Genomic DNA, 72,089 nt, shown 5'->3' with positions numbered 1-72,089 from the left:
TGTTTCCACTGCAACCAGAGGGGCCACAAGAAGGCCAATTGCCCCCAGTTGACAGTTTCAATGCCTGTAAAGGCGCCAGCTCCAGCAACCCTGCGGATCACGGATGGCCGGCAGGGCAAGGCAGAGGCTCCAGTGGTGAGGAGCTGGGCATTTCAGCTGACCGCCGAGGAGGCACGCGCTGCACCCGATGTGGTGACGGGTATGATTCTTTCCCTCTCATTATATATATATATATATATATATATATATATATATATATATATGAAGTTATGATATTGATATGTGCTCCATGTGTATATATATATATATGTGTGTGTGTATGTGTGTGTGTGTGTTAGGATCGTTCCATGTGAACGGTATCCCAGTTCAGGTGTTATTCGACTCGGGTGCGTCCCGATCATTTGTGTCCCTTGCGCTTAGCAAGAAGTTTCCTGAGTCTTCGGGCATGTTGGATTGCCCTTTGGAGGTAGAGATTGTTGATGATCGATCGGTGCGAGCATCGATGGTGTTTCGGGATTGCGTATTGCGTCTATTTGAGGAGCGCTACTTAGTAGACCTGGTTCCTATTCCACTGCGTGGGAACAAGGTGATTATAGGCATGGATTGGTTGAGCCCTAATGGGGTGGTGATAGATTGCGCGCAACAGCTAGTGCGAGTCTGGACCCCAGGTGGGGGAGAGTTAGTGATTCATGGCAAGAGGCCATAGTGTGGACCCTCAGTCTGTTCAACAGCGAGGGCTAGACGGTACCTTCAGCAGGGATGCGCAGGATATGTCGCATACGTGATGGATACCCGGGAGGCGGGTAAGGCGACAGTGAGCGAGGTTCCGGTGGTACGAGATTTCGCAGATGTTTTCCCAGAGGAGCTTCCTGGGATACCTCCAGAGCGACAGGTGGAGTTCAGGATCGACCTCGTTCCTGGTGCGGCTCCGATAGCCAAGGCACCGTATCGGTTGGCTCCTCCCGAGATGCAGGAGTTGTCTACGCAGCTGCAGGAGCTGCTAGACAAGGGATTTATTCGTCTGAGTAGTTCACCCTGGGGAGCCCCGATCCTGTTTGTGAAGAAGAAGGATGGGTCGCACCGGATATGCATAGACTATCGGGAGCTGAATAAGGTAACGGTGAAGAACCGTTACCCACTCCCGAGGTTGATATCTCTTTGACCAGCTTCAGGGAGCGTCTTGGTTTTCCAAGATCGATTTGCGTTCGGGATACCATCAGATGAGGGTCAGGGAGGAGGATACGCAGAAGACCGCGTTTCGGACGCGCTATGGCCACTATGAGTTTGTGGTGATGCCGTTTGGGCTCACCAATGCTCCCGCCGCGTTCATGGACCTCATGAACCGCGTATGCAGACCGATGCTGGATCGGTCTGTGATAGTCTTTATCGATGACATCTTGGTTTATTCCAAGACTCAGGAGGAGCATGAGGAGCATATGAGAGAGGTGTTGGAGACCCTGAGGAGGGAGAGCTTGTATGCCAAGTTCTCCAAGTGTGAGTTTTGGTTGCGCGAGGTGCAATTTCTCGGACACCTTGTCAACCAGAACGGGATTCTGGGCGATCCGGCCAAGGTCGAGGCCGTGATGAGATGGGAGGTTCTGAAGTCTCCATCTGAGATTCGGAGTTTCCTGGGATTAGCAGACTACTATTGGAGATTTATTCAGGATTTCTCCAAGATAGTCGTACCCCTGACGCGGCTGACGAAGAAAGCCATGGTCTTTCGGTGAGGACCCGAGCAGCAGGCTACATTTGAGACACTAAGACAGAGATTGTGCGAGGCGCCGATCTTAGCCCTGCCAGAGGGCGTAGAGGGTTTTGTGGTTTATTTTGACGCGTCCATTTCAGGGTTAGGCGCGGTACTGATGCAGAGGGGGCATGTCTTTGCCTACGCTTCGAGGCAGCTCAAGCCTCACGAGGCGAACTACCCGACGCATGATTTAGAGTTGGGGGCGGTGGTTTTTGCCCTCAAGATTTGGCGGCATTACCTCTACGGGGTTCGATGTACCATTTACACGGACCACAAGAGTTTGAGGTACCTCATGGATCAGCCGAATCTGAACATGAGGCAGCGTCGGTGGTTGGATGTGGTAAAGGATTATGATTGCGAGATCCTCTACCACCCAGGGAAGGCCAATGTGGTGACCGATGCGCTTAGCCGCAAGGCGGCGTCGATCAGGGACGTTTGCATGAGGATGACCGTGGTGACTCCCCTGTTGGAGCGAATTCGGGAGGCTCAACAGGAGGCTATCAAGGAGGAGCATCGGAAGAGCGAGCGTGTGGTGGGTCAGGTTTCCTCCTTTGATTATGATAGCCGAGGACTATTGACACTACAACGTAGGGTGTGGGTGCCGTATCACGGAGGCGTGCGCCAGATTTTGATGGAGGAGGCGCACAAGTCCCGGTTCTCTATTCATCCCGGGGCGACGAAGATGTATAGGGATCTTCGTCTAGATTATTGGTGGCCCTGCACGAAGCGGGATGTGGCATGGTACGTTGAGCGGTGCTTGACCTACAGGAAGGTCAAGGCCGAACATCAGAGACCACATGGCAAGATGCAGCCGTTGGATATTCCACTGTGGAAATGGGAAGATATCACGATGGATTTTATCACGAAGCTTCCCAGGATCGCGCGTGGAGTGGATTCGATTTGGGTCATCGTGGATCGATTGACCAAGAGTGCTCACTTTATCCCGATCCAGGAGAGCATATCGGCCGAGAAATTGGCCGACATCTATATTAGGGAGATCGTGGCGCGACACGGGGTACCAGTATCGGTTATCTCAGACAGGGATGTGCGTTTTACTTCCAAATTTTGGAAGAGATTTCATGACGAGTTGGGCACTCGTTTGCATTTTAGCACCGTCTTTCACCCGCAGACGGATGGTCAGAGCGAGCGGACCATCCAGACCTTGGAAGATATGTTGCGGGCGTGCGTGTTAGACTTCGGTGGTAGCTGGGATACCTATCTTCCTTTGGCTGAGTTCTCGTACAACAACAGCTACCACGCGAGTATCGACCGCCCTCCATTCGAGATGTTGTACGGACGGAGGTGCAGGACCCCGATATGCTGGGATGAAGTTGGCCAGAGAGTCATGGGGAGCACCGAAGTGGTGCTCAAGATGACCGAGAGGATCCAGCAGGTTCGGAGCAGGCTTCAGACTGCTCAGAGTCGACAGAAGAGTCACGCCGACAAGCGTCGATCCTACTTGGAGTTCCAAGTCGGGGATATGGTTCTCCTGAAGGTGTCGCCCCGGAAGGGCGTCATTCGATTCAAGAAGCGGGGCAAGTTGGGCCCTAGGTATATTGGACCGTTCAGGGTTGTAGCCCGGGTGGGCAAGGTGGCGTATAGGCTAGATCTGCTAGCCGAGCTTAGCCAGATCCACAACACTTTCCATGTTTCTCAGCTACGGAAGTGTCTAGTGGATGATTCAGCGGTAGTGCCGTTAGAGGATATACAGGTTGATGACAGCCTGAATTACATTGAGCGCCCAGTCGCAATCCTCGACAGGAAGTCGAAGGATTTGAGGAACAAGAAGGTGGAGCTAGTGAAGGTGCAATGGCAGCACCGCAAGGGTTCGGAGTGGACTTGGGAGCCGGTGGAGGAGATGATGGAGCATTATCCTGAGCTGTTCCAGGATCGAGTAGCAGACTTCGAGGACGAAGTCTAAAATAAGTGGGGGAGATTTGTAGCCCCTGGTTCCTGGTACGTAAGTCTCAGTTGAGTATTATCCTTTTTTTAGCCTTGGACTCGGCGAGTCATAGGTCCGACTCGCCGAGTAAGGACGGGACCCGGGACATGTTTAAGTTGGCGACTCGGCGAGTCCATATCCTGTACTCGACGAGTCACCGTTGTTGGATGAAACCCTAAGTTTCAGGGGTTTGCACCCTATTTAAACCTCATGTCCGCCCCAAACCAGCCCCCATTCACCTCAGAGCCCCTAAACCCTCGTTCCAAAGCTTATTTCCTTGAGAGTTTGAAGCATTTTGTGTGTTCTTGAAGGATTTGAGAAGGAAGTGGAAGTAGATCAAGAGGAAGGGAAGGAAGCCAAGCATCTTAGTGTTCTCTCATTGATTTCTTTGAGGTATAACCCGTTTTCCCTCTGTTTTTATGCTTATTGCTCCATTAAGTCTTTCTTGAGCCCTTCCCCAAGCTTGTATGTGCAATATAAGTCGTAATCAGTTGATTGGCCTTTAGATCTAGGCAAGATTGAGCTCCAGGAGCTCAGATCCGTTACCTTTATAGACCCATGTTGCTTGTTCACCCTAGATCTACCCTTTTGAGGCATTTTGAGCCCTAAATCCCTCATTGGTGAGTATCTACATGTAAAGTTGGAAACTTTACGTGTCATTCATGTTCTAGGAACCCAGATATGTGAATGGCATAGACTGGAATCGAGCAAAATCGTGTATATAGTGATTGCATGGCGACGACTCGGCGAGTCTGCTCGCGAGTCTCCGAGTTGTCCCCTTTTCGTTGTGTCGAGTGCGAGTAGTGAGTCACGGGGTGTGACTCAGTGAGTTGGAAGCCAAACTCATCCATGGAGGAACTCGGTGAGTCCATGCCCTGACTCGGCGAGTGCAAGGCAATCTCCTTAGACCAAGAACAGACTCGGCGAGTTGTTCATACAACTCAGCGAGTCACAGCATAAAGTGTTCTTCGGATGAAGATGAACTCGGCGAGTTGTTCATACAACTCGGCGAGTAGGATGAAGGACTTGAACCTCAGTTTAGAAGAAGAACTCGTCGAGTTAACGCCTAACTCGACGAGTAGGGACGGGATCCAGGACAATCGATTGGATAGGGACTCGGCGAGTTGGAGAGCCAACTCGGCGAGTCGGGTCAACTGAAAGTTGACTCTGACTTTGACTTATGACATGATTAGGGGTAAAATGGTCATTTTACCCAAAGAGCAGTTAGCAGTGTTTGATTGAGTATGTTGTGGGAATTACAGTCGGAGGATTTCCGGAGCAGCAGCAGCAGCAGTAGGTGATCAATTCCCACACAGACCAACAGTTATTTCGAGGTGAGTTTCCTTTCCAGTAGGAACGGGTCTAAGGCACCAAGGCCGACCCGTGTAGACGAGATGTTAGTACTAGAGTGTGGGCCGAGCCCGTATCTCTGGGTTTAGTCAAGTATGATATATGTGTCAATATGATAGAGTTGCTTATACTTGTTGTCTGTGTGATACTTGTATATTATGGGTTAGCGGTTAAGTGTGGGCAGGGTCCGTATCTCTCCGAGGTTGGAGTGTGGGCTAGGCCCGTATCTCCCAGATAGTAGAGTGTGGGCGAGGCCCATATCTCCCGGCTAGCGAAGTGTGGGCAGGGCCCGTATCTTCACAAGTGTAGGCGAGGCCTGTATCTCCTGGCTAGCGAAGTGTGGGCAGGGCCCGTATCTTCCCGAGTGTGGGCGAGGCCCGTAACTCCTAGCTGAATGTTGTTTGTTATATGCTTGCATGGTATGAGGTATTATGGGGGAACTCACTAAGCTTCGTGCTTACGGTTTTCAGTTTTGGTTTCAGGTACCTCCTCAGCTAGGGGAAAGGAGTCGGCACGGTAGTAGCATGTACACACTCTCTTGTTTCCACAGTTACGAGTTTATTCTGGGATTGATACTCTGATATTTTGATTGATCAAATGTTGTGGTTTTTAATTTGGTTTTCGATGTGAAGTGGTTCAACTAAACAATGTTTTAATTGTTAATGTTTTCTATGTAATGTCTTATAAACGAAATTTTTTGGACGTGAAATTTTGGGTCGTTACATATTGATATAGTTTTAAGATAAAATAAAAATTTTATGTTTTTATAGTTTCAACTTTCATTATTCAAAAGTGAATAAATACGAATCAAATTTTTACTACAGTACATTCGTTATTTATTTATGAATAAAAAATATAATTAATTCTTTTTATAGTTTAAGTATCATTCATACATGAATATAATGTTGGAATAGTGTCTAAGGCTGCAACTATATTAGGCAAGTATTTGACCCGGTTGTGCATGGTCCTTTTGGGTTGCCTTCACCATAGCAACTTGATAGGATGATTTATTAAGAGAGAGTAAATATTATTAATATATTATGGGAATAATATAAAGTTATTTGATTAATATAAGTCATAGAATTAATTGGAATTAATTTGGTGACTTAAAGAGGTTAATTAAATAAAGGGGTATAAACTGTCAATTATTTGATAGTTAAGCTTTAGACTATAAATCCTTATAGATATATAGTGGACGGATTCTAGAAGCTAGGATAGCTTCAAAATCGTCCATGACTTATCTAAGGAAAGGATTTGGATAGCCTTAAGAGAAGATTATCCAATTAGGGTTTAGGTTGTAACCCTTAAGGAGTCTACAAGTATAAATAGATCCCATGGGCAAGGGAAATCGACACCTCACCTAAAGTAAGAGAACCCTGGCCGATTTCCTCCCCTCTCCTCTCTCCTAAATCATCTTCTTTGCTATTGGTGTTTGTAAGCCATTAGAGGAGTGACAGTTGTGACTCTAGAAGCTCCAAGACAACAAGATCAACAAGGAATTCGAAGGTACGGTTTTAGATCTGTTTCAATGTTGTTATTTAATCTAATTAGCCATTAGAAGTCTTGGATTCAAAGCATGTTTAATTAGAAAGCCTAGATCCAAGTATTAGGGTTTTGCATGCGCACATTGGAAAGTTCTTATGGCTAAAACCCATTAGTGGTATCAGAGCCTAGCTTGGTTTTCATTAAATTGTTGCTTGATTAACTGAAACAAACCTGCAAAATTCGATTTTTGGTTTCTGAGTCATGAACTCGACGAGTCCCATGGTGGACTCGACGAGTTGGCCTGACTCGACGAGTCCAGTTGGGAACTCGACGAGTTCAAGCATCAGGAAAGGCCAGATTCGAGATTTTTTCATACTTATCTTATGGAAACTTACCTTTATCATATTAGATCAACCTAAATCCGATTTCTTGATATATATGACTATTATCTTGATCTAGTTAAAGATATTTTTCAACTAATAAAATATTTAATTTCCTTATATGATAATTAATTAATTATTTTGATTAATTTGGTAATTATCTTGCAAGAAATCTTGAATAAAATCAAATATAGATAATTAGGATATTAATTGTTAATTGGAATTATTTGTTATTTGATCCTCTATGTTTTAAATGTTTAAAACTTGCCCTCAAGTTTTGAAATTTATATTTGTGATTAAAAGTTTTAATTCAGACAACTTAAATTTCAAACCCTAGATTTTAAAAGGTTTAAAATACAACCCTATACTAATATGATATTACTAGAATAATATATATATATGTATAACTAAATGCTAGTCTTACCGTTAGTAGGCCTCATTCACGAAGCCGATCTATAAGGTGGGTATAAGGTTGCGGCCTATAAAATGGCGCTTAATGGCTGTACACTCACACCCACCGCTTGCTTGATTGGTGGAGGGTCGTTAGCCGAACGGGTAGGATAGGGCAACCTCATCCTCCCATTAAAAGTATAATAAGAAATACAAAGTAACTACACTTTTTTTAAAAATTTCCCAATCTTAGTTACTTTAGGAAAAGTGAATTGATGCAATCCCATGAAATTACACTTTGCACCCTTGCTAAGAAGTTAGTGGAGCGTGTGTGGTTTACCGGCACACTAATTGGTTCTAAGAAAAGGTGGAAAAGGGTGATTCATTGTTTATCATAGTTCGATGGAGCGTGTGTGGTTTACCGACACATCGAATAGGTGATCGTTACAATGAAGGCACCATGTAAATTTGCATGTTAATTCACACCCGCTTTGTGATCCTCGGTATCCCAGTCACAAACAAGAGGGGCATATCGAGATTTAAACATGCCATTGAATAGTTTCAATGAATCTCACTCGAACCTAGGAATTCTCAATACACTTAGGACTAATAGTTAAGTTTTGATGGAGAATTAGTGAATCGTCATTCACTTACCTTCAATTTATTTGCATGTTAGATTACGGCATCCCTTTTCTAGTATGTAAATGTTATTGTTGGATCCTAGCCCTAATTTTTCTTATTGGGTGATAATTAGGGATTCTTATTCTAATCTATCTTTGTCCTTTTTCTTTTGTAGATGTCGAACGCAAACAACGTTGCTAGTTCTTTCACGTTGATGAGCCTTTGCCAAAAGGTCACATTCGATGGAACGAACTTTAGCGAATGGATAAGATACATTCGCACCATTGCTCGCTATGAGGATAAGGAGTATGTCCTCGATGAGAAGCTCGAGAAAATCAACCCCGAAATCACTACTCCGGCCGAAATCACCGCTTTTGAGACTCATGAGCGAGATGCAACGAAGGTACATTGCATCATGATTGCTACCATGAACTCCGAATTCCAAAAGTCCTAGGAGGACATGTACCCATACGAGATGCACCAAGACTTATTGGAGAGGTACCACCAAAACGCGAGACAAGAGCGTTATCAGATTTTCACCAACATGATTTCCGCTAAGATGGGTCATGGAGAATCTCTTACCGTGCACTTGCAAAAGATGCAAAGGTATGTCGACCACCTTCGTAAGTTAAATGTTGACTTTGGAGAAGACTTGGCGATCGACATGGTGCTTCACTATTTGCCTCCAATGTACAACCAATTTAGGATGACCTACCACATGAACAAAGAGGAGGTCACCCTAAGCAAACTCCAAGGTCTCTTGAGGGTTGCTGAGAGCAACTTCAAAGACAAGTCTGTTACGCCAACTCCCAATCCGCCTGCTGCTCCTGTCTTGGCTATTGGTCAAGGAAAGGGAAAGAAGAGGAAGGCTTCATCGAAGAACTATCGTAAGGTCAAAGCCCGAGATGGTGCCTCTTCTAGTGGGACCAAAGTTGATCCCGCTAAGCCTTGTCCTAACCCGAAGGAGGCAGAGTGTCACCACTTCCATAAGATAGGACATTGGAAGAGAAGCTGCCCAGAGTACCTGCAAGCAATCAAAGAAGGAAAGATCAACCCATCTTTCGCAGGTATATACACAATTAAATCTAACGATTCTAATCATGCTATTTATTGGGTTCTTGATACCGGTTGTGGTTACCACATTTGTTCTAATGTGCAGGGACTAAGATGAAGTAGGGATGTGGAGCAAGGAAGGATAAATCTAATCATGGGGAACAGAAGATCGTCGCCTGTGACCAAGATTGGAGTATATTCTTTAGTGCTTAGGAATAGTTTGGTTTTAGATTTGAACAATTGTTGCTATTCGCCAGAAATGGCTAGAAACATCATTTCATTTCATGGTTTATATAGACAAGGATTTAGATTTTCTTTTAATAATGAGAATGGTTCTATTTTGGCTTATCTAAACGGTGTCTTTTACTTTGAAGCTATACCGTGTAATGGAATATATGAAACTGTTATGATTGTTGATAACTTAGGAAATGATGTTTTGAATATAGATTCTTCCACTAGTATGGATAAAGCATCCTTGTGGCATTGCCATCTTGGACATGTCAACAAGAAACGCATAGCCCAACTACAAAAGAATGGAGTGTTGGAGTCATTCGACCTTAGGGAAGATGACACATGTGAGTCTTGTTTACTTGGAAAGATGACTAAATCACCCTTCACGAGTACATGTGAAAGGGGTGATGGTCTATTGGACCTAATACATACCGATGTATGTGGACCGTTTAGATCAACCACGAAGGATGGGAACCGCTTCTATGTGACCTTTACCGATGATTATAGTAGATATGGGTATATCTACTTAATCAAGCAAAAGTCAGAAACTTTTGAAAAGTTCAAAGAGTTTAAGAATGAAGTGGAGAAACAATTGGGCAGGAAAATCAAGATGCTTCGATCCGATCGAGGAGGAGAGTACCTAAGTCTTGAATTCCACGATTATCTCAAGGAGTGTGGAATAGTTTCGCAATTGACGCCTCCTAGGACACCCCAGTTGAATGGTGTGGCAGAAAGGCGTAATCGAACCTTATTGGATATGGTTCGCTCTATGATGAGTCGTGCTTCACTACCTATCTCTTTTTGGGGGTATGCCTTAGAGACTACCGCCCATATCCTTAACCGAGTCCCTACTAAGAAGGTTGCCAAAACACCTCACGAGATGTGGACAGGGAAAGCTCCCTCGTTGGCACATATCAAGGTTTGGGGTTGCGAGGCTTTCGTAAGACGAGATACTCACGACAAGCTCGAACCTCGAAGTGAGCGATGTATTTTCATCGGCTACCCGCAGACATCCTTTGGATATCTCTTCTATAGACCGAAGGACAATGTTGTCTTCGTTGCGAGGAGAGGAGTTTTCCGAGAGCGAGAACTCATAAGCCAAGGAGACAGTGGGAGGCAAATCGAACTTGAAGAGATTCAAGAGTCGATAGATGAAGGAACCTCTACCGCTGGCACTTAACCCGAGGAGGAAACTCCGGTTGAACCGATTGACGAGTCCTTACCTCTTAGACGTTCCGATAGAGTCAGAGTTCATCCCTAGTTTTATGGTTTTCATATTACTACCGAAGGGGACACGTATATTAGTGATGGTACACTAATAAATCTTGATGAACCTAATAGCTATAAGGAAGCCATGGCAGGCCCGGAGTCTGCAAAGTGGAAAGAGGCAATGGATAGCGAGATCCAATCCATGTATGATAACCAAGTTTGGAATTTGGTTGATTATGTGCCTGAACGTAAGACCGTTGGGTGCAAATGGATCTTCAAGAAGAAGACCGACGTGGATGGAAAGGTACACACATATAAAGCACGATTGGTTGCGAAGGGCTTTACTCAAACTCCCGGAGTTGACTATGATGAGACCTTATCACCAGTTGCGAAGATTAAATCTATTAGAGTGATGCTAGCGATTGCCGCATTTCATGATTATGAGATTTGGCAAATGGATGTCAAGACCGCTTTCCTTAACGGAAAATTGGCTGAGGATGTTTACATGGCTCAACCAGAGGGGTTTGTGGATCCGAAGCATCCGAATAGAGTGTGTAAGCTTGAGAAGTCCATTTATGGACTTAAGCAAGCATCTCGCAGATGGAATCTTTGCTTCGATGAGAAAGTCAAAGAATTTAGATTTGTACGAAGCGAAGACGAATCTTGTGTATATGTCAAAGCCAGTGGGAGTATAGTAAGCTTCCTTGTTCTATATGTCGATGACATATTACTCATAGGAAACGACATCCCGACTCTGCAGGAGGTTAAGTCCTGGCTCGGGAAGTGCTTCGCTATGAAGGACCTCGGAGAGGCTTCTTACATTTTGGGAATAAGGATAGTAAGAGAAAGAAGTAAGAGACTAATTGGACTTAGTCAGAATACTTACTTGGATAAAGTACTAAAACGTTTTAGTATGGAAAACTCGAAGAAGGGAGAATTACCGATACAAAGTAATGCCAAGTTGAGTAAGACTCAAAGTCCGAGTACCGAAGCTGAGATAGCAGAAATGAGCCGAGTACCATACGCTTCCGCAGTTGGCTCAATCATGTACGCTATGACTTGTACTCGCCCTGATGTAGCCTTCGCTTTGAGCATGGTTAGCAGATATCAAGGGAATCCTGGCAGAGCACATTGGATTGCGGTTAAGAATATCCTTAAGTACCTTCGGAGGACAAAGGAATGGTTCTTAGTCCTCGGAGGGAGTGATGACTTGAAGGTGCAAGGGTATAGTGACGCCAGTTTTCAGACCGACAGGGACAACTACCGTTCGCAGTCGGGCTGGGTCTTTACCCTAAATGGAGGAGCTGTGACATGGAAGAGTTCCAAGCAGGAGACCGTAGCTGATTCAACGTGCGAATCAGAGTACATTGCAGCGAGCGAAGCGTCGAAGGAGGTAATATGGCTAAAGAACTTCATCGGTGATCTTGGAGTTGTACCTGCCATAAATGAGCCCATGGAGATTTTCTGTGATAACGAAGGAGCGGTTGCCTTGACCAAGGAACCGAGGGATCATGGTAGATCAAGACATATCGACAGAAAATATCATTTCATTAGACATCGTGTAGAAGAAGGACATCTCGTAGTGAAGAGGATATCATCAGAAGATAACCCAGCAGATCCGCTTACGAAGGGACTGAGTAGGGTTAAGCACTTGCAGCATGCTAGGAGTATTGGGCTGAAGGATGATATTGGCATAGATTAGATAGTATTAGAAACGTGTAATAGATAAATCTAATTAACATTTGATGATTAAATAAAGGAGTTTTATTTATGAGTAATGTTACTGTCTTATGTTAATTGTTTAGCTATTGTTTCACTTTGCATGTTTTGACCTCCAGAATAATTGAGCTTATTAAGAATAATCGAATTGTTCAAATTATCCACAATCGTTCATATGTTGGAAGTAGATATGAATGAATATTGTCATGAACTGGTGTGTAGATTGTCTAAATGGTTTTAGACATAGCAAAGGTTTGCTGCAACGTTCATGAGTGCTTATGAACTAGTTTTGAGCATTGGAACAAACCCGCGCTTGCTGGAATCACCTTATGGAATATGATATAAAAGGTGATCGCAAGACGATAATATTATATAGTCTTAAAACCTAGATATATGGTTTGTTATTTGTTAATTGATTGTACATTGATAATGCGAAAACGCATCAGTAACTCGGTGTTATAAAACGCATTGTTGTGTATAGTTGATTAATGAATAAGTAAATGCATATAAGTCGAAGTTTATGTGTGACTTTTATCTAAGAAGGTAAAAGTGATATCTCGGCCGCTCGATGATTTGATTTGACTTATGTGCCGGGCCCGGTCAGAACTGAATTGATGTGTTCGATTAAGTTCTATGTCGAATAAATCAGAGATCGAGAAACCTAAATGCTTGACTAACCATTCCATAGGATTGTCGGCATGATATCTAACAGAGGACTGTACGATCCCTTATCTAAAGGAAAAGATTGATTAGATCAGAGTTTGACAGCGTCTTTGAGAGCTACGATTGCAAACCGAATTGTACTTGTGCATATAGTTGCTAGACTTATCCTAGTGGGAGACTGTTGGAATAGTGTCTAAGGCTGCAACTATATTAGGCAAGTATTTGACCCGGTTGTGCATGGTCCTTTTGGGTTGCCTTCACCATAGCAACTTGATAGGATGATTTATTAAGAGAGAGTAAATATTATTAATATATTATGGGAATAATATAAAGTTATTTGATTAATATAAGTCGTAGAATTAATTGGAATTAATTTGGTGACTTAAAGAGGTTAATTAAATAAAGGGGTATAAACTGTCAGTTGTTTGATAGTTAAGCTTTAGACTATAAATCCTTATAGATATATAGTGGACGGATTCTAGAAGCTAGGATAGCTTCAAAATCGTCCATGACTTATCTAAGGAAAGGATTTGGATAGCCTTAAGAGAAGATTATCCAATTAGGGTTTAGGTTGTAACCCTTAAGGAGTCTACAAGTATAAATAGATCCCATGGGCAAGGGAAATCGGCACCTCACCTAAAGTAAGAGAACCCTGGCCGATTTCCTCCCCTCTCCTCTCTCCTAAATCATCTTCTTTGCTATTGGTGTTTGTAAGCCATTAGAGGAGTGACAGTTGTGACTCTAGAAGCTCCAAGACAACAAGATCAACAAGGAATTCGAAGGTATGGTTCTAGATCTGTTTCAATGTTGTTATTTAATCCAATTAGCCATTAGAAGTCTTGGATTCAAAGCATGTTTAATTAGAAAGCTTAGATCCAAGCATTAGGGTTTTGCATGCGCACATAGGAAAGTTCTTATGGCTAAAACCCATCCTATAACATATAATAAACATAGTATATATATATATATATATATATATATATATATATATATATATATATATATATATATATATATTCATATTTAAATATTAGAGGACGCATTCACTTGTGAATATTACATAGTATATTCACTAGTGAATATTAGATCGTATATTCACTTATGAATATTAGATAATATTTTCAAAAATGAATATTACATAGTATTACATGGTATATCACATGTGAATATTACATAGTATATATTCACTTGTGAATATTAGATCGTGTATTCACTTATGAATAATAGTTGATATATTTATATGTGAATATTGCACAGTATATTCATATGTGGATATTTACAAGGTGTTTTCACAAATATAGATAATTTTTATATGTTATTTACAAGGTGTAGACTTGCATATTTGTTTTGTGTTTTAATAATCATATACTGATTCAGATGAGAAAACATATTCATATGTGAATATAACGTGGTAATTTAGTTTATGCATTTCATCAAACAGTTGGAGTGAATACAAGTTAACTTTTTTAAAAATGTTAAAAATATGATACTTTGACTATTTAAATCTTACAAAATAGTAGATTGATAGAGAATTATATGAAAATTTTCAAACAAAAAATGATTTGATCTTTTTCTAACCTTAATTTCGATATTTTATTTGATGATCGATGTTGAATGAATGATATGAATTGATTTTTTTCTTGATTATCGATGATGTTGATCTAATGATGTTGGGAGTATATTTAATCGTTGATGTTGAATATATGCTCGTATTCAAGTTGAATTGAATGTTGGATTGAAAAAACAAAAAATGAATTTTTGTTGTCAACTGTTGAATGGTGTTGATAAACGTGTTATTGTCGAAGATCGATTATTGATTAACATATGATGACGTTGATCGATGATTTAATTGAAGAAATCTGGATGATTGTTGAAGGTTGGAGGAGAAATTTGGATGATGAACGATCTATTGGAATGAATTTCAACTGTTATCTAATTATCTACACTTACGTATTTGTGATTGAAGGCTATTATATCATATTTACAAGTTTGCCACCGTGTCCTTTATTTTTAGCGGCTAATTAAATAATTGACTGATAATGATTCCCTCATTCTCAACTTTTTTTTTTTCTCAATTGAACCCTCCTCTCTCTCTCTCTCTCTATATATATATATATATATATATTATTTTTATCCATTTTCAATAATAAAAGAAAACATTACTTTTATCCATTTCTTATGGAAGCTATACAATTAATACTATTATTGTTGGAAAATAAATTAATATTATTATTAATAATAATTAATATATTATAATAAAACTTAGTTAGATAAAATCATATAATGTTGAAAAAAATAGTATTTTATAATTATAATAATAAAATATGTTTATAGTGTTAATTTTTATTGTGTGGTTGGAATTGAAAAAGATTTTTGTGTGATTTTTACATAAAAATAGTGTGATTTTTAGTGTTAGCCTTGGAGTTGGTCTTAGCCTAAGCTTCACTGACACCCCTAATTCTTTTCTACCATCCGAGACTGCAACAATCAAAATAAAGGTTCATCTATCCCAGGCTGTAACAATCACCAATGATTTCAGGTCGATGCCCAAGTCGTGTAACCCTCATATTAGTTTTAGAAATTCAAATTATGAATCAAAGGAAATAAGACATGCAACAAGGGGCACACAACCACCTATTAATGATTAAGGGAGAAGAGAGCAACAATTTTGTGATTTTTAGAGGCTGTAATTTGGAGGGTTGTTTGCCATCAAATACAATTGTAACACTTGGTTCCTGGTACGTATTTGTAAGTAAAGTATTTTGCATTTTGGCCTGGGACTCGGCGAGTTGGTGGCCCAACTCATCAGTAGAAGCGCATTCGACACGGGAGTGAAGTTGATGACTCGACGAGTCAGGGACCGGACTCGACGTCCGTGCTGTCTGGACAAAAACCCTAATGTGAAGGTTTGCACCCTATATAAACACATTAACTCAGCCTCCCTTGTCGCTAACACTCTCCCAGAGCTGCATAACGAAACACTACTTGTTTGTGTGTGTGTGTGTTACGGCCATTTTGGTGCTTTTGTTGACTTATGAAGCTTGGAAGGAAGAAGAAGAGCTTGGGTATTCGACTTGGGGCTTGTAGATCAAGAAATATCATTCCATCTTCAGCTTAATCAAGGTAAAATGCCCCTGCTTTGGTCTTTCATTTGGTTGTTCATCTTTAGAATGTGGATCTTGGGTGCATTATGGCTTTTCAAGCCATTTTCGGATTTAAGGAGTGTTATGTGGACTTTAGCTTTAGATTTGGGCCTTAAGAGGGGTCTCATGGCATAAAGGTGCCAACTTTAGGGCCATGAGAGCCCCATGCACATTGTAAGTCACTTTGTATGGATTTTTGAGCTAAAAACCCCATGCATGTGCATCAAGTTTGGAACTTTACGTATAAAATAGACATTAGGAGGCCATATCTATGGTTTTGATGTGTTGGACCTCATTTAAATCGACTGTATGGAGTTGGTCAAGAGTGGACTCGGCGAGTCGTTCTTGGCACTCGACGAGTCGGTGACCATTGTGCACCAAACCCTTCCTGTGAATGGGTAAAGGTTAGGAGGAAAGTCCCTTGTGGGTTTAGCCGCGAAAAGGGGGACCTGGAAGTCATGGGACTCGGCGAGTGGCATGAGCAACTCGGCGAGTCCATAGTAATATGCCAATCCTTGAAGAGGGACTCGACGAGTTGTTCATACGACTCGGCGAGTCATAGACTGGACAAGTTTTTAAGTTGGAAATGAAATCGACGAGTTCAAGGAGGAACTCGACGAGTCGGATGAAGATGGTCCCGATGTTATGATTGAAGGGGAACCCGTCGAGTTATGCTAGGCTTGACGAGTGGAGACGGGGTTTGTATGGGATTAGAGGAGCATGGACTCGACGAGTTGGTAGGCTAACTCGGTGAGTCAGGTCAACTGAATGTTGACTTTGACTGAGTTTGGACCGACCCTGTTTAGGGTTGTATGTGATATGTGTTGACTTGAAGGTTGTCGTGTAGGGATCGAGGAGTCGTAAGGAGTCGACTTGTGTGCTGGGGATATTTCAGACACTACACGACATTGAGGTGAGTTACCTTCCAGTAGGGTGGGTCTAAGGCCACAATGTCGGCCCACCGAAAAGGGGTGTTTCTAAGATAATGGTCTTTGTGATAATTGTCTTGGACTGGTTATGTGATTTATCTGGATTATATGTTATGCATTTAGAGGTGATTAGTTCCCTAACAGTGGTCCGTAGGACCCAAGGGTAGGTCAGTACCCGGATATGCCTGACTGTATGCTTATGTCTGTTGATTGCATGTTAGTAGTAGGGGGTGAAATATTCCCCAGTTACCGGTTGAAAAATACCGATGTTGATTACCGGTTGAAAGTTACCGATGATGGTTACCGGTTGAAAGATACCGATGATGGTTATCGGTTGAAAGATACCGATGAAGGTTACCGGTTGAAAGATATCGACGATATTGTGTGGTATGTGGTATGATGGGGGAACTCACTAAGCTTTGTGCTTACAGTTTTTGTTTTTGGTTTCAGGTACCTCTTCGTCGAAGGGGAAAGAGCCGACGGCATAGCAGCGCATCACACACACACATGTTTCCACAAGAAGATTTGGGACTGTACTCTGATTTTCTATACTTTTGATGTTATGGTTTAAAAAAACAGCATTATGATTTTGCAATGAATGTTTATTGACAATGTGTTGGTAAAAATGTTTGCTAAACGCGTTAATTCAAAAACGAAATTTTTGGCCTTGAAATTTGGGTTGTTACAAGTTGGTATCAAAGCCCTGGTTTGAGGGATTCGGACACACCCTCGGGGGTGTCTGGACTCAAACCAAGGGACAAAAAGGTCTTTCAAAAAAATGGTTTACTAAAGTTTAAACTGAGAAGTTTTTAAGAAAGATGAAGTGTGTGATGCGTGCGACCGGTCGGGCTCAAGTAACTTTTTCCCCAAGATACCCATACTTGTTATGTTATGTTATATGGTTTTGATTCAGAAAACTGCATGCTAGAATAGGACTAAGGATCTAGGAGGATGCCTTGTGTGCCTGATATATGATTCTGAGAACTGCATTCTAGTTAGGGCTAAGGATCTAGGAAGGATGCCTTATGTGCCTGTTGTATGAGCTGTATGCTAGGACTGTTTAGTCAGCAGTAGGATGGCTTGTATAGGTTATGCCTGGTTTGATTACTCAAAGACTGAATGCTGCTTGCTTTGTGTTATGTGGGTTCTGACCAGCTTCAACTAACTAAGGAGTGGATATGTAACTGTATCTGTAAGCTAGTTAGGGGGAGGTGGTGGGGACTCCCAGTGCAGCTGATGGCGGAGAGTAGGTCAGAGAGTGCCCTAAGGAAGCCTAGGATGAGGTCAGTGGAAAGGGTATCGGTAAAAGGGACTTGGTGAAGTCGAAGCAATTCTTGAGGAAAGTACGGATTGATGTGGAAGGTAGTATGGGCCCGTACTACTGAAAGGAGAGGATCCGTACTCGAATCAAGGAGGGTCGAGATGGAACCGGGAAACTTGGTAAGTGTGTGAGATCTCCAAGAGAGTATATGTGACCCTGACATTTGTATGTTATTGTTTCAAAATGGTGGTCACGCGACATGGAGCAGGAGGTTCAGGTTCAGTATCTGGATCAGGATCGGGCTCGGGGGCAGGATCCGAGCATGTGGATGATGGGTTACGCGAGTTTATTGCGTCCAAGATCACGAGGGGTATCCTTGATGCGACGTCGGTTATCTTCGGGTCGATTAAGGAAGGGATCATTGAGCTGATGGAGGATCGCCTCAGGGCATTCCGGAGTGACATGGCAGCTAGCCAGTCAGGACCACGCACACTGTCCTTTAAGGACTTCAGGGGGAGTGGTGCGCCAGATTTCAACGGGGTGAAGGACCCCATTGCTTCCAGACGATGGATTGCGGACATTGAGTCTGCACAGCTGACCAGCTTCTGCCCCGAGGGGTCGAAGGTACGATTTGTAGTAGGGTGTTTGAGGGACCGGGCTAGGGACTGGTGGGAGTCGGTTGGTGACTCTTTGGGAGCCTCGACTGTTGAGGCTATGACATGGTCGGATTTTGTGACCCGGTTCAGAGCAGAGTTTGCGCTAGCTGTAGAGCTTCAGCAGCTGGCCAGGGAGTTCTTGGATATGAGACAGACGACGGAGACTGTGGCGGAGATCACCGCCAAGTTCCGAGAGAGGGATTTGTTGGTGCCCTAGTATGCGGGTGATGAGGACATGAAGAGAACCCGCTACCATGACATGTTACGGGCTGCCATCTGGAAGCATGTCAGTTTTTCAGCTTGCCCTACCCTGGACTCCATGATTGCCAGGGCTAGGGAGAGGGAGATTGATCTGGAGCACATCCGGAAGAGGAAGGCAGTGGAAGGGAAGACGGCGGGGGCTTCAGGGAAGAAGCCCAAGGTATCCGATGTTAGGCCGAAAGGCCAGTTTGGGCGAGACCACTGTGGAAAATGCGGTCGGTCACACGATGGAGCTTGTCGTACTAGACCGGGGTCAGGCTGCTATAAGTGCAACAAGATTGGGCATTTTGGTAGGGATTGTACTGCCCCTACTCCTGCGATTCAGATATCTGACATGATTTGCTTTCATTACAATCAGAAGGGACATAAAAAGGCTAATTGCCCTAGATTGATAGCAACAACAACAATGGCGCCGGTTGTGGAGCCGACTCCAGCGACAGCACGGGTGGTGGATGGCTGGAAGGCCAAGACGGAGGCACCAGTGGTTCAGAGCTGAGCATTTCAGCTGACAGCCGAGGAGGCACGCGCTGCACCCGATGTGGTGACGGGTATGATTTCTTATCCTTATGCTTTTATATTATGTCGATGTGATTTTGATATATCATGTGCCTCGTTTAGGATCGTTCCATGTGAATGGAATCCCAGTTCAGGTGTTGTTTGATTCGGGTGCCACCCGATCTTTTGTCTCTCTTACGCTTAGCCAGAAGTTTTCGGAGTCTTCGGGCATGTTGTATTCCCCAATAGAGGTCGAGATTGCGGACGATTGGTCGGTGCGAGCATCGGAGGTCTATCGAGACTGTGTTTTGAGGCTGTTCGGGGAGTGTTACCTGGTCGACCTGGTTCCTATTCCGTTGAGGGGGAACAAGGTGATTATAGGCATGGATTGTTTGAGCCCCAATGGGGCAGTGATAGATTGCGCACATCAGCTGGTTCGGATCAGAACCCCAAGTGGGGGAGAGTTGGTAGTTCAGGGCGAGAGGCCGCAGCGAGGAGCAGCGGTATGTTCAGCAGTGAGAGCTAGGCGTTACCTTCAGCAGGGTTGCGCAGGATATGTCGCCTATGTTATGGACACCCGGGAGACGAGTAAGGCGACGGTGGGCGAGGTGCCCGTGGTGTGTGAGTTTACGGACGTATTCCCCGAGGAGTTTCCTGGGATACCTCCGGAGAGGCAGGTGGAATTCAGGATCGACCTAGTCCCCGGTGCGGCTCCGATAGCCAAGGCACCGTATCGGCTGGCTCCACCTGAGATGCAAGAGTTGTCTGTATAGCTGCAGGAGCTGTTAGACAAAGGATTCATTAGACCGAGTAGTTCTCCCTGGGGAGCCCCGATCTCGTTTGTGAAGAAGAAGGACGGGTCGCATCGGATGTGTATAGATTATCGGGAGCTGAATAAGGTAACGGTGAAGAACCGTTACCCACTTCCGAGGATTAATGACCTCTTTGACCAGCTACAGGGAGCATCTTGGTTCTCCATGATTGATCTGCGTTCCGGATACCATCACATGAGGGTCAGAGAGGAGGATGTGCAAAAAACTGCATTTCGGACGCGCTATGGCCATTATGAGTTCGTGGTGATGCCTTTCGGGCTCACCAATTCTCCTGCCGCGTTCATGGACCTCATGAATCGCGTGTGTAGACTGATGTTACACCGGTCTGTGATAGTGTTTATTGATGACATCTTGGTTTACTCCAAGACGCAAGAGGAGCACGAGGAGCATCTGCGGGATGTTCTGGAGACTTTGAGGAATGAGAAATTGTATGCTAAGTTCTCCAAGTGTGAGTTCTGGTTACGCGAGGTGCAGTTCCTTAGGCATCTCGTCAACCAGGACGGGATTTCAGTGGACCCGGCCAAGGTGGAGGCCATGATGAGGTGGGAGGTTCTGAAGTCTCCATCTGAGATTCGGAGTTTCCTAGGATTAGCCGGCTACTATCAGAAATTCATCCAAGATTTCTCCAAGATAGTCGTACCCCTGACCAGGCTAATGAGGAAAGTCGTGGTCTTTCGTTGGGGGCCTGAGCAGCAGGCCGCATTCGAGACTTTGACACAGAGATTGTGCGAGGCGCCAATCTTAGCCCTGCCCGAGGGCATGGAGGATTTTGTGGTATATTGCGATGCGTCCATCTCAGGTTTGGGAACAATTCTGATGCAGAGAGGGCATGTCATCGCCTACGCGTCAAGGCAGCTGAAGCCTCACGAGGTGAATTACCCGACGCATGATTTGGAGCTAGGGGTTGTCATGTTCGCCCTCAAGATTTGACGTCATTACCTCTATGGGGTTTGTTGTACGATTTACACGGACCACAAGAGCCTGAGGTATCTCATGGACCAGCCGAATCTGAATATGAGGCAACGTCAGTGGCTTGATGTAGTAAAGGATTATGATTGCGAGATCCTTTACCATCCGGGAAAGGCCAATGTGGTGGCCGACGCGCTTAACCGCAAGGCAGTGCCGATCAAGGATATCTGTATGAGGATGATAGTGGTGACTCCGCTGTTGGATCGGATCCGGGAGGCCCAGCAGGAGGCCATGAAGGAGGAACATCGGAAGAGCGAGCGGATTGTGGGTCAGGTTTCCTCCTTTGACTATGACAGCCGAAGGTTGTTGACTCTACACCGTAGGGTGTGGGTCCTGTATTATGGGGGTGTGTGCCAGGTATTGATGGAGGAGGCGCACAAATCTCGATTCTCCATTCACCCCGGGGCGACGAAGATGTATAGGGATCTTTGTCTGGACTATTGGTGGCCTTCCATGAAGTGGGACGTAGCATGGTACGTAGAGCGGTGCTTGACCTGCAGGAAGGTCAAGGCCGAGCATCAGAGACCTCATGGCAAGATGCAGCCATTGTATATCCCGTTGTGGGAATGGGAAGACATCACGATGAGTTTTATCACAAATCTTCCCAGGACTGCGTGGGGAGCGGATTCGATCTGGGTCATTGTCGACCGACCGACCAAGAGCGCCCATTTTATCCCGATTCAGGAAAGTATTTCGGCTGAAAAGTTGGCCAACATTTATATCCGGGAGGTGGTGGCGTAGCACGGGGTGCCAGTTTCGGTGATTTCAGATAGAGACGTTCAGTTTACTTCCAGATTCTAGAAGAAGTTCCATGATGAGCTGGGAAATCGTCTGCATTTTTGCACCGCTTTTCACCCGCAAATAGATGGACAGAGTGAGCGGACCATCCGGACCTTGGAAGATATGTTGCGGGCGTGTGCCTTAGACTTCGGAGGTAGTTGGGATACTTACCTTCCTTTAGCTAAGTTCTCGTACAACAACAGTTATCACACGATTATTGACCGTCCTCCCTTCGAGATGTTGTACGGGAGGAAGTGCAGGACCCCGATATGTTGGGGTGAGGTTGGTCAGAGGGTTATGGGGAGTACCGAGATGGTACTCAAGAATACGGAGAGGATCCAGCAGGTGCGAAGCAGGCTTCAAACTGCTCAGAGTCGACAGAAAAGTTATGCCGACAAGCGCCGATCTGACTTGGAATTCCAGGTCGGGGATACGGTCCTCCTGAAGGTGTCGCCCCGGAAGGGCGTCATTCGATTCAAGAAGCGGGGCAAGTTAGGCCCTAGGTATATTGGACCTTTCAGGGTTGTAGCCCGGGTGGGCAAGGTGGCATATAGGCTGGATTTGCTAGCCGAACTCAGTCAGATTCATAGCACCTTTCACGTTTCCCAGTTGCGGAAATGTTTGGTGGACGATTCGGCAGTAGTGCCTTTAGAGGACGTTCAGGTTGATGACAACCTAAACTACATTGAGCGACCAGTGGAGATCCTTGACAGGAAGTCAAAGGATCTAAGGAACAAGAGAGTGGAGCTGGTAAAGGTGTAGTGGCAGCACCGAAGGGGTTCGGAGTGGACCTGGGAGCCGGTGGACGAGATGATGGAGCATTACCCTGAGCTGTTTCAACATCGGTCCGCAGACTTCGAGGACGAAGTCTAAAATAAGTGGGGGAGATTTGTAACACCTGGTTCATGGTACATATTTGTAATTAAAGTATTTTGCATTTTGGCCTTGGACTCGACGAGTTGGTGGCCCAACTCGTCGAGTAGAAGCGCATTCGACACGGGAGTGAAGTGGATGACTCGACGAGTCAGGGACCGGACCGGACTCGACGAGTCCGTGCTGTCTGGACAAAAACCCTAACGTGAGGGTTTGCACCCTATATAAACACATTAACTCAGCCTCCCTTGTCGCTAACACTCTCCCAGAGCTGCATAACGAAACACTACTTGTTTGTGTGTGTGTGTGTTACGGCCATTTTGGTGCTTTTGTTGACTTATGAAGCTTGGAAGGAAGAAGAAGAGCTTGGGTATTCGACTTGGGGCTTGTAGATCAAGAAATCTCATTCCATCTTCAGCTTAATCAAGGTAAAATGCCCCTGCTTTGGTCTTTCATTTGGTTGTTCATCTTTAGAATGTGGATCTTGGGTGCATTATGGCTTTTCAAGCCATTTTCGGATTTAAGGAGTGTTATGTGGACTTTAGCTTCAGATTTGGGCCTTAAGAGGGGTCTCATGGCATAAAGGTGCCAACTTTAGGGCCATGAGAGCCCCATGCACATTGTAAGTCACTTTGTATGGATTTTTGAGCTAAAAACCCCATGCATGTGCATCAAGTTTGGAACTTTATGTATAAAATAGACATTAGGAGGCCAGATCTATGGTTTTGATGTGTTGGACCTCATTTAAATCGACTGTATGGAGTTGGTCAAGAGTGGACTCGGCGAGTCGTTCTTGGCACTCGACGAGTCGGTGACCATTGTGCACCAAACCCTTCCTGTGAATGGGTAAAGGTTAGGAGGAAAGTCCCTTGTGGGTTTAGCCAGCGAAGGTTACCGGTTGAAAGATACCGATGAAGGTTACCGGTTGAAAGATACCGATGAATGTTACCGGTTGAAAGATACCGACGATATTGTGTGGTATGTGGTATGATGGGAGAACTCACTAAGCTTTGTGCTTACAGTTTTGGTTTTTTGTTTCAGGTACCTCTTCGTCGAAGGGGAAAGAGCCGGCGACGTAGCAGCGCATCACACACACTCATGTTTCCGCAAGAAGATTTGGGACTATACTTTGATTTTCTATACTTTTGATGTTATGGTTTAAAAAAAACAACATTATAATTTTGTAATGAATGTTTATTGACAATGTGTTGGTAAAAATGTTTGCTAAACGCGTTAATTGAAAAACAAAATTTTTGGCCTTGAAATTTGGGTTGTTACCATAATAGGAGCAGATACACAAAGAAATCCCCATTTCTAATTTTTAGCAGTCATGGAATCGAATAAGTGGTGAGGATGTTGTGGATTTTCTTAAGCCTTACCTGCAACTTGATTAGAGGGATAAAAGGAAAAACAGAAAGAGCTATGATTTTGCTTTTGCATCTGAATGACTAATTTCTAAACGTGTGCCACTTTCAAAACTTACTTCAAGTCCAAGCTTTTCATATTAGATTTCCCCCTTCTTAATTTAATTGTAGCCACAAGTGGAGTTGGAATCAAACGCGACGTTGATGCAGCAGTTTCCAGGGAAGCCCAAGATAAGCATTCGACCGAACTCATCCATTGCTTTCACCGCATTATCACCTAGCTCCTCCATTGTTGTCGTTCCTTCCTCGGTACGATTTGTTATCTTTTAATTACTGCATTTTTAGATCCAAAGAGACAACCTATCCTAGTGGATTTGAGCTTCAAAACCTAATAATAAATACATAAATCCATTAAGCCTTCGATTGAGAATCCTGTTGGTTCAATGGAAAAATTTTAGTTTTGGCCTAGAATCAAAATTGAAAGGGAAAATGACGCAGTGGTCCTATTATCTTTTCTGACTTTCCCATTAATTCCCTTAAGTTTTTTTTCTTGTCCTCTAAGGGAACAAAATTGTTTTTGTCGGGTCGAATAGGTCCTTTTTGCCAAAACGAAGGGGTAACCCAGTTACCTCTTATGCTAGCTCACTTAATTTGTATAATTATTTATTTGTTTATTATTAAAGAAATAAAACCACTCTCTCTCTCTCCAACATGTATATGGACATGTTTGTTCATATCCATTCTAGTTTAGCCATTCCAGATCAAACATAAGTAAGATCAAGATCAAAAATTAAGGTTTGTACAAATCTACCAATGTTTCCAGCTCTAAAATCAACACTTTCTAACCCTAACTTCAACATTTTCCATCCCTAATAGAATAAAACAAAATCAATTTGCAGACTTGTGTCCATCATGCTCATCTATAAACAATTGAACATATAACCGAAATTGATTTATTCAGATCTAGGAATCAAAACTCGGTGTATCAAGTTTTTGGTATGTACATGAGTGAATCTAGGAACTCGTCCGGCGAAGCTAATTCAGATGAATCCATCTTCTTCTGGTGAAGCTCCAATTTTGATGGATTTTTCTCTAGTAAATCCATCTTCATTCCAAGGAAGTTGATATATTTTAGCAATTTAAGAAAAGAAAAAAGAAACACGAAGAAACATACGAAAACTGATAACTAATCTCCATATTTGATAGCTTCATTTTATTTACTTCTTTTTATAGTTTATTTTAGCACATTTGATTCGCATTTTAGTTAATTTCCATGCATATTTTCCTTTTTGTTATTTTATGACCATTCCGGGTACTTTCTAGTTTGTAACGCCCGTAGATCCAGACTAGTCAATTTAGAGACGAGAAGCATCAAAAATAAATTTTTGATGGAAGATTATTTAGAAGGATTAATCTTAACCAAGTTTTATTATATGTCACAAGGTTTCCGTGCATATAAAGAATGCCGAAATCCGAGTTATAACGAATAAGTTATGACATGTCGAAGTTTCGCGACAGAACCGGCACGACACAACGCGACGTAAATAGTGAATTTACGTTAGAGCAATATTTGGCCTTAGTGATATAAATGAAAGTCATAGAATACATTAAACCGAGAGCGTGCATGAAAAGAACGCCCAAATCTGACTTCGTATGAGGAAGTTATGATTTTTCGAAGTTTCGGGTTAGCAGTGTACAGCCCGAAGTTCGAATATGAGATCGAGCGATATTTAGCCGAAACAATCTAAACAAGAATTGAAGATCTCGTTGATAGTATTCCAACGGTAAAAAGATGAAAACAGAAGTCGGATGAAGAAGTTATGAATTTATAACAGAGTTTTTCTGTCATGACATACTAAAAATAATATATTTATAATATATTAAAAATAAAATCAAAATTAGCCAACGGAGTCTAGACAAGAGTTGTAGAGCATAATCTGACCTACGTGTGGATATAAACAACATTGAAAAAGAGCTCATATGCCAAAGTTATGAATTTATGAAGTTCGGGGCGTAAACCCCAAGGTTGTGTCAGAGCTCATGAGGTGAACATATGTAGTTCACGAGATGAGCATTAGTAGCTCACGAGGTGAACAGATAATGGACGTCTTCCAGGGCAACTGGCCATGACGAACGCAATGATGTATCGAGCTCACGAGGTGAGCATATGTAGCTCACGAGGTGAATATTAGAAATTCACGAGGTAAACCTAGAAAATTCACCCTATAAATAGAAATCAAGGGCCAGCCGAGTTTGGTTGCTCAATCTCTTCTCTCCCACTCCCAATACGCTCTCTAAGCCCTATTTTAACACCCCCCCCCCCCCGAAGCCCTGGTATTATCCTGAGACCCGAAGCAAGTCCCGAAGCCCGAAGATCCTGAGAAGAAAAGAGTTTCCGAGCCGAAGCTCTGTTGGCTAGAAACCCGGTGTGTGAAGTGATCCCGGTTTCACCGAAGAGCTACTACTCTTAGAGCCGTAGTGCTATCCGATCATCTTCTGATCAAATGAGTGTATAGTCACTTTCATCTTACACATAGATATGAAGTATTTTATGAAATACGTGTTATGTTTATATATATATATATATATATATATATATATATATATATATAGTTGTTGTTGTTTATATGTGTGAGTGTATAGTCCCGTTCATAAACACGATAATAATATAAGTATTGTTTGAATGTATTAAGTATATTGTTGTTTATATGTGTGAGTGTGTAGTTACTTTCTTCTACAACATAGATATGAAGTATTTTCTATGAAATACGTGCTATGTGTTTATATGTTGTTGGTTTACTTGTGATGGTTGTTGAATGAATGTTTTATACAGGTTTTTAAATGATTTAAACTATATATGTAATTTATATCTACAAATATGTTGGGTAGAACATGGGTAGATGAAATAGTTGGTGTGTGATGAAAGATTAGTTTGAGGATGAGACGAAAGATGATATAGATCATGAGATGAGGGTGACAGGTTATAAATGAGTGAAACCTTTACCCAAACGATGGCCCCCATCATTCAGCAGAGTAGGGATGACAACCACAGACTATTCTAGACAGTCCTGTGGAACACTAGCAAGCTCGCAACTTGTAGGTGTTGTGGACTTGATGTTCACCGGTGTACTCTAAAAACCCTGGCAGCTATAGATTTAGTGCCTCATAATAAAACAATGGTAGCTATGGATTTAGTATAGTGTAGATGAACCTTGGTGACTATGGAGTTAGCGCCTCATAATAAAACAATGACAGCAATGGACTTCGTGCCAATTCCTTAGGTCAATCCTTAGGAACGAATGAATAAAGGATAGATGATTCTTAGGGTAAAACCTTAAGAAATAAAGAAGATAATGGGGATGGGTAATTGGGTTGATTGTTTGATGATTAAATATAATAATTATATTATTGTGGGTTGAAAACCCTATATGCTCACCAGGCTCCCAAGCCTGACCCACTCAGTTTTCTTTGCATTACAGGTAATGGCACAAGAGTATAAGTTGGTGGACTTGACGAGAGATTTTTGACTATAGATCAGTAGTTATAAATAATTGTTGTAAGGTCTATTTTATATTGTTTATGCTTTTGGTCTGTATCGGAACATGACATCCCAAGATTTTGTTATTTAATGAAAATACATTTCTTTAAAGAAATGCTTTGATAAATTCTTATCAGATTTTGTTTTGGGAGCAAATTCTGCAACCGTTTTCTTTAAATGATTACTCTGATTTATAAAACAAAGCATAAACAAATTCGTATTTTCTGGCCGTGAAATTGGGGATGTCACAGTTGGTATCAGAGTATGAGTAGGTGTGAATAGTAGTAGAGATCTATACTTAAGATGAGTATGAGTAGGTGTGAATAGTAGTAGAGATCTATACTACTGGAAGCACAGAACTCACGCTTGGATCAGGGAAAGTCACAAGGTTACCAAGAATCAAGTGATTGACCTCGTTTTATTCATGTATGTCATTACCATTGTTTCGGTAATGACTAGTAAGAGGGTTGTTGTTCTGACCCTAGCGGTCATGACAAATTGAGTCCGACTGCGATGAGTTTGTTACGTGGTTCCGAGAACCGATGTAGAATCCGACACAAGTCAGAAGATTGAAACCAAAGCGATCGATAGCATTACGCTCGTTGTTAAGGAAACATGTAGCTAGAAATGCTACATGTAAAAATGTGATTATATCACATTAGGATATGAAGGAAGGTATATTCCATTCTGGAATTTGACTCTAAGAGACTTGAGTCTAAAAGTTGCATCATACGATGAGAGGTCATTAGAACACGACCCATCGGTCTGTTACAATAGATAAAGGAAAGTACTTATCCTAAGAAGAAGAAGGAGTCCTAAATAAGGATTTATTTTGTAACTCGAAGGTTACGACTGCAAGTCCAACATAGTACGAAAAGCAGGTGCAAGATTGAGCATCACGATGATTACTTTGGATGGAAGGATAACGTATGGAATCATTATACAAGCCCTATTTCGTTGATGATTCCGGGACGTAATCATCCTAAGGGGGAGATAACTGTAACGCCCGTAGATCCGGGCTAGTCAATTTAGAGACGATAAGCATCAAAAATGACTTTTTGATGGAAGATTATTTAGAAGGATTAATCTTAACCAATTTGAAGTATATGTCACAAGGTTTCTGTACATATAAAGAACGCCGAAATCCGAGTTATAACGAAGAAGTTATGACATCTCGAAGTTTCGCGACAAAACCGGCACGACACAGCGCGACGTAAATAGTGAATTTACGTTAGAGTGATATTTGGCCTTAGAGATATAAATGAAAGTCGTAGAATACGTTAAACCGAGAGCGTGCATGAAATGAACGCCCAAATCTAACTTCGTATGAGGAAGTTATATTTTTTGAAGTTTCGACTTAGCAGTGTACAGCCCGAAGTTCGAATATGAGATCGAACAATATTTAGCCGAAACAATCTAAACGAGAATTGAAGATCTCATTGATAGTAGCCCAACGGTAAAAAGACAGACGAAAACAGAAGTCGGATGAAGAAGTTTTGAATTTATAACGGAGTTTTCCTGTCCCGACCTACTAAAAATAATATATTTATAATATATTAAAAATAAAGTCAAAATTATCCAACGGAGTTTAAACGAGAGTTGTAGAGCATGATCTCACCTACGCATGGATATAAACAACATCGAAAATGGAGCTCGTATGCAAAAGTTATGAATTTCTGAAGTTCGGGGCGTGAACCCTAAGGTTGTGTCAGAGCTCACGAGGTGAACATATGTAGTTCACGAGGTGTGCATTAGTGGCTCACGAGGTGAAAGGATGATGGATGTCTTCCAGGGAAAGTGGCCATGACGAACGCAATGACGTATCGAGCTCACGAGGTGAGCATATGTAGCTCACGAGGTGAATATTAGAAATTCACGAGGTAAACCCAAAAAATTCACCCTATAAATAGAAATCAAGGGTCAGCCAAGTTTGGTTGCTCAATCTCTTCTCTCCTACTCCCAATACCCTCTCTAAGCCCTGTTGTAAACCCCCCCCCCCCCCCGCCCCGCGAAGCCCCGGTATTATCCTGAGACCCGAAGCAAGTCCCGAAGCCCGAAGATCCCGAGAAGAAAAGAGTTTCCGAGCCGAAGCTTTGTCGGCGAGAAACCTGGTGTGTGAAGTGATCCCGGTTTCACCGAAGAGCTACTACTCTTAGAGTCGTAGTGCTGTCCGATCATTTTCTGATCAAATGAGTGTGTAGTCACTTTCATCTTACACATAGATATGAAGTATTTTATGAAATACGTGTTATGTGTTTACATATATATATATATATATATATATATATATATATATATATATATATATATATAGTTGTTGTTTATATGTGTGAGTGTATAGTCCCTTTCATAAACATGATAATAATACAAGTATTGTTTGAACGTATTAAGTATATTGTTGTTTATATGTGTGAGTGTGTAGTTACTTTCTTCTACAACATATATATGAAGTATTTGCTATGAAATACATGCTATGTGTTTATATGTTGTTGGTTTACTTGAGATGGTTGTTGAATGAATGTTTTATACAGGTTTTTAAATGATTTAAACTATATATGTAATTTATATCTACAAATATGTTGGGTAGAACATGGGTAGATGAAATAGTTGGTGTGTGATGAAAGATTAGTTTGAGGATGAGACGAAAGATGATATAGATCATGAGATGAGGGTGACAGGTGAGAAATGAGTGAAACCTTTACCCAAACGATGGCCCCCGTCATTCAGCAGAGTAGGGATGACAACCACAAACTATTCTAGACATTCCTATGGAACACTAGCAAGCTCGCAACTTGTAGGTGTTGTGGACTTGATGTTCACCGATGTACTCTAAAAACCCTGGCAGCTATAGATTTAGTGCATCATAATAAAACGATGGTAGTTATAGATTTAGTATAGTGTAGATGAACCTTGGTGACTATGGAGTTAGCGCCTGTTAAGTGAACCTTGGTGACTATGGAGTTAGCGCGTTTTAAGTGAACCTTGGTGACTATGGAGTTAGCGCCTGTTAAGTGAACCTTGGTGACTATGGATTTAGCGCCTGATAGCTATGGATTTAGTACCTGATAGATAAACTTTGGCAGCAATGGACTTCGTGCCAATTCCTTAGGTCAATCCTTAGGAACGAATGAATAAAGGATAGATGATTCTTAGGGTAAAACCTTAAGAAATAAAGAAGATAATGGGGATGGGTAATTGGGTTGATTGTTTGATGATTAAATATAATAATTATATTATTGTGGGTTGAAAACCCTATATGCTCACCAGTCTCCCAAGCCTGACCCACTCAGTTTTCTTTGCATTACAGGTAATGGCACAAGAGTATAAGTTGGTGGACTTGACGAGAGATTTTTGATTATAGATCAATAGTTATAAATAATTGTTGTAAGGTCTATTTTATATTGTTTATGCTTTTGGTCTGTATCGGAACATGACATCCCAAGATTTTGTTATTTAATGAAAATACATTTCTTTAAAGAAATGCTTTGATAAATTTTTATCAGATTTTGTTTTGGGAATAAATTCTGCAAGCGTTTTCTTTAAATGATTAATCTGATTTATAAAACAAAGCATAAACAAATCAGTATTTTCTGGCCGTGAAATTGGGGATGTCACATAGTTTCTTGAGCATTATTGCCGATTTTATTGGAGACTAGCGGACCGGGATTTTTGGGAAGCGATTGGAATTGAAGGGCAATAGGGATTTCTTGCTTGATGGCTATGGAGGTGATTCATGGAGTGGGCTTGTCAATTGCTTGAAGGCTTGGAAGATTTGAACTATAAATTTACAAGGCGCGGGAGAATTTTCAAGTGTGCGTAGATCGATGATTGGGAGTTTGTGGAAGCTTAGAGTGATTTGGAGAGGCAATTTGGGCTCAAATTGTTGAAATCTTGAAGAAAAATGGGCTAGAAGTTGATTAGACTCGAACTAGGCCAATGGAATAGCTGTGGGGGCCAAAAACTTGAAGAAGCCCAAAAACTCCGTCATAGTCACGCGGCCCGCGTAAGAATCCACGCGGCCCTCGTGGGTTCCTGCAAGGGAAATTTTGGGATTTCATTTGGAGCTCTATATTGGGAAGGTTGGTGTGCCTCTTCAGCTTTATCTTTGACATTCGATCTTGACACATTCTCTCTGGACTTTTGGAGAAATTTGAAGGCCAAGAACCCTCAAGAACTTCATCATTTTACCTGTTGATTCTTGTTAAATGTTGGGTACAATCTTCACTAACTTTGTTTTCTTAAGTTTAGTCATGCTTGGCTAGACTAATTGTGGTTTACTTTGGTGGAATCCTTGACTAATTGTTCAAGGTTGAAGATTCCACGAACTTGTGTTTGAATCTTTATGAAAATGTTTTGTGTTTTAACATCTTATCACTACTTGTATGTTTTTATTCATGAGTTTAAATGTGTTTGTGGTGATTAGTTGGCTAATTGCTTGATTAAGTAAATGATCTTCAAATTAGCAAGCAACAAGTGATTTTTGTGTTAGTTTTTGTAACGTCCCGTCTCTGGTATGTGTTTTCAAGTTTATTTATTTAGAAGTTTTCCAGAGGGACTCGGCAAGTCTATAGCCCGACTCGTCGAGTAGAGACGGGATTTCGAGCATGCGTAAGTCGGCGACTCGACGAGTCCATATTTGGGACTCGGCGAGTCCGCCTGTCTGGAAGAAACCCTAAATCCTCGATTTTGCTCACTATTTAAGCAATGATATGTGCCCCACACTCGCCTCCTTCACCCTCAGAGAGCCTGTGAGCAACCCTAAACCATTCTTTGTGTGATTAAAATGTTTTGTGTGGATTTTTGAAGGTTTGAAGAAGGAAAAGAAGAAAGGACCAAAAAGAAGAGGTGTAGAGCAAAGATCCAAGGCCAGAACCGGAGTTCATTGAGGTATATCTCGGAATCTCTCTTTTTTGTGCTTAAAACCTCATTGGAACACCTCTAAGGCTATTTTAATGTATTTTCCAAGCTTTATAGCTGTATGGATGCCTTGATGGGTCGAGATATCCCTAGATGTGTTCATTTAGGAGTTGTAGAGCCCTGATCTATTGCCTTTTCGAAGTTGCTTTGCATGAGAACCCTAGATCTAACCTTTATTATGCTTTTTGAGCCTTTTAATCTTCATGGATGCTTTTGGGCACGTAAAGATAGAATCTTTACGTGTTAATCGAGCCTAAGGAGCCCAGATCTACAAGTTATATGCGCTGGATTCAAGCAGAATCGAGTTTATAATAACTGCATGCATGCGACTCGGCGAGTCGTTCTTCGGACTCGGCGAGTCGAGCCGCGAGTCCCTGATTTTTCCCCCTTTTTGAGTGATTCCAAGTGGGGACCAGTGAGTAGTAGAAGGGACTCAGTGAGTCGGGGTCAGACTCAGTAATGGAGGGACTCGACGAGTTGTTCATACAACTGGGCGAGTCCAAGGCAATCTTCTTAGTTCAAGAACAACTCGTCGAGTTGTTCATACAACTCGGCGAGTCGGATGAAGATAGCCTGAGTTCTAGAATCGAAAGGAAACTCGTCGAGTTGATGCCCTACTCGACGAGTAGCAGCGAACAGGGTTGAGAAGTGAGAATAGGGACTCGGCGAGTTGGCTGCCTAACTCGGCGAGTCAGGTCAACTGTAAGTTGACTTTGACCGGGAGAGTTGACTTTGGCCAGGGGTAAAAGAGTCATTTTACCCCAATACAGTTATTAGTATCTGATTGGGTGTGTTTATGGAATTGTAGTCGGGGAGATACCGGAGCAGTAGCAGATAGCTTCCAGAGCCATACACTCAGCAGCCAGTTCACGAGGTGAGTTTCCTTCTAGAAGGAACGGGTCTAAGGCCTCAATGTCGGCCCGTTCAATTAGTAGTAGTTTCCGGACTTCGGTCTGATGCAGTAGTTAGTATGTTTGATGCCTTCATGGCTCAGACAGGTTTGCGTGTTATGTGTTCCGGGTTATGGCCCGAAGCAGTATGCGGTATATGTTTGTGTTAGTTGATATGTCTATGCTATGTTATGTTCAGTAGTTTCGGACTTCTGTCCGATGCAGCCAGTTCCGGACTTCGGTACGATGCAGTTAGTTCCGGACTTCGGTCCGATGCAGTTTCCGGACTTCAGTCCGATGCAGTTTCCGGACTTCGGTCCGATGCAGAGGGCAAGGCCCTGGTTAGTTCCGGACTTCGGTCCGATGCAGTTTTCGGACTTCGGTCCGATGCAGTGGGCAAGGCCCAGTAATTGTTATATGTTTGTATGATATGTGGTAATTTGGGGGAGCTCACTGAGCTTCGTGCTTACAGTTTCAGTTTTGGTTTCAGGTACTTCCACAAGTAAAGGGAAGAGCTCGGGATGATGGCATCGTACACACCACAGCTTCAGCTTTTGTCCTGGGAGATTGTTTTGATACTTAGTTTGATTTGATACAATTGTATCATGACATTTTATTATGGTTTGAGATATTTGACGTATGATTTATGACGTGACGTTCAACATATGATTTTTATTATTATTAAACAATTTTTTTTTCGGTCGTATTTTGGGATGTTACAGTTTTACTTCACACAATCACAAAAACATTCTTTCCAACATGGTAGTGAAAGCATTTGACTCCTATTGGATTTGGTAACTTTTTGGTTCTTAATGTTAGTTGACTTTCACTAATTACATGCTTAATGAAAAATTGTGGCTTTGACTAAGGAAATTGTTATGAGCTTCTCTAACCATTTTAGAAACTAAGAAAAGTCTAGGTAATCTCAAGCTTCTTAGATTAGTATAGCTAAATTAAAGATTTGAAACAAGTATTGCACCGTTGGATTCTAATGATATGTTCATCAAAAGTCAAAGTGAGGATACTTTAAGTCAACCATCTTTCCTTTATTGATTTTACATCAAACTTTTTTTTGTTGAAATTGTCTAATTAAATCTTAGTTTAATTCTAGTTTATTTCAAGTAATTGAAAAGATCAAAACCCTCATTTTTACTTTTATTGTCATTTTACAAGTACTTTTACAAATAGATTTTTCATAGAGTTATAAAATTGAACTAATCTTCACGAATTCGAACCCTTTACCGCTATACACTATTTTAGTGTGTAATATTTAGGGAATTTATTTTGTTGGCCACGGCAACCACCAATATTCTACAACTCGTTCTTTTCCCCTGAATTTCAATCTGGAAGATGGTTCTTGGTCCAACTCCAACAACCAATTTTTCTGGTCAACTACTCGCAGGAAAAGAAGAGAGAAGGGTTCGGTGTCTGATATCCACTCCAGATCTCATCGGTGAGATGAATCAACCAAATTCCTTATTGTGTTCTTCTCGTGGGACTTCAAATCAGAAATATCATCAACCAATAATTTGTTTTGAATTTAGGGGAAAAACCCAACATGAGATGTCGATTTAGTGTATGTTTGTTTGGTTTTCAATTGATCTGGATGAAAGATGCAGATGATATGGATGAAGGTTAACATGATTTAGTGTTTTATATGTGTGCTCATTTTAGTGTATCCCAAAGAAGATGAAGATGCATATGTTATAAAAAAAACAATGGTGTAGAAAGAAAGAGAGAGAGAGAGAGAGAGAGAGAGAGAGAGAGAGAGAAAGAAAGAAAGAGAGAGAGAGAGGGGGAGTGAGAGAGAAAGAAATAAAAGCACTAACCAACTAAAAAGGATTAATGGGACTAGATAAACAGGTCCCTAAACATTTTGTTCCCTTAAAAGGCTAGAAAATAACTTTAGGGACTAAATGGGCAAAATCGAAATACATAATAAAGCTAATATGTCATTTTCTGTAGTGGTGATGATTATGATGGCATGTACGGAATAAGAATGATCCAGTGAATTGTTATACAAATCAAGAACACATGGAGTAAATAAATCTTTTTAAGCTCTCATTAGTTTGGTTAGAAAGAGTACAAAATGGTTTTGCTAAATTCTCTCTCTAAAACTAATGCTCTCCAAATATTCCTTTCAAGATCTTACATAATGGGAGTCACTCACTTCCTATTTATAGGAAAGACTCAACCCATTTACACATACAAGAAGGTAAGCACCAACACTCCACATCTAAGTGTGACTTTGCACCGTAACATTCTCCCCCTCAGAGTTAGGATTGGATGTCCCGGTTTCAATATCCAATGAGCTCGCACGATCAAGACGAAACTCCTCCTCGAAGTAACACCAGTCTTCAAATCCGCAAATGAATACCCGACAGAACCGAGAAGCTTCGAATACCCACTTTTCATTCTCCCTCTTTTTATAATAAAAAAATTATTATAAAACCCATTAAGGGTGAGAAGCGCCCGATAAATAGTCTTCACAAAACTCCCCCTTGATGTGTGCCAAAAATGACACACTGAAAAACTTGCATGGAAAAACAGTCATGAAAAATCCTTGAAAAATTCCAATTTGTGAAATTTTTTGACTTTTGGGTGAGAGTTGCAAGATTTTCCAAAATCCGGGTAAAAAATGTCACTTGCTGATTTCTACAGGGACCCGTTGCTCCAAAAACAGCTTAAGATGCAAAACACTCCCCCATTTACAAAACTGGGTATAAAGTGTAGCTTCGCATTAAGTACAGGGTTTGAACTCGTAAAATTCTCCATTTCTCAGCATTGTTGGTCCAATTTCGAAGTTGGGTAAATTCTGTCAATATTTCGAAACATCAGGGATTCGTAATGAAAAGTCTGCATTTATCAAAAACTTTTATCCCCATTTCGAATGTGGACCATTTGTGTCATTTCGTCAAAAATGTAGGGACTCAATTCGAAACTTGCTTGGTTTTCTTCTTCCATGGGAACAAAGTCTACCCTTAGCTTTTGCTCTTAATTAGTCAAGCGAAGCCTTGCAAATGTAGGGACTCAATTCGACCAAAGATACTCGTCCAACGGAACTTTACCATAGCTACTCAACCATCGACTTCTTCACCCGACCATCTACTTGTCGATGTCGACTCCAATACACGAAATATCAATTCTTCGCTTTTAACAACTGGCCATCAACAACAAAATAATACAAGATCGAACACCCAGAGCTTCGCTTTTACAACCCAACGATGTTGAACAATCATTTGACTGTAAAACAAATTAACGCTTCATTCTCAAAAAACCGGTCTTTGACATGAATGAATGCAAACAAGTAAATTCCCAATTCTATTCGTCCCGGTTCGAATCGTCGATCTTGATGCCATCGACATCAATACTAGGCAAATGACTCTCGATCCCAAATCAATAAGCAATTCGTTGAAATTCAACTACTACAATCTTCCATTTCGTTATCAAACAACCTCCAAGACAGCCTTCATCAATCGTTCATCCTTGACATGGACTTAGACCCATTTGCATCAAACTATCGATTCCAACCCTTCGTTATCAATACATTCCCACAATTCAAAATCAATCCATTGATACTACACACCAAGAATTCCAAACGATTCGACATTAACCCGAAATCGCCGTTCTTTACATTCACTATAGCGAATCCTCAAAATCAGTCGACATGACAATTTGCTTTTAACACATCGACATCAAAGCCTTTCCAGTTCGTTTCCAATCAAGCAACAAAAATTGGTTCCAACACTTCGAAATTAAAATCAATACTCATGTCAAACCCGAAACATCGATTATCAAAACAGTTCGCTAACGAACTTGTGGTTATCAAAATTGTGAGACCCCAAAACCAAAGTTTTAATCACATTGTATTCGCTTTTAATGTTCAATACTCGACTCATGACCTGTTACCATTCAAAATTGATTCTCAATCCATCATTTTCATAACCTTCGTTACTAATTATCAGACTTCAACCCTTCCAAGTTCCAAGTCGATATCGATCATATCAAACGAACAAACTTGTCGATGTCCTGTACATGTGCGTTTCCAAGAAAGCCTTAAATCAAAACTAGTTTCATGTTTGATGACGATCTTTACCAAGTGACACCAGTTGAAATTGATTTTAATCTCCGGACTTTCGATTCCAATTTATTGAGAATAAACTCCTTTTAGTTTGATCGACAATATTGACTCAAAAAGCCAATAATATATGAAATCCCAAGAAAAAAATACGGTCGAGGAACAGTAACAAACTCAAATAATTTGGGCTAAAGATTTAGATTGGGCTCAATTGTGAACAATTACGGATTGAGAATGTTGGGTTTAAGTTGTGGATTAATGAACATTGAGGAGTTTCGAACTAAAAAAAAAATTGATTTTAAATTGAAAAAGAAATTGTAAGAATATGATTTTGGTTTTGAATTTGATCTAAAAAATAATAATTGGATCAATCAATGGGGTTTAAACGAGTTTGATCCAATGAGGCAAATCGATCAAAAATGAAAAACGCAAAATATGAATTGAAATCATGGACGTTTTGGAATCCATTTAAGAATTTGTGATACCTTTTTGACAATCCGAGTTCCATTTTCAACGAATGAATCAAATTTAGAAGATCTTGATTCTTTTGTGGGAACGAGAAAATCTCCAATTTGAACATTGTACCACCCACAATGTGTGTTGTACAACTCATTCTTCATGTTGTTCGTGTTCTTCAACGATCCAATAACATCTTCATAAGAACCACCAATATTTTTGGGTTTTGACTTCAAATTCAATACAACATTTTGAGATTGTTGCTTTGGAACCAAATTTGCTTTACGAATTTCGGCTTCACAACAACATTTGGCGATTTTTGTGAATAAACCCACTTGTTCTTCCGTTTAATCTTCTTCTTCTTTTTCTTTCTCATCTTTTTGCAACTTGAAGATTTGATTTCAAGAACACCTTCATTCTTGACAACTTCAACTTGACAAGTTTGAATCAAATCTTTTGGAGTTTGATACTTGTGAATTTCTTGTATTACCGGATTTCGATAAGGAATCATTCCTTCAAACGAATCATAGGAACACAAAAGATCATCGGTTTGAACTCCAATCGAGCAAAAAACTTTTTCATCTTCATGAGAATCAACTTAAACTCCTTTTTCTTGAATATCAAGAAATCAAGAACATCACATTGAACTTCATAGTCTTGAACTTCAACAAACTTAAGAGCATCAAGATTATTTGGGTTTTAAATTAGAGAAATGTATTTCTTATTAACAAATCTCTTTCTTCTCCTTTCTTTTGATTTCTACTACGAACTAGTATAGACAAAGCAATTTTAGTCAACCATTCAATCTTACAAAGTGGTTGAAAAATCAAGCTTCCATTATCATTAATCAAATCTCCATAAGAAACCATATTACCCCATGAAATCAATTCTCTTAACACCAACCCATAAAATTGATCTTCATTGACTTTGTATTTGATATGTGCAATGATCACATGCCAAAAATCATAGGCAAATCCACCATATTTGATCAATCGATAAAATCTTGATTTTTTCTAGAGAGAGAAAGTGATTTGAAATGGTTAGAAAGAGTACAAAATGGGTTTGCTAAATTCTCTCTCTAAAACTAATGCTCTCCAATGTTCTTTTCAAGATCTTACATAATGGGAGTCACTCACTTCCTATTTATAAGAAAGACTCAACCCATTTACACATACAAGAGGGTAAGCACTAACACTCCACATCCAAGTGTGACTTTGCACCCTAACATTTTCTCAAATTGAATCTCGGAGAAGTTACTTTTTTCAAATGATTGTAAGCGGTCCTTGAAAAAATGAGATGGAGAAGAGTATCCGCGCCTGGGTCTGGTTTAGTACTCTCAACGTAGATGGAGAAGGGCGATAACGGTGGGGGGGTCTCTTGCCGGTTTGATGTTTGTAGATAAATGATGAAAGATAAGACTATCTTCAACCCACCTCCATGAAAAAATGGGGTAAATAGTATTTCATTTCCAACCATACTTCAATTTTTACCCCAAATAATGTATTCCTAGTATATTCTATTATTCCAACTTACATAGATTGTCAAACACACCCTAGTTCTGCTACTATTTTGATGTAATTCTCTTTCTAGCTTCTTGCTAGTTTTATTTTATTCCGCCATTCTAAAAAAAAACACACCCTTCTACTTATTTGGTTTTAACAAATATATAATGTATATTTTTTATTACAATAATATTAAATAAATAATATTATATTTATAATGCACTTATAAATAAATATATTATCGTGTTTCATGATTTTAATATGTATTTAATTTTTTTATATGAAATCGATAAATAAAAATAAATTTTATATTTATGATTAATTAATATAATTTATTATATAACAAAATATTGTAAATATTAAATATTATATTTAAATTAAATCTAATAGTTAAAATAAATTATAAATACATAAATATATAGAAAAATGACTAAAACCGACAATTGAAACTTCATTTTCATATTTGAAGATATGAATAGTAGAGTTGGAGAAGAATGAGAGGAAAATGAAGATAAAAATAACGTTTGAGAGTTGATAAAGATGCCTAAAGAAATTATAAATTAGCAGGAGAGACGGTGATGATGAAGAATTTGATTGTGGGTTGGGTGATTTTTTTTTAAATTGAAATAAATTCTTATTATATCAAAAAAAGAAAAAAGAAAAAATAATAATAACATGGATATAATAGTATTTTTATATGGCTCGGCACTAACTACATAAGTTTTAAAGACAAAATTACATAAATGGTCGGTTGATAAAATCAACCAATTATGGTCCTTATGACGAATTCTTTACACAGATGGTCCCTGTGGTTTCAAAATCTTGCAAAAACAATCCTTTTGACTAATGACGTTAACTTTTTTAGTTAAGTCCTGTGTGAAATGACATATTTGCCCTTCATGCATAAGGGCGCTTTATGTAATATGTTTCTACCACAGAGACCATTTTTGTAATTTTCTCTATTATTTATTATTTATTTATTTATTTTAATTATATATTTAAGGATTTAGATTTGTTTAAATTTATTGTTTAATATATATATATATATATATATATATATATATATATATATATATATATATATATATATATATATATATACATGCTAACATTTTTTAACGTTTTGCTCAAATTATTTTTTCTAATCTTTTTGATATTTTCTTCAAGTAAATTTATTAATGTTTTTTATTTTGATGTTTTATTCGAATATTATTTATTTATTTATTTATTTTTTTTGACTTTATGTTCGAATACATTTTTCAACATATAGTATGTTTATATTTGTTAAAGAATTTCACGGTTATTGTAATTATAATTCGTAACTTAATTCACTTTCAATTATGTTTTCATTTTTTTTCTTTTATCAGGTTATATAATTTTTATTTTTCAATTCAAATATTTAACTATATAAGGTTGTATAATTATTATTTTTGTAAACTAATTTATTAACATTTTTTATAAAAAAATGTAAAATGTTTGTTAAACGTGAATATGATTAATATAGATTAGGTAGACATAGGCTACGCTGAGACCGCCTCACAACGTTGTCGAGAACGACCAGGTCATTTTCACATTGGATTTAAATGTAATTATTTCGAGTTCTTTTTTTTGTTTTGTTTTTAGAAGTGTTGTAAAAAATCACAACTAGGTTCCGATTAATTTCAGATTAATCCCTAATCGCTACCTGACCGATTAGAGGCTCTTGCGTTGTGATATTTTACAACACTGCTAAAAACAAAAAACAAAAAAAAAAAAACAAAAAAAAACTCGAAATAAATACATTTAAATCTAATGTGAAATGACATGGTCGTTCTCGGCAACGTTGTGAGGCGGTCTCAGCTCAGCCTATGTCTACCTAATCTATATTAATCATATTCACGTTTAACAAACATTTTACACTTTTTTATAAAAAATGTTAATAAATTAGTTTACAAAAATAATAATTATACAACCTTATATAGTTGAAAAATGTATTCGAACATAACGTCAAAAAATAAATAAATAGATAAATAATATTCGAATAAAACGTTAAAATAAAAAACATTAATAAATTTACTTGAAGAAAATTCAAAAAGATTAGAAAAAATAATTTGAGCAAAACGTTAAAAAATGTTTGCATGTGGATATATATATATATATATATATATATATATATATATATATATATATATATATATATATATAAAACAATAGATTTAAACAAATCTAAATCCTTAAATATATAAATAAAATAAAAAAAATAATAATAAATAATAGAGAAAATTACATAAATGGTCCCTGTGGTAGAAACATATTACATAAAGCGTCCTTATGCATGAAGGGCAAATATGTCATTTCATATAGGACTTAACTGAAAAAGTTAACGCCGTTAGTCAAAAGGACCGTCTTTGCAAGATTTTGTAATCACAGGGACCATCTGTGTAAAGAATTCATCATAAGGACCATAATTGGTCGATTTTGTCAACCATGAGAACCATTTATGTAATTTTGTTAGTTTTAAAACTACAAAAATCATATTCGTCACCACAAGAACCATTTACATAGTTTTAAACTACAAGAACCAAATTCTTAAAATAAATAAATAAAAATAACAGAAACTATAGTTATGATCTTTATAAACTACAATAACCATTTACTAAGCTATCTATCTACTGTTTTCCTCAAATATAATTCTGTTTAATAATAAAAAACGATAAAATATTATATTTCATCGTGGAAGAAACTACGATAATTGAATTGCATAATTTCTTTTTATTGGTTGCAATTTGCAAATGGATAGTAGCCATATATGAACATCTTTACACATTGCTGATTCATCATCATCTTGACGTCATCAAGGTCTCTAAGGCATGAGGGAGTAGACTGTGGCATCTATCGTATTTGGGTGCCACCTATGACGAAACACCACCCTCTGATCGCGGTATGGGAGCGGCGGAGGCCGCAATACAACTGTGGGATGAAGCGTTTCATCAATAATTTTGATTGGCTCTCATTTCTTACCGTTGTACACGGTCAAATTTTGAAAAATATATTTTTACTAACACTATAAATGCAATACCATTTTAACAAAAATAACTCACAAACACTTCATATTTTTATCATTTTTTTCAATCTAAAACCTACAAAAATGTCATCATCCAAAAAGCCTACCAACCAAAAAACACTCATTAGAAAAACCACAACTCCAAGACCTACACTCGATCAACCGTGGATGAGCTTCAAGTTGTTTTGGTGATGAAGTGTTGAGTATTTTGAGATATTGAAACTGATTTGGCATATTTGGTTATTTATGGAAGCCATTTTGGGGTTTATATTTTTGGTAAATATTTTACTTTCCCTATAAATAATCATTAGGTTAGCTTTTGATGTAAGCTTTTTTTTTTACTGAAAAGGGTTTTCTTTATACTATCATATCTATATCAATAATACACAAAACCTTTTTCAGATTACTTTAACTTCATGGTGATTGATTCATAATTGTTCTTTAGATTCCGCATTCGTCATCTCGTCTTTATTCCCAACAAGTGGTATCAGAGTGGGTTCTTGTAGATCTCAGCGATTATTGCAAGAATCGATCAGATATGTGGAAATCTTATCATGAATCTCACTTTGTTCTTCAAATTTTGTAAGTTCTCTGAAAATAAAAAGTGAAATAATTCTTATTATTGCAAAACCCAATTTAGATTTGTTATCTACTACACATTCTATCATCTGATTCGTACTTAATTCGTGTTTTGGAAGTAAAATAGAAGAAGAATTTCGTGTTTATTCTTATAGTTGTGTTCAGATCTATTTTCTCTCTCTAGAAATCATCTCAGATCTGTTTTTTTCTCTCTAGAAATCTTATCAAATCTACTCTCTCTCTCTCTCTCTCTCTCTCTCCTCAAGTTCTGTCACTTGTTGAAGATATAATGGTTTCATCAAACTCATTGTTTTTATCTTCTATTTTTGAACTTGGATTAAAGGTCATTGATCCAAATTTTCATTTGAAATTAAGAAAATCTTGGCATTTGTACAATCAATATTTGGATCGAGATGCTATTGAGATGTATAATCTCTTTGTTGATGGAAAGATAGATAAGCTCACAAGTTGTAATCAATATGGAAGTTGTGTCTTACTAAATTATGAAGTTTTGATGGAACAATTTCGTATTATTAAAGCACATTTAGATCTAAAAAATGAATAACAACTGGAGAAAGAAAGAAAAAGAAAAAAAGAAGTTATGAGAAAAGATGAAGATATTCCTGGTGCTCTTAAGAAAGTTCATGAAGTTCTTCATATTTCTGAAGAAAAAGTGACTCCAGATGTTCTTGTTGAGGGGGAGTCAAAAGTTTCAAGTTTTTCAAAAGTGTAAAAATCCGAATCTAGTTGTTTTGAAGATAAATTTGAAATCAAATCTTCTGAAATAGTGAAAACGAAGGTATTTTGTTATATTGGAACTTACATAGAAGATTTTTCTTGTTCTGATGATGTTTTTGAAGGAATGGTTTCTTACGGAAAGCCTATTATTCAAGATGTTCAAATGTATGAAACTCAAAAAGTTTTTGTACCCAAGGCTTGTGATGTTCAGATTCTGAAATGTGATGAGGTTGTTCAGATCTGATAATCATTTCTGAAACCTTAAAATCTAAGAAGAAGAAGAAGAAGGAGGAGGAGGAGGAGGAGGAGGAGGAGAAGAAGAAGAAAGGTAAAATGAAGAAGGTTTGGATGCCAAAAGTACAAGTCCCTCATGCTTGTGAAAAAGTTCAGAAAGTTGAAGCCAAGCACGTTCAAAGAAAAATCAATTCTCACTTTTGTTCAAATGGGGATATTAGAAGATGGAGAAAAGAGAAAAATGTTATGGTTGGTTCAATGAGTTTTTCGAAATTTTTGTTTTCCAACAAAGAAGCGGATCTCATTTTTAGAAGATCAGCTTTTTTCTTCAAAGAAATGAGTTTGCATAAAGTCTTCTACAAGTTTGAATCTCAAATGGATTCCAAAGGTTTCATAAACCTATATAAAAAAAATGAGAAAGGGCATAAAATCTTACGAAAATTCAGTCAAAATGGTGAAATTTTGTTGAAGAAATCAATTTTTATTGATTTTTAAATGGTTGGAATCGACTAATCTTGTACAAAAAGTTGAAAAGTTGATAATGTGGTTGAAAAGGGACATTTTCTGCAAAAAGGGGAGAAATCTGACGTGTTGCAGTAAACAGTGGGTTGATAGCTGTCAAAAAAGATTTTTTAAAAATGGTTAAAATCAGAACTTTTAAAGATAGGGTCAGAATCGAAATTGTTTCACAGTTGAAATTGATTGTCAATATCAGATTGATCGATCAACAACCAAAGTCAAAATTGGTCTGAATTATGGGTCTCACATGTTATCGTCTTAATCAAATGGTGATTTGGTTTTGTTAATATTTGATTGGATTTTAGTGCTGGACAGGGTAAGTCTCGCATGCAATTTCAATTTCTCATTGGTCTCAAAATCGTAACTAGGTTACATATTCATCGCAAGACTGAGTTTGTATTTCTGAATCATATGAACGGAAATGAAATTAGAACTTCAACCGAATCAAATCTCAGAAATGAGTTTGGAATCAAAATCATTACTGTTCGTCTTCCGAGAATCGAAATCAATCGGATTTTAGAATTTGACTTCAGAATTAGAATATCGGATGATCTGCAACTGGAAATTGAAGGGGAAGTTCACAGATCACCGGAATACGTTGAAGGTCGCAGATTTCGGAATTGTAAATCACATTTGGTTTCAGAAATTTATAACAACAATCGTAGTTTATGAAACTGAATTAAGAGGGTTTGAAATTCGGAAATCGGATTTCAACAATATCAATCGGAATTTATCCATCAAAATCGAAATTGGATTTGCTCTCAGTTTTGGAATTGACTGGTCGTTTCAATCGGAAATGAAGATCAACTCGGAATTTAATCTTCAAATCGAAACAGCAATCAAAATCAAAATTTTGTAATCGGAATTGCAACCTCAAAATCGAAAATCAGAAGTATTTGGTTGTTTGCCGGAATCGGAATTGCTCGGGTTTTCAGAATTGGTATAATGTTTTAGCAAGCGATCTAACAATCGGAATTGATCTTTGTTGCATAATTCATTGAGATCGATTTTGATTTTGACATTTAAAGTTAAACGAACGGGTTTATATATGACGAACGTGGTCAACTTTCAAGATTCAGTCCTCATAGTTCGAGCAACTTAACAATTACAACTTCTTGGGATTTTACCACTTTTACCCCTTCTTACCAAAATATTTTCATTTCTTATCCTTTTCTTTGGTCTTATTCTTTTCAAACCCTTCTAAATAATTGTTTCTTATTCTATTCTTTTTGTCTAAAATTTTAAAACCGAAAAACACAAAATTATTTTTGTTATTTTTTCGGTTTTAATTTCTGAAAATCCCGAAAATTCAAAAAGAATTTATTTCATCATTTGTTTATATCTGACGGGTTTTGAAGATCCCTTTTGGAAAACTCGCTCCTTATGACAAGGTTATACGCAAACTTACACTATGAGATAACGTATTCAGATTCTCTCTATGGTATTTGTTGAAGATTCAAGGGGGAGTGTTGATTATTCAATGGGGGTTCGTATTTGGAAGACGGTATATGTTTCTCTCGCTTCACAGACCCCATGTACCGATGAGTATCACAATTTAGGGGGAGAAATGCTAAGAAGACTGGAAATCATGATCTTCATGAGTTTCAACATCTAGGGGGTAATTGTTGAGTATTTTGAGATATTGAAACTGATTTGACATCTTTGGTTGTTTAGGGAAACCTTTTTAGGGTTTTATATTTTTTATAAATGTTTTACTTTCTCTATAAATAATCATTAGGTTAGCTTTTGATGTAAGCTTTTTACTGAAAATAGTTTTCTTTGTACGTTCATATCCATATCAATAATACACCAAACCTTTGTCAGGTTACTTTAACTTCATGGTGATTGATTCATGATTGTTCTTCAGCTTCCCACATTCGTCATCTTGTCTTTATTCCCAACATGAAGGAAGACGTCAAAAAATGTTACGCCAGTCGTTTTTAGTTTCTAGTTTTTTTCCCAAGTTTTTAATCATTTGATGTGTGTTTTTTTTAAGTTGCAGGTTTAAGCTTTCTAGTTTTTTATTTTCTAATTTTCTAAGACTTTTTTAGTGTCATGTTATCTTTTAGTAATGTAATGGTTTTTATTTTTAATTAATGAAATCTTTTGTTTTTAATTAAAACTAAAAATTTTATTTATTTAAAAATAAAAATAAATAAAGAAGTATCAACCATCCTTATGTTTGGCATGCAACCACCTTTAGTGGCAAAAAATGGCGTGTCGCCTATGTGGCAGTGAAGGGAGTGCACCTTTTGTGGCACCACTCCCTCCGGTCTAACATATTATATAAAAAGGATTGATATCATTTTAAAAATATTGATCATAAAAAATAATTGTTTGAAGTTGGAATAATTATAATTTTGGTCCTGTGGTTGGTATCTTTATCCAATATCTGTCATAGTTTTGTAAATTTAATATGATTGGTCACTACGGTTTGTATGAATTACAAGATTAGTCCTTGGTTCATATAAAAAGACCATCTTACATTTTATGATATCTATTTTTTTCTGTTTATATCTTTTAATAATAAAAATTAATAAAAGTGTTGTATAGCTCCATAAAATGTGTAATGTATACCTCTAAAAAATGACCCATAAAAGTATTCAAAGTGAAAATATATGAAGTAAGTGTTTCTGAATTGTTTTTAAAAAATATCCTTGACTTCCACTTCATAAACAAGATGACATGGAATTTTCTTAGTTTTCAAACATTATAACTTAAACTAATTTTCTCATCAAATCAAGTACTATTTGTCATCATATCCATTAAGTTATGTAGACCAAAATAACATGAAAGGCTGAAAAAAGAACCAAACTCAAATCATATATGAAACAAATTTTTAGGTTTCATACTTGTTCTTGAAGAATATTCACTGGGTTGACTTTATGAATTTCCTTGTCTTCTTTGTTTCATCATCGACTTTCCTTAAAGATGACAAAGAAATTAGGCCTCCTTGTTTGATTTCCTTTGATTTACGGGATATTTGATTCCATTATTATCAATTTTCTTCATCATTGACGTCTTCTTCGCCGAAAATATATAATAAAAGAGTGTCTCTAAATAAGGTGATGTTTCGATCAGTTGCCAACATGTATCTTTTTATTTGTTGGATATTTGATTTCGCTATGATTTGCTAGATATTTGCGTACAAATCGGATGATTTAAATGCTAACAAGTCTGAAAAACTAGTATCAAGGTGTTCAAGCATGTCCAAGGAGTTTCTTAATTTATTTTCTTAATGGATGGAGAAGGGTGTTGATGGTCTTTTTATATAGATTAATGACAAATCTTGTAAATTTTGCCAGTCATAATGACTCACTATGTCAAATTTCGAAAACTAAAATCAAAACCATAAAAAAGTGACAAACCATAAGGACCAAAACTGTAATTTACCCTTTAAGTTATTCTAACTTTTTGCTTATATATATATATGTATATATATATATATATATGTGTGTGTGTGTGTGTGTGTGTTGGATTAGTGTCTAAGTCCATAACTATTTTGGTATGTACTTGACCCGATTATGAGCATGGTCCTTTTGGGTTGCCTTCACCATAGCAATATGTAGGATGAATTAAGGAGAGAAAGGTTTAATTATGATTTATTAATATATTATGAGGATAATATATTAAAGGAGAAATCATATTGTTTAATTAATATTAGTCAAGAATTAATTTTGTGGCTAAAAGAGATTAATTAAACTTAGGGGACTAGATTTGTAATTATAAGATAATTGCAATTGGGCTATGGATTACCTAATAATATATAGGTTGGGCGAATTCTATGGGGAAGCCCATTAAAAATCGTCCAAGGGATATGTTAAAAGAATCCATGAGCTGCTTAGGGCTTAAGCAGTCAGATTAGCGTTTCCTAGTTGAAAACCCTAATAACCTACCCATATAATGGACCCTTATGGCCCAAAAAACGTGGCTAATGATTCCCTTAGGGTTTCTGGACGTTTTTGGGTGCTCCTCCCTCTTCTCTCTTCATCCAAGCTTTTTAGTGGTGTTTGTGACTCCATTAGAGGTGCAACACTTGAGGCACTAAGCTTTCTGAAGCCAAGGATTAGATTGTTATTGCTATATAACAATCAAAGGTTAGATCTAAACCCTATTTTATGTTAATATGATTAATTGTATGTTAGATCTAGGGTTTATGGCTTTGGATATTCAATTGCAAGTTCATTAGACAAACTAGATCCAAAAGCTATTAGGGTTTGCATGTACACCATAGGAATGATGTATTGCTCAAAACCCATCAGTGGTATCAGAGCCTAGGTCGTTTTTCTATTGAATAGATGCAAAATTGGACTGCCAAAGATCAGGAAAATCGAAATTTTTGCAATTTGAGAGGCTGACTCGCCGAGTCCATTCATGGACTCGATGAGTTGGTCCAACTCGACGAGTTCCATGGTGGAATCGACGAGTCCAAGGGTCTGTTGACGGGATTTTCGATTTTCTGGCCAGATTTTGATGTGGATAATTACCAAAACTCGTTTTTATTGCCTAAAATCGATTTTTTATGTTTGGAATGATTATCTTTATTAAAATTAATGGATTTGGTTAAATACGGATAATATAGGATTATTATTAGATAAATATTTAACCTACTTAGTTTGAAAAGTTTCAAAAAGCACCCTTTAGGTTTTATAGTTTAAATTTGAACTTAAAAGTTTTGTTTTTGAAATTTTAATAGTTAAACCCTAATGTTTTGAAAAGTTTCAAAACTTGTCCTCAAGTTTTGGAATTTAAAATTTTTGATTAAAAGTTTAACTTTGAAATATATTCAAATTCTAAACCCTAATGTTTTGAAAATTTTCAAAACTTTCCCTTTAGTTTTGAAATTTAAAAGTTGATTAATAGTTTAATTTTGAAATGTTAAATTCTAAAACCCTAGTATTGTTTTGAAAAGTTCAAATCACACCCTTATGGTTTTATTAAATAATTAAAGTGTATAATTAAAAGAGATTTAATAAACCCATAAAGTTTTGGTTTACATTTAATTAAATTAAAAGTATAATTTATTAAATTAGACCACCTAGTATTTTAAAAGTGTAAAATACACCATATACTATATATATGTAACATTAAAAGTTTAATATTATATATATATATATATATATATATATATATATATATATATATATATATATATATATATATATGAGTAAAGGGTTAGTGTTACCGTTAGTAGGCCTCATTCACGAAGCTGGTCTATAAGGGGTGTTTAAGAAAATTGCCTATAAAATGACAATTGAATGGGTATCCACTCTTACCCACCGCACTCTTGACTAGTGGATGGTCGTTAGCCGAACGGGTAGGATAGGACAGAAACCTTCCATTATAAGTATAATGAAGTACAAAGTAACTAAATGCTTTTTCAAATTCCCAAATCATAGTTACTTTAGGAAAAATGTGAAATTGTATGCTAATCCGTGGAATTACACTTCGTACCATTGTCAAACATTAGTGGAGCGTGTGTGGTTAACCGATACACTAATTTGGGGATGACATTGGTAGCGAATGGTGGCTAGATGTTTATCATAGATCAATAGAGCGTATGTGGCTAACCGGCACATTGATTGGGTGATAGTAGCATTGGGTGCACCACGTGATTTGTATGGTTATTTACACCTTATTTGTGATCCTCGGCATCCCAGTCACAAATAGAAGGGCATAATCGAGATTAAACATGTCATTGAAAAGTTCAATGAATCTCAAAAGATCTAGGATTTTCAATTCATTCAAAACTTAAATTTCCTTTTCGTTTTTCATGGTGGAAATTGGTAAATCGTCATTTACCTACCTTCAAATATTCTACGACTAGATTACGACATCCCTCTTCTAGGTTGTAGAGTATTGTGTTGGATCCTAGCATTGATGTTTCATTTGGGTGCTACATCAAGGATTCTAATTAACTGAACTTGAATTTTTTCCCGTTTTGTAGATGTCTAGTTCTGACAATTGGTCTTCCCAAATCCCATGGAACAAGCTTTCCAAACGAAGATGATATTCCACGATATGATCGAGGAACAAGAAATCATGCTTCACTTCTTCCACCTCCTCCAATTGTTCTCCCTAACCCACAAGTTCAAAGGCTTAAAAAGTTCAAGCTCACTCAAGGCCTTTTGGCAAGTAAACATGAAGATGGGAAACTTGTGTGTGTACACGTCTTAGAGATGAAGTCACACATTGATAGGTTAAGAATGTTTGGTGTCGAGATTTCAGGTGAGTTGACTGTTGACTGGATTCTTCAGTTGCTTCCTGAATCATCTAGTGAGTTCGTTAGAGAGTATTATATGATGGATCATGACTTGACCCTCATTGATTTGACCTATTTGCTTATAGCTGCTGAATCAACAATGATTTGGCGAGCTGGTCAAGCAAATTTGTCTGGTGAATCAAACTCTCAAACTTCAATGGACATTGAATATGGTGACATTGGAGATCCAGAAAAGGTAAATTCTGAGATAGTTCCTTGTGCCATTCCAAAAGATTCCATTTGCTTTTATTGCCAAGAGAAGGGGCATTGGAGACGAAGCTGCCCTACTTACCTGAGAGATCTAAGAGATGGGAGAGTCAAGACGTATGGCTCTATTTCAGGTAAAATCCATTAACTAACTCTTTTAAGTTCCTATTCTAGATTCTTAATACATGATGTGATAAGATTACATTTTGATGTTTTGTAGGATCGAAGAAAAGAGATGAAGCTTAAAGGAAGAAGTGAGCTGAATCTAATCGTGAAGAAATAGATTTCGATCGCATTGCTTAAAGATTGGATTCTTGAGCTACTACTTGGAGTTAGAATAGATTGCTTAGGAATATGTAACAGCATAGTTTTTCAGTTGAATTGCATTGTAAGGACAAATTTTTCCGTAATAAAATAAATTTTGATTTTTATATTATTTATTTATCCTTGCAATGGTATGTATGAAAAATTGATGTTTGAATGTTTCTATTATTAGCAATAATGGATTTGATTCTTGATTATGTTATTTGTGGAAATGTCGAGAATTTACCAAATAGGGAGAGTTTCTCAACGCCCAAGTTTCAATTGGACAAAAACTTGGAATCATATAACTTGGTTTGTGATGAATGAGAGACTTCATATTTGGAAATTAGACTAATTCTTTGACAAAGTGTCAACCGAAGGACTAGGAGATCGAGTACACTATGTTGTGCATTGATCAAGTCCACCACAAGAGTGATAAAGATATTCGTCAGGATTTAGTAAAGTTTAGCAAATATGATTATACTTATAAGATTAAGTGTAATTCTGAGTTGATTGAAAGAGTTTCAACGAATAGCAGAACGAATAAGAAGAATCAAGCAGGCAAAAAGATAAAAGTTTCTCTATTCTAAGAAGAAGGGAGAGTACCTTTTATTGTGTTTTATGATAAGTCTTAATGATTAAGGACCATATCTGCATTGATCCTCTAAGTGAGTCTCAGTGCATTTATATGTCTAAGAAGAGGAATCGAGAATTGTGGAAATGGTTAAAATCAAGAAGTCAATCATACTTCGTTCCAACATCAAGTCTTAGAGTTATACTCCAAGATTGAGAATTGAGTGACAAGTCTTAAGAAGGTTTATAACACTCATCAAATGTGGAATTTGGAAAAGTCTTCTTATTCTTGCACAATTGAAATTGGGAAGTTGTGATGTATTGGATAAGACAAAGACCCACCAACACCAATTTTGTGAAGTATTTTGTCTTGATAAGAACTACACTAACTCTTGAATATTTGGTTGTCAAGGAATGTTTCTTGACAAGAGAATCTTATATGTCAAGGAGTCAGTGGGAGTCTTAATGGTCTTGAAAAGTTTCAAGAACATATCAAGAGTTAAACCTAGTTGATCATCACTAGAACACGACTTGAGGTTTATAACCTATCGTGTTGACATAATTTTGTTTCTATGCCATTCCAGTTAGTTAATTATGCATATGAGTTCTATGAGTTCTCATTTGAATGTATAAAGACAAAGCACCTTGATCGATAGAAAGTACATTGATATGTGAGGATAAGTTGCTAAACTACTTGGAAGACATGGTGGGCACTCGTGTTACCATAAGGCAAGAAATCAAGATTAAGAAAGTTCAGTCCATATGAGTTTGGATTTGTCGCAAACTTGGTTTTGGAAAATTCACATGGATAGGAACACATACACCATAAAATCTAAGTGTGATAAGAATCCCTCCTTCATGAAAATGACTGTGAGTAAATACTTTCACTAAGAGAGATTTTAAGAAGATAGCACTTGTGAAAATTGTATTCTCAAGTTCGATTATGGTTACGGCATCCCTTTCCATAGTTCGAATTGTGAGATTTGGCAATTAGTCTGAACATTTGGGACTTAGTAACATAAGTTATGAATTTGTCTAGACACACATGTGAGCTTTCTAAGGCAAAGGTGTATAAGTTTAAGAAGCTTAGATAAAGGCTTATCGAAGCATCTAGTATTAGAAATATGCACTTCAGAAATTCAATATGTATTGTTTTTTGAAAGTTCAGTTGTTTTCTGAATACATGTCAAAGCTAGTGGGAGCATAAGTGTTATGTCAAAAAGGAAATAATCATCATGCTAGTGGGAGCATGATTATTATGGTAAGTATTGTAAGTTAGCAATATTAATTATAGAAAAACAAAGATTCACTTTGCAAAGTCGCAAGGGTTGAAAAGTTGTTTTGCTATGATTAAGGGAGAGAATATTATACTTCGTTTCAAAATCTATAGCTTAGATTGAGAAATTTTAATAAATTTAGTCAAAGGATACATAATGTGTTCTTAAATTTCGATTATGATTACGGCATCCCTCTTCATAGTTCGAATTGTAAGAACATGACACATAAAATATTATGGCAGAAGATTGATAAAGTATCATATCTTTATGTAAGACATTATGCATCGTGTCCCATATGCTTAGGGTATAGGATCGATTGCAAATGCTATAATATTTGACCATTCTAAAATTTTCCAAATGTCTAGCGCATTAAGAGGGAAAAAAGACTAGAATCGGTTTTGACTAAAATAATTAAACAACTTTCAAAGGACGATCCAAAGTTTGCTGATGATTGATCACTTGTAAGTAGTTCGAAGTATGGTATTGGATGGACCATATTAGCATTATTATAAATAGATAAGATTCTATTAAGAATGAGTTGTTATATGGAAAATATGGAAATGTTTCCATATTGGGAGTTGGAAATTGAGAATTTATGTCTTGATTAGAAAACTTTATGCAAAAAAATGTTCAAAGGAATGTACTTTGAGTAAGAGACATCAATTTCTTATAGAATACCTTGGAATTTCAGTAGCCGAGTCTTGGTGACTTTTGTGCTATGACATTACGAAAGGATCATTGCATAAAATGTTAGAATCTAACATATTCTAATAGTGGAAAGAACCTTGTGTTCTTACACTAATAATAAGGATTGGGAATTGTGAAATGAGTTTCATTGGAAAGGTTTTCAATTGATCTATTTCACAAAGCATGGACCATAAGAAACAAAGTGTGCATGCTTGGAGCATGGGACAATTGTTGTTGTAGTTCAAGTAATGAGTTGATTATTCGAAACATTAAATGATAAATAATGAGTAATCAATATGGTGTTTAAATAAAAGTGTTTTATTTACACTTAAAAGTTTTGGGGCCATAAAGGATTAAGTATTATTATTGTGTTTCAGCTTTGCATGTTTTGACTTCCAGAATAACTGGGTTATTCGAACCTCCACAGTCGGTCATACATTGGAAGTAGGTATGAAGGAAGACTGTCATGAAGAGTCTATAGATTGTCTGAAGAGCTTAGACATAGCACAAGTTTGCTGCAGAGTTCATGAATGCTTTGATAGGATTAGAGTATTGGATTAAACCCACGCTCATGTGAATCACTTCATGGATTTTATCACGAGTGATTGTGAGTCGATAATATTGTATATTCTTGAAACCGAGACGTGTGAGTTGTTATTTGTTGGTCGGTTGCACATTGATAATAAGTAAACGCACCAGTAACTTGGTGTTATAAAACTTATTGTTGTGTGTGATTTGATTAGTAAATTCAAGCGAGCTTTTGAGTCGAATTTTATCCATTCCTTTTTACCCAAAGTGGGATAAAAAGCGATATCTGTGGGCCCCTCGATGATTTAGTAATGAAACCTAAGTGCTTGGCCAAGTCAGGACTAAGTTGATGTGCTCAATTGTAGTCTGTTATCAGTCGTCATAAATCGGAAGTCGGGAAATAGTATAGAGAGAATGATTAAATTCATGTCTCATGTCTATACGATATCTTAAGAATGGAGGAATATATAATCTCTTATCTAAACGACATGCATATCTGATAAGATCAGAGTTGACAGCGGCTTTTGAAAGCTACGATTGCTGATCAGGTTCTGAAGTTATACATAATAGTTATTAGACTTATCCAAGTGGGAGACTGTTGGATTAGTGTCTAAGTCCATAACTATTTTGGTATGTACTTGACCCGATTATGAGCATGGTCCTTTTGGGTTGCCTTCACCATAGCAATATGTAAGATGAATTAAGGAGAGAAAGGTTTAATTATTATTTTTTAATATATTATGAGAATAATATATTAAAGGAGAAATCATATTGTTTAATTAATATTAGTCAATATTTAATTTTGTGGCTAAAAGAGATTAATTAAACTTAGGGGACTGGATTTGTAATTATAAGATAATTGCAATTGGGCTATGGATTACCTAATAATATATAGGTTGGACGAATTCTATGGGGAAGCCCATTAGAAATCGTCTAAGGGATATGTTAAAGGAATCCATGGGCTGCTTAGGGCTTAAGCAGTCAGATTAGGGTTTCCTAGTTGAAAACCCTAATAGCCTAGGTATATAAAGGACCCTTATGGCCCCAAAAACGTGGCTAATGATTCCCTTTGGGGTTCTGGATGTTTTTGGGTGCTCCTCCCTCTTCTCTCTTCATCCAAGTGTTAGGTTTTGAGCATTCTAAAACTCCTAAGTGTACAAGCAACCCTAATAAACCTTGGATCTATGTTTTCTCTAAAATACATGCAAATAATAATTTCCAAGGATTAAATCGTAACTAACATAGCATGAAGAACTAGAATCATAAAACACTAGAAGAATGGCATACCTTTCGATAGTGAATGATTGCTTGGAGTTTGAAAGCCTAGCACCAATAGTGTGAATGCCTCAAGTGGAATCACAAATCATCACAAACTTTGGAAACTTGAGAGAATATGTATATGCACTCTTTAAATCGGCCACCACTTAGTTCTCACACAACTAGTTACCATTTCATGCAATATGAGCATCTTTATATAGTGTGGAGGATTAGGGTAAACCCTAATAACCCATGTCTTTTCCTTTCCAAGGAACCATGGGTTAAAAGCTCCATGGATCATCCATGGACCCCCATGCATGCTTAGCCCATTCCTAATGAGTGTAAGCCCACATTATATAAAATGCAATAGCCCATGTTTAATTAGTCATCTTTTTTATCACTAAATTAATTCATAATTAATTTAAGAACAATACTAATTAAACAATATGAATTCATATTAATATATTAGAACTTATAATATATTAATAAATCATAAACATACTATTCTCATAAGGTTATCCATATAAATTGTTCGGGTGAAGTGCAACCCAAATGGACCATGCTGGCTCGGGTCAAGTATATACCAACTAAGTTAAGGACTTAGACACCTTATCCAACAGTCTCCCACTTGGATAAGTCTAATAACTATATTTGCGTATATTACTTCAGGAACCAACCATCAATCGTAGTTCTGGAAAACTCTGTTGAACTATGAAGCGCCATTTTAGATAAGTGCTCATATAATCCTCTGTTCTCATGATATCCGCCGGACAAATACATGGAGCAACGTCGTACTTATTGTCCAACAGTTTGTTTCCCGATTTCCGATTTGTTTGACAAAGAACTTAAGTGAACATATCAACGTAGTTCTGACCGGGCCCGGTACATAGGTCAAAAAAAATCATCGAGGGGCCCATATATCGCTTCTATTTTTAGAAGGAATAGATAAACTTCGACTCATATGCTTGTTCTACTACTTGTTGAATTGTACACAAAGGCACATTTTATAACATCAAGTTACTGATGCATTTTCGTGCAATCAATGCACAACCAACTCATAGGCAACAACTCATATCTCTAGGTTTGAAGACTTATATGATATTACCGTCTCACGATCACTCGAGATAAATTCTTTAGAGTGATACAAGTGAGCGTGGGTTAATTCCAATACTCATAACTTATGAGCACTCATGAATGTTGTAGCAACCATTTCTATGTCTAAACACAGTTAGCCATCTACAACCTCGATTCATGACAGTCTTAATTCATACCTACTTCCAACATATGAACGACTGTGGAGTGTTTAAATAACTTAGTCATTTGGAAAGAATAACCTAGCTATTCTGGAAGTCAAAAAATGCAAAGTGAAACCCAATAATAATAGAATCCAATATGGTCTCAGAACCCTTTTGTATATAAATAGAACCACCTTTTATTTATCACCATATTGATTACATATTATTCATTGTATAATGTTTCAAATAATCAACTTAATACTTGAATAAAAACAACAGTCGTCCCATGCTCCTAGCATGTACACTTTGATTTTCTAAACAATAGTTATGCCATACTCCAAGTATGCACACTGTGTTTGTCTATGATCTTTAATTTTGTGAAATAGATCAATTGAACATGATTCCAATGATGCTCATTTCACAATACCAAATCCTTATTGTAAATGTAAGAATTCCTAATTCCTACCATTTACCAAAATCTGTTAGATTTTAAACTTTTATGCAATGTTTCTCTTGTAATGATTATGCACATAGTCACAAAACTTGTCAACAATCATTACAGTGTATTCCAAAGGAGATCAACTCTATGGAAACGAAGTCTCATATTCAAAGTACATTGCTTTGAACATCCTTCTTGCATTAAGGTTTTCTAATATTACACAGATTGAATAACTTCCACCTATGGACACATTTCCATAGTCCCATTTTGACTATCACTTCTGAACAAGAGTTTCCAATTTTCATAAAAAGGTCAATATGGTCCTTTCCGACAATTTACATCATAATTCCATTTGTCCATGAGCAACCAATCTTTGGTGAACCTTAGATTTTCCTCAACAATTGCTTAATCTCCTTATTCATATCCCATTTTATACTTTTCCCTTCTCAATGCCCTAAGCATTTGGAAAATTTAGAAAGGATGAATATTATAGCACATGCAATCGATCCTATATCCGAAGCATATGGGACACGATTCATGATGTCTCACATAAAGACATGAAACTAGACCAGTCTTTTGCTACAATATTTTTTATTTTATTTGCCATGTTTTCAAAATTTAACCATGAAGAGGGATGCCGTAGCCGTAATCATAATCGAATTTTGAGACCGCAATATATATAGAATTTCCTTAAGTTGAACCATTCAGACGTAAAATTCATATATATCCTTGACTAGAGATGAGTAAAATCTCAATCTAAGCTTTTAGAATTGAAATGAAGTATAATTTCCTCTCCCTTAATTATAGCAAAATAATTTTTTCAACCCCTGCAACTTCACGAATTGAAACTTTTGTTTTTCTATAATTAACATTGCTAGCTTGCAATACTATTCATAATTATCATGCTCCCACTAACATGATGATTATTAGCATAACACTTATGCTCCCACTAGCTTTGACATGTATTCAGAAATCAGTTGGACTCCTAAAATTTAGATTCATGCATCTTTCCTTAGATAGCTCACTTGTGTGTCTAAACAATTTCCAGAACTATGAAAAGGGATGCCGTAATCATAGTCTCAATTGCTTAGACATTTGCCATTTCTCACAAGTCCATGTTAGTGTGCCGATTAACCACAAACGCTCCACTAACGACTTTGAGAATGCAAATATCACATTTGCTATCTACTTAAAATCTACTTAGTGAAAGCGTTTCCTCACCATCATTTTCATGAATCGGAGAGAAACCTTATGACACCTAAATTTTATGGTGTATGAGTCCCTGTCCATGTGAATTTGTCAAAACCATAATCACAAGACAAGCTTAGTGACAAATTCCAACTCATGTGGATTGAACTTGTGCAATCTAAGTTTCTTATCACCTGGCAGCACAAGGCCCACCAATGCTTCCAAGTTGTTATGCAACCAATTGAGAACTCTCAGAACTCCTATGCAAAGCCAACTTTTAACTGGAAGGGGCACAAAAATGTCAACAAGATAGGTTATAAACGTCAAGTCGTGTGCTAGTGAAAAGCTATAGGTTTTATCCTTGATTAGTTGTTGAAACCCTCAAGACCTTTAAGACTCTCACTGTCCTCTTGACATATAAACTCTCTTATCAAGAACCATTTCTTGACAAAAAATATTCGAGGGATAGTGTGGATTCTTATCAAGGTTAACATTTCACACAATTGACCTAAGTTGGTCTTCGTTTTATCCAAAACATCACAACTTACCAATTTCAAATGTATAAGAGTAGAAAACATTTTACTCTTACATCTGACTAGTGTTAATAGACCTTTTTTTAAGATGTGTCACTCAAGTTACAATCTTGGAGTATGACTCTAAGACTTTGTTTTGGAACGAAGTATGGCTCATCTTCTTAATTTAACCAATCCAACAATTCATGACTCCTCTTCTTAGCCATAAGAATGCACTAAGATGTCCTTAGAGAATCAATTGTGATATGGTATCTTAATCATGATAATAAAACACGATACTAAAGTACTCTCCCATCTTTTCATATTTGAGAAAATTTTATCTTTCTACCTAGTTTGATTCTTTCCCATTTGTTCTGCCACACATTGAAAACTTTCCAATGCTTCAGAATTATACTTAAACTTGTAAGTATAACCATATTTACTAAGCTTTAGCAAATCATGGCGAATAGTCTTATCAATCTTTGTGGTGGACTTGACCAGTGCACAAGCATGTGTACTCGATCCCTTTAGTCCTATCCTTGTTCACATAAGGAATTAGTCTTAATTCTCCAAAGATGAAAATTCTCATCCATCATACAATATAGCTTGTATGATTCCAAGTTTCGGTCCAATTGAAACTTGGGTGATGAGAACCTTTCCTCATTTGGTAAATTCAGACACTACCAAAAATGAAAGAATCAAATCCACTTTCCAATATTGCTATTACTGGAAACTTATAAGCAACAAATTTTCACAAATGCTATTGTAAGGATATTTTTAAAATAAATAAAATTAAAACCGTTTTTTTATTTTAAAAACTTTGTGAAAAAACTTATCCTTACAATCCATATGAAAACCTTTTTGTTATCTATTACTAAGCAATATATCATAACTCTTAAACAACAACTCAAAATTCTGATCACCGAACCATGCGATCGAAGCCCATATTTGCAATCAGAATCAGCATATACTTCCTTTAAGCTTCCTATCTTTTCTTTGATTCTTAAAAACATCAACATGTGACCCATTCACATTATGTAATAAGAATCTCCAAATAGAAACTTAATAGAGTTACACAGTGGACTTTAACTGAAGTAGAGTCAAACTTCTTGACTTGATCAACCTTATGATCTTTCAGGTAAATATGGCAGCTTCACAATCAGTGTCCCTTCCTTTGGCAATAAAACATATGGACCCTTTGGTAATGACACATGAGACTATCTCAGACTTAGCCTTTCTCTTTACCATTTGGTCAACCGAGTTGACTATGGCGGATCCCTTTCCATTGGGAAGAGAAATCCTTTTCTAGATATCCAATGCTACTATTGTGAATGTTCATCTAAGATTTGGGAAGTTGATCTTCTAATCAAATTTGCTTTACTAGTGTTCCAAATCATTGTTGATTCCGCAACACCAAGCAAATAGATAAGATCATTAAGGGTCATGTCATAGTATGTCTCATAGTAGTCCCAAAGGGACTCACTATGTTACTAAGAAGGTGATTGAACATCCAACTTTCACCAGAATTTGACACCCAACTCTCCCGGCTTGTTAATATGTGACTTTATCTCCAATATGTGAGCACACATAGACTATGCTTGCCAATAGGGCTTGAGTGACCTCAAGCTTGTGGGTTAGGGAGAATAAACGGAGGAGGTGGAGGAAGAGAAGCATGATGTTGAGGGACATCATCTTCAAGAGGAAAGCTTGTTCCAAGAGATTTGGGAAGATCATAGTTGTCTGAACCAGACATCTATAATGGGAGATAATCAAGTTAGTTGATTCAAAGTCCTTAATATAACATCCAATATGAAATATTAAGGCTAGGACCCAACACAATATTTTATAACTTGGAATAGGGATGCCGTAATCCAAATCACAAATCACCACAAACTTTGGAAACTTGAGAGAATATGTATATGCACTCTTGAAATCGGCCACCACTTAGTTCTCACACAACTAGTTACCATTTCATGCAATATAAGCATCTTTATATAGTGTGGAGGATTAGGGTAAACCCTAATAACCCATGTCTTTTCCTTTCCAAGGATCCATGGGTTAAAAGCTCCATGGATCTTCCATGGACCCCCATGCATGCTTAGCCCATTCCTAATGAGTGTAAGCCCACATTATATAAAATGCAATAGCCCATGTTTAATTAGTCATCTTTTTTATCACTAAATTAATTCATAATTAATTTAAGAACAATACTAATTAAAAAATATGACTTCATATTAATATATTATAACTTATAATACATTAATAAATCATAAACATACTATTCTCATAAGGTTATCCATATAAATTGTTCGGGTGAAGTGCAACCCAAATGGACCATGCCGGGTCGGGTCAAGTATATACCAAATAAGTTATGGACTTAGACACCTTATCCAACACCAAGTTGCTTAGCGGTGTTTGTGACTCCATTAGAGGTGCAACACTTAAGACACTAAGCTTTCTGAAGCCAAGGATTAGATTGTTATTGCTATATAACAATCAAAGGTTAGATCTAAATCCTATTTTATGTTAATATGATTAATTGTATGCTATATCTAGGGTTTATGTCTTTGGATATTTAATTGCATGTTCATTAGACAAACTAGATCCAAAAGCTATTAGGGTTTGCATGTACACCATATGAATGATGTATTGCTCAAAACCCATCAATATATATATATATATATATATATATATATATATATATATATATATATATATATATATATTCCATGATCCTTTCATAAATATGGTATCATAGCCATGAATTCAAATTTCTTAGGATGTTCAACACTTGTCTATCAATATGTTCAACATATTAAGAAAATGTAATTAAATTAATGTAAACAATTGTTTAATTGAGGAGTATGAAATTTCAGAAAACTTAGATTTATTAAATAAACGGAACATACCAGAAATACAACTGAAACTTCTATATGAACTTGGTACATTTGTAGAATTAAGTTTTGTATAGTCAGTCAAAACTATTGAAGAAAATTTAACTAAGAATCGAAATGAAATGACATTAAAATTATTAATTTATAATGATATTAAAAGATATCAAAATCATTGTAATTATTTACATATATGATTAGTACAAATTGATTTTAAACCTTTAACCTTATGAGATTAACCATAAAACTTTTTAGAAGTATTACATGGTGCACATAATAGAATTTGTAAACAATCTTTAATGGGAATAATACAAACGAGTTTGACAAATGATCCAGTATATTTTAATGTTTACCCAAATTTACAACTCTCTTTATTAGATGTTAATATATTAAATGCTTTAAGCTTAAATGTTAAAACACATGGATATAGTTATGTACCAGGTTCAGAATTAATTTGTATATGTTATAGGATATATTTTAGGCCTCTCGTTTGTATGAATCCTAGATGTAAAAGGACTAATAAATCTATAAAATAAACTATTTTAATAGAAAGTAAATTTGATATGTCAAAAATAACAACTAGAAAGCTATAAATTGAATGAAACTGAATTTTCTGAAAATTGGATTTTAGAGGGAGCAATACCTCCTCCACCACCGATAATAAGTAATAAAATAACAAATATAATTCAAACATCGGATGAAATAGTTAATATAGAATTTGAAAAAGAAAAATCAGAAATAGTGGAAAATCCTTTAATTAGAAAAAGTAGATCTCAAAGAACATCTTATTCTTATATTTCTCTAATAGATTATGGGGTTGAAATGCCATCAAGGGCATCAACTTCTCAAATCAGAGAGGGGATAGATGAAAAAAAATGATCATTTAAATATTAAAAATAATATAGTACAAGGTATTTATCAAAATGAGGATCCTACTCTTTCAGAAATAAATTTTAATATTTTGATGGATAGTACAGAAAAAATAGATTTTAGTCCATGATCACTAGCAAGAACCATAATAAAAAATGAATTTAATAAAAAAGAATGGGACTCATTTAAAACATGGTTATTCAAAAACTTTTCAAAAGAAGAATTAAAAATAATACAAGAAACATTTTATAATTATTTATCTTCAATAAATAAAATAATGTATTTTGTCCATTGGGTTGTTAACATATATGTTATGAACCACATAAATATCATTGAAAGAGAATATAGTTTAATTAATGACCAAACTTCAAAATAAATTTTTCAACCACAACAACCTTTTCAATAAATAAAGATGGTATGACTTTCAAATTTACAAGTTATTAAAAGAATGTTGAAAACAATATATCTACAATGAAAAGATAAATAAACTTGTACAACAAACAAATTATACAAATCTTTATTCTAATATATTAAGAGAAAAAAAATTTAAATTTAAATGAAAAGATCGATCAAATGAAACATATATTACAAGATTCTTTAAATCCTGAAGAAAAATTATTAATAAAGACAAAAAGATATCAACTATGATTCAACCACCTCCTAATATTATAGATTATAAATTGAAAGAGTATACTCATATAGAAAAAAATAATATATGATCAGTGAAAACATTAAGCTCTAAAATGAATAAATTAAGTATAAATACACTTAAAGAAGAAGAATTAGAAAATAATTATGGATATAACTCAGAAACAAAATTAAATGACCAAATTAATAAACTGGATAAATATGATAGAAAACAGGTCCAAAGAATGTATTATTACCCTATACCAACTCCACAAGATTTTCTTCATGAAGAACAATAACATATATTAAATAATAGTTATAATGGAAAAAATATTTTTGAATGAAATTTAGATGGTTAAACAGAAAGGAAAATCTATAGTATGACACATATGATGAAATAAATTCTACTAGGATCGATAGATTCTAAACAGAAAACAAAACAATAATACGAAAAACACAAGTATGGCTCTTAAACGTGGTCGAATGATTAAAACTTTCACACCTCAGAAGAGCTCGATTAAGAACTTCTACTGTGGAGGTGTTTAGGGTTACAAACGATAATAAAGATAACAATTAAGATTTTTAACTAATGCATACATGCATGCACTATATATACTACGTAACCCTAGTAAATCACGGATGGACAGACCCAATCCGGTTTATACAAAATATCAGCCCATGATGCAACACAATAATCCTACAATCTCCCCCTTTGCGTCCATGGAGCCGAGAGCTCAGTTCGGTTGAGCTATCACAGACTTCTTCATAGTTTTGAACACACCCGATATAATAGTCAAAAGAGTTTGTCTGAAAGTGATGTATCACTGGAGCATGTCTGTGAAGTTCTTCTTATCTGACTCTGATTTCTCCTTGCACCGATGAATGATGTTGATGATGTGTTCTAGGCAGTCAGTAGAGAACAAGTGTTTGTCCACAAGAGCAAACAAAAATCTTTCACCTTTGGCCCTTGTAAACATAACCGTAAGGTGAGCAGAATCGATTTGACCGAGAGTCATTTTGCTGACATCTCTTGGCTTCGTAGTAGGCTTCACTGTCGGTTTTGTCCTTAAAACATTAGCAATTTCTTGATCCATCTTTGCAAATTCATGGATATAGGGCGCCAACATTCTCTTCAAATGCCCCAAAATCGGCTCATACTCCTTCGCATTGGTAAGCAAAATATTGAATAGAAGGATCCAATCGTGAGGGTTCAGGTTGGAAAGATCTACCAGGGAAATAATGGAAACCAAGTTGTCCGAACCTCAGCTTATTTTGAAAGAAACATTGGTAAAATTCCCTGCAGGAGAAGGTTTTAGCACCTTGACCGTTGGAATCTTCGGGGCACTCTAGGTCAAATACTGAGGCTGACCGAACTTAAGGTAAAAATCGATTAGTTCATGGTCCACCTGAGAATGGGGTGAAGGGACTTCAACTGTCAGTTCAAATCAATGAAAAACAAACGCCTTTCGAGTGATCGGCATGTCGAACTGCGAATCCCTTGTATTATCACAATCAAAAGAACTTACAGGTTCCAGCCAAAGTGTGCTTGGAGACTCTATGGCTTCTTTGATCAGTGTCTCCCTAGTCCAAGGAGGGAATAACATCTTCTTGAAACTTAATGCATCATCCTCTTCTTTCTTCTTCCTTTCTCTTTCTTCTACTTCCTTAGCAATTTGAAGAGTTTCGTCTATCTCCTGATCCCTTTTCTTTAAGTTTAGGATATCAGAGATAGTTTCTTGATCTTCGTCACTTTCATCGTCCTCTCCAATAACATGCTTTTTCTTTTCTTTATTACCTGAACCCGAAGCTACATTATCATTCGATTCAGTTTTGACCTTTGGTTTAATAGTAATAGGTTGTGGCTTTTCTTCTCCCCCTTGTTGCAGAGGAAAAATTATCTCCGAAACACCCTTCATTTCTCGTAAGAGTTCAAGTGAGGGAGGAGTTTGGAGGTCAAATCATTGCGAATTGTAAGTGTGAGAATAGGATCATGAGCCTGAAGCACGTTGTGCAACTGAGAGAGAACATCCCCAGCAAAGCTGCGAAAAACAGCTCTTTCTATTTTCAACAAAGAAATCTCGTTTTTTGCCTTAGAAAGTGCTGCTTTCTGCACTTCATTTAGTGCAGTCTATTGAGCAATATCATCTCTGAGTTGCCTTTCCATGAGGAGGTCAGCAGTGAGCTTCTCGAACCGAGAGTCAATGGAAGACAAGAAGCTCTTGTTGTCAGCAGAGATGTCAGAACGGACTGTTTCAAACTTAGTCTGCTCAGCTTGAAGGGAATGAGAAAGGGAGTCAATGGACTCTGTGACCTTGGTAGCATTTGAATCAGCATGACCCTTGAGAGAGTCAAGAAAAACCTTGGAGTTGTGGATGAGATCATTAACATCTGATGTCGCTCATTTACATAAAGAAGTAGAATCCTCTATAGCAGCTGTAGATTTATCAATGGATTTAATATATTGTTGTAGAGCTGTATCCATAAAGGCTTTGAGAACAACATCTTTATATTTCTTCATGGAGTAGATGATTGTATCAAGCTTGTCATGAACACCATCAAGTTGTTGCTTGGTTGCTGGAGCAGATTCATCTTCTTCACTAGGAATTCGGTAGGGACTGTAGTAAGTCAAATCAAACCCAAATTCAGCTCCTCCAAGAACTGGATTAGAATCACCAGAAGGTGTTGAGGAAATAGGACAGGGAGTGACTTTAGGAGAGTCTTCAGTCTTCGTCCCCACATCAGATGTGTTGACGTTGACAGAAGAGTCTATGGTAGAGGTAATGATAGGAGGTGGTAATGGGGCAGTGGTGATAGGACTAGAACTGATAGGCAGTAGGGGAGAAATTGTGGAAATAAGTTGTGAGCAACTTAGAGGTAGAGGAGAAACCGAAACTGGAACTTGTGTCTTTGGTGGAGATGGAGGGGGAGTGGGAATATTCTCATTAACTACCATCTCTGGAGTTGGAGATCGAGGAGGTGTAGTCCCCCTCTGTTGCTCTTCCTCTTCAGCTCCTGTAGAATGCTCATGGTTCTGTTTTGAATGGGAAGGTGAAGGAGTTTGTTTTCTGCAAGTCATTTTCTTTACTTTCTTTGTTGTAGAGGAATCACCTTTTTCAGCTTTCGTTTTCTTTGACTTGGCAGGTCTAGTAGATGGCCCTTCTGTCTCAATCGTCTTGGAACCTACTTTCTTTCCTCTTTTGGTTGGGAATTCAACATTATCCAGAGCAGCTTGCATTTCAGGAGTTAGCTATCGTGGACCTTTGGGAGGAAGCAATTTGTATTCAGAGATAAGTTTACTCTCCGAAGAAACAGACTGGTACATTGTTTCCGGAATAGAACCATTATGGGAAAAGCTGATTGGATCAGCCACGATTATCTTTTTGGTGTGGAAGGTGGAGACAGAGGATAGTAGAGAATCCTTCATGACTGGAACCTGGAGAGAGGTTATTGCCCTTTGAGCAACAATGGTCCAAAATCGACCACAGGAGATTTCTGAATGCTTGGTGGAGGAAGACAAGCTCTGCATCGGTTGAGTCCAAATCAATGAATCGTAGTTCGAGTTGAGACCATCGTAGAGACCATACAGTATCTTCATGAAGCATTTTTTCGATCCATCAGATCCACCAACACGCTCGACTAACCCCTTGTGAACAAGGGTAAGTAACCCATTCCATTGAGGGGGTAAACACGATTTCTTGAACTTAGTGAAGGTGTTAAGCACCTCAGTGTAGCCCATCTCATAAAACATCGAGAATAGTTGGGTCGTTGTAATAAAATCTGGAGAGATGACTGAGGCGTCCACTGCAAGCCCTAAAAGAGAGCAAAATCGTCCTTTTGAAATAGAAGCCTTGTGAGAGTGAATCTGAAAGTAGATTCTCTCTTTGTTCTTGTCATATGATGATGTGGAATACACCTGGGATAGTAAGGACATTGGAACGGATTCCACTTTCGTTAAAGCAACTATAAGAGGGGAATACTTGAGACATTCCACAACTTGAAGCATATATGGATCATACAAGAATGAAGTCATTTGAATGATCATGTTCTGATTTGGTTTTATTGCAAGCAAAGAAGATGAAGCCGTCTGATTGTGAAGAGATGAAGAGTCTGCCATTGTTGAGTTGAAGAAGATGAACAGTAGAGGACCTCCTGGTATATATGAGAGGATTTGTGAAAGGTAAGAAAGTACAGTGATGTTGCAAATCCTTTATATATGATTTCTAGGAGAGAGAGAAATAATCTATTTGTGATGATGATACGATCTCTGAAAAAGCGCCTATAAAATAGGGATTTGACAGCTTGGTTTCCCTAAATAGTCATCACCAGGAGTGGTATAAGGAGCCGTTTCAAATTTACGCGCCCAATTTTGAACTTATCCACAAACACGTTTCAACTTCTTATCTGTTTGACTTCCCTATCGCTCCGTTAAGTTTGGTTAAGTGTTGGAGCCAAAAACAACCCATAAACGTTACTTACTAGAATTTTGGAAAATCATGAAGATTTTCGTGCAAGAGTGTGCCAAAAAAAGAATAAAGAAATTTGTGTATGGGATGTGAGTGATTTCAAATAAGACATGAAGCAACTGATCCCGGGCACGAACTTCCTTAGAAGTCAAGAGAGAGTTGAAGTGCTTGTATGGTTTCCGTTAGAATACGATCAAATGTCTATTAAGAGACATTGAAAGGCATCTTTTCATACATAGGATTTAGTGGGTGGATAATCTCCAACCGAACTTCGATACTTAACATAAGACCGAAAGTTGGCCGAAGTACTTGTGAGACCGATGTGGTTTATTGAACAAGTAGATTTGATATATTATGAGGTGACAGGAGATATGATACAAGTCTGAAAAAAACTAAACTGGATCCTTTGGGTAGAAATGCCTTGGTAGTAGGCAACTTCATAAAGATCACACAAAAAAATGAGACTTCTGTTAGGTAACAAGTAAGACCTTGAATATTAAAATTCACTGTCAATTCTTTATTGGTGTTGGACTTTGGGTTTCACTCAGCACGTAGTATACATATCTAAGATCATAAACTCATATTTTGTGTAACCATAAACTTCGGTGGTAATAACCGAGAGTCTCAAGGGTTACTTTGATCAAATGAAAGATAATGGAGAATTGAGATGAAGGGTGGTTAAAGAACCGAAAGTACCTCTGCTAGGGACACCTAACTAGGTCAAAAGAAATTTCATACCTTCCCTTGTTTAAAAGCACGTACCGTCTGTGTCTTTGAGACCTATTAAAAATAACAAAGAGAAACCACACGAAATGCAAAAAGAAAATATTTTTGGATTTTTGTGAATTTTTATGAAAGTAAATAAAAAAAATTATACCCTAAAAACTTCTAAAAAAATAAAAAGATAAATAAATAAGCAACAATAAAAGAAAGAAAATGAAAAATGTAAAAGAAATTGAGAACAAGCGATACAACCGAAACTAACCTTTGAAATAATGAAGCGAAATAGACCGAGCGATCGGCTCATATCGGTTCCCTAAAATTACGGAGTCGAAATAGACCGAGCGATCGGCTTATATCGGTTCCCTAAAATTACACAGCCAAAATAGACCGAGCGATCGGTTCATTTATGTTCCTTAATTTTTCATGGAACCAAAATAGACCGAGTCACGTTCTATTTCACTTAGCTAACCTTTTAAGGAAAGGTGTTTTGATACAGACTCTGCTTCAATCATGCCTAAGCCATGTAGTATCCTATTAAAACTCGTTTCAGGCAGGGCCTTAGTGAAAATATTGGCAAGTTGATCTGATGAACGAACGAAGTGAACTTCCACATTGCCATCTTCAACATGGTCTTTGATGAAGTGGTATCTTAGTGCAATATGTTTGGTCTTGGAGTGTTGTACTGGATTATGACAAATCTTTATTGCGCTTTCAGAATCACAGTAAAGAGGAATCTTCTTCATAATTAATCCATAATCTCTAAGCTGACTTTGTATCCATACCACTTGCGATGTGCAGGATGCTGCTGCAATGTACTCAGCCTCAGTTGTTGAAAGAGACACACACGTCTGCTTCTTTGACTGTCAACTGACAAGCTTGCCATCATGAAATTGGCATCCTCCCGTTGTGCTTTTTCGGTCCAATCCACATCCACCTAGATCTGCATCAGAAAATGCTTGTATAAAGAATCCGGAATTTGCTGGGTACCAGAGACCGAGAGATGAGGTTCGCTTCAAATAGCGAAAGATATTTTTCACGACTATCATCTGAGGTCTCTTGGATTAGCTTGAAACCTGGCACAATAACAAACTGAGAACATTATATCTGGTCTACTAGCCGTTAGATACATGAGAGATCCTATCATTTGACGATAGAGTGTCATGTCAACAACCGGTTTATCCAGAGATGGAGTCAATTTTGTGCCCAACGCCATGGGAACCTTCACTTTTGAATCTCCCTTCATTCCAAATTTTGTTAGCAAGTTCTTGGTGTAAGCCTCCTGATTTATGAATATGCCTTCTGGTCCCTATCTAATGTTTAGTCCAAGAAAAAAGTTAATCGGACCCCTTGCGCTCATTTTAAAATTTCGTCTCCATCAACTTGCTGAATTCAGCTGTTAGGCTAGGATTCGTGGAGCCGAAGATGATGTCATCGACATAAATTTGAACTATCATAAAATGTTCTCCCTCTTTCTTATGAAAGAAGGTTGGGTCAACCGAACCTTGTTTAAACTTAGACATTTTAAGAAAAAGAGTTAAGGTTTCATACCATGCTCTCGGTGCTTGCTTTAAACCATATAATGCTTTATCTAGAACATAGCAATAATCAAGATACTTTTCATTCACAAAACCCGGTGGCTACTCAACGTACACAGTTTCTTCTAGTTCTCCATTTAAGAAAGCGCATTTCACATCCATTTGGAAAAATTCGAAGTTTTTATGAGCAGCATGCACAATAAATATTCTTACTGACTCTAATCTAGCTACTGGAGCGAACGTCTCCTCATAGTCTATCCCTTCTTCTTGACAATACCCTTTGACCACTAGTGTCGCTTTGTTGCGAATTACATTTCCTTCTTTATCAATCTTGTTCCTGAAAACCCATTTTAGACCAACTACCGATGCATCTTTAGGTGTGGGAATCAATCTCCAAACATGATTTCTTTCAAACTCATGCAGTTCATCTTGCATTTCCTGTACCCAATCGGCATGATCAAGTGTAGTATTTACCATCTTCGGTTCGATTTTGGAGACAAACAAATTAAACATACAAAATTCAACGTGAGAGAATAACGCAGTTTGCTTCGCTTTCAGTTGAGAACATGTAAGAACCCTTTCAGATGATTCACCAATGATCTGTGTTTTGGGGTGATCCTTTGTCCATTTAATCAGGGGAGGGTAGTTCGGATCATAAGCTAGATCCAACTCTACATTTACCTCTTCTTTAAGTTCTGATTGATTGTCTTTGTCATTTGTATTATCATTCTCCCCCTCAAATGGCGAAGCATATCCCATGTCAGGTTCAGGTATTTCTTCCTCAATTGGAATGGAATGCTCCTTCTCGGTTGGAGTTGGGTTCTCCCTCTCAGTTGGACTTGGGTTCTCCCCCTCAACTGGAGTTTGGTTCTCTCCCTCAACTAGAGTTTCATGAGTTGGAGTTGGATGCTCCCCCTCGACGTGCAGTTCTCATGTGTTAAAGACAGAGGGTTGATTCCCAGCTGTGTTAAAAGAATTTGACTGCATAGCCTTTGCAGCTTCGTCGACGATTTTCTGTAGATGGTCAATTTTGTTGCCTGCTGCACTCGCCTCTGAATGGATAGCCTTTTCTGGTTCATCGAATAGCCTTATGTATTCTTCAAACAAGTTGGAAATGGGAGCTGAGAATTGACCAGTTTCTGGGAAGATTTCTAATGAAGTACTATCGGTTGGATGAATCTTCTTGATATAAGTATCATCGAAGGTCACATAACAGGTTTCTTCGAGACGTTTGGCGCGTTTATTCAGAACCCTATAAGCCTTTGAAGTGAGTGAATACCCAAGAAATATATACTCGTCCACTTTGACGTCAAACTTGTTTCGGTTCTCCTTGGAATTAAAAATGAAGCATCTGGAACCGAACACATGGAAAAACTTTATGTTGGGCTTTCGATTGTTCAAGATATCATATGGAGTTAAAGAGAATCTTTTGTTGAGAAGGGATCAGTTTTGAGTATAGCATGCACATGCAATGGCATCAGCCCATAAATATACTGGTAGGGAAGCGAAACTAAGCATTGTACGGGCGGCTTCACATAAGGAACGATTTCGCCTTTCAACGATTCCATTCTGCTGTGGAGTATAAGGAGTATAAAAGTTGTGTGTTACTCCCTTTTCTGTCAAAAGTCTTCAAATTCTTTATTCTTGAATTCAAGCCCATTGTC

The sequence above is a fragment of the Lactuca serriola genome, chromosome 8, assembly GCF_051521515.1.
Source record: "Lactuca serriola cultivar US96UC23 chromosome 8, Lser_US96UC23_V15, whole genome shotgun sequence".
NCBI classification, from domain to species: Eukaryota; Viridiplantae; Streptophyta; class Magnoliopsida; order Asterales; family Asteraceae; genus Lactuca; species Lactuca serriola.
This window is presented reverse-complemented; position numbering follows the sequence as displayed.